Here is a 72089-nt window from a genome sequence, read left to right on the forward strand (position 1 = left end):
ATTAAACTCGTTGCCAAACGACTCCATGATTCTAAATAATTAATCATTGAAGTTGCACAAGAAGAAGTAAATCTCAGTGGTTAAGACCACAGGCTTCGAGGCTGAATTGTTTGAGTTCAAATCCTGGCTCACAAGTTTTTGTCATCTTAGACAAGCTGCTTTGTTTCTTTCTGTATCTGTTTCCTCGTCAATAAAAGTGAAACAAGGATAATAATCTATCAAAATCATAGATTTATTAAGGGGATTAGAAGCATCAACACAAAGTGACAAGTAAGTATTTCATAAATGTTGCAGCTGTTGCTGTTTTTATGGTTATTGTAATCATATCAGTTACGATAGGCAGTATTAAGCTATGTAACAATTATCCCCAATATTTCAAGCATTTAAATAAGAAACGTTCATTTCTCACTCATGCTGTACTTCCATTCGCAGAAGAGCTATATTCATCAGAGTTATTCATAGATCCTGGCTGACAGAGCAACCACCGTCTTGGAACTTGATGGTTGATGTACCAAAGAAGAGAACTCTGAAGTGTCTTGAGTCAACATTTAAGTATCCCAGCTCATAAAAATGCACATCGCATTTTCCAGAAGCAAGACACTTGATCCTATTAAATCACAGGTTAACAAGGAATGAGAAAGAACTACATTATTGTTATCTGTGGACAATATTAATGCACAGCATTATTTTATTATCATTAATTTTATTAATAGTAGTAGTAATACATTTCAAGACACAAATGGCCTACTTATTAAAGTTTAATATTCCTAACAAGAGAAAATTTTGAAAAAAAAATGTCTATACGTATGCATTTTATTCTTACCAATACAATATTTCATTGAGGAACAAATAATTTCCATTGAGCATGTGTAGATAATACACTACTTGCTTTCAAGTGGCTTTTCACATAATTCTAACAACCCTAGAAGATAAGCACTTCTGGCCCAATCTTACAGATGAAGAAGCAGTGTCTGGAGAAGTTACATAACTTGGAATCAGCTCTACCTGATTCTGTGTGCGGAATCTTTATGTTATGCCCCATTACACATTAAAAAGGTTAATCTAGTACAAATAAGCGAAGATTGAGGCCCTTGGGTCCCTATACGAATTCCACCTAGACATGGACTGGCCTAAGAGAAAAGTAAGCTTTTACTGAGTGATTTTGTAAAATCTTAAACCACTTTTTTTGATTTTCTGGTAGTGGAAGGGGAAGTTTTGACTGGTTAGCAACACAGATATCTATTTAACCTATTGTGGGATGATTACTCAATTTTAAGTTAAATAAAATACTTCATTCACATTATCCTGGTTTTCACACCCAAAGCAAAATTTGAACTTGGGCACTTAGTCATAAAAGGAGAGTAAGGCATATTAAAAAATGCTAGTCTCGTGTAGGTAGTTCCATTGGACATCAACCATGTTCATCTGCTCCTCCAGATGGAACCTCTTTAGAAAATGTGTGAGCTGGAAGGAATAATGGGATGGACTGGCAGAGCAGGGAATGCAGCAATTAACATACCATTCAGGAACAGTGATTTTAACAAAACTGATAAAAACGTGAGAGGGGTTGGGAAACAGTACCTATCATTTTGTATTGGGCTAAAAAGGAATAGGAAAAGAAAGTGATTATTCCTCAATTACAAGCCTCTCATGGATTATTCAAGATAATTACTCAGCTAACTTTGGGAAACCACACATGAGGTGAAAATTATTATGCTTTAAGGAAAGAGCAAGACCAGCCCCTGGATTCTGCATTTCTGGATAGAAACCATTTTCAAACCGAGAGACATTCATTTATCTTCTTCCTAACTTATGTTTAGCCCTAGGAATACAATGGTTGACAACACAGGGTGTCAATGTATCAGCTTTGCACTAAATAAGAGTGTCTCTCTAGGAAGTTAGTTATGGAGCTCACCAGGGAGAATAATTGTATATTTTAACCTGTAATATCTCTTTTCATTTGATCAATTTGATAAAGACATATTAGAAAGAAAAAAAGGTAAAAGAATAAACAAATGCAAGTCTTTAATCTGGCATATATCTTTCTGGATCAGATTTACTCCTGCCTACCATTTCTAACTTCATTGCACCTAATTCTCTACCTCACATGTAGATATTTGTAGCAACCCAAATGTACCCTAATTGATCTTCACATTTAAAAAATACAAGCAAATCATTGTATGATGCTTAGACTTCTCCAGGTGCTTTATGCATATTATTTTATTCTCATAATAATAACCCTTTGCAATAGGTAGTATTATTACCCCTATTCTGCAGATGAGAAAACTGAGGGCAAATATAGTGGTACATAACTTATTTGAATCCACACAGCTAGTAAGTAACAATCCAGAATTCAAACTGGGCGAATCTAGTTTCAGAGTCTATCCTCTTTACCTTACCTTATGCTTTTACATTTGATAATATCTTTATCTGGAACACTTTCACCCTCTTATGTCTGGTCAGCTCATCATTCATAACCTGACTTAGATTTCACCTACTTAGGGAAATTGTCCTTGACCCTTCTCTGATTTTGTTGCCCTGCCATCCTTCACTAGGCTAGGCATCAATCGTCTGTGCCTAGCAGCCTAGGCATAATGCTATTGCAGCAGGAACCACAGTGTGTGTGATTCCCTTTTTAATTCTTCACCTCCTCTATCAGGCTGTGAAACTTTGTATGCTGTGTACATTTCTACAACCTTATTACCAAGCCCAGGGTATGATAAACAATAGGTGTGAAGTAAATATTTGTTGAATTAATTAATATGATAAATAGATTGAGGAAACATACATGGAGATTAGAGTTGCCTTTTAATTAAGTGGCTGGGTGATCTTTGATATTCAGTTAATATCAATTTCGGGTGCTTTTTAAATAAGTGCACCTCAGAGCTTCAACTACCATACACAAAAATCACATAAAGAATTCTGTTGACACACAGGTGCTTCTCAGAGGAAAGTGAGCACTGCCTATTTTTAACTACTCTACAGTGTTTCCAACCTTAATCCACAAAGTGTCAAATTTCTATGTCTCTTTCTCTAAAAGGACAGCTACTCCTGGGATCTAAAGAATGCTTTCTTTAGTTTTTACAGAAGGAAAGAATATCAACAAAACAAAAGCAGATGTTTGTGACTATATTACATTTGAGGAGAGGCCTTGAGAGACCTTTTTTTTTTTTTTCTTTTTTTCCAGATACGAGTGATTCAAATCTCAACATCCTTAAAGGAATTCTGATTTCAAGTTTGAAATAAGAACCGTCCTTTGTGTGGATTCTGATGACAGAAGTCGAGGTGATGGTTTTAGACAACATGACATTAAGTCAATAGCTTGTTTTGAAAACCATGCTGATGTCAATGGCTCCTTTATAGTAAGTAGGGGATCCAGTGTGAGTTGCTATAGAAGAGCCTGCTCTCTACGTGGCTGCTCCTGCAATGTCTCCTTCAGAAGTTTCTTCCCTTTAGTTCCCTACTGGGAATGGGAAAGCCACAGTGTCCAGTAGTCCCAGGCTGGAGGCTTCTTCCTGTTTTCATTATGCATGTGTCTTTGGAAAAAGCACAGGCTTCAGTGTCAAAGCTGCAAAACCCTGAGTTTGAATACCAGCTGAATGGTCTTCAGAAAAGCCTCCTTCCATTCCTTGTCCTCTTGTGCTCCTGCTCTTTCTCTTCCTCATCTTCCTCCTCCTTCATCACATGTATTAAGCCTCTAAAAATAATAATTTTTTTCCCATAAAATGAGAATCACAACATGTATCCCATAAGGTTGTTACAAGGATAAGAAACAATAAAAATATGTAAAGTGCCTAGCACAGTGTGGCACATGCACAAATACAAAAAGTAACTTATGATTATCATCCACCCTGCATTGTCTGAAGTGCTAAAGGTGGGGTGGCCAATATATTAAGGTATGCTGATTTTGTTCTGTTGGATGAATGTGAACTGGAATATTATTCTACCAGAAATCAGTGAGTTGGAATTGAGGGGAAAAAATGATAATTAAAAAAATGATTCATAATGCACCAAGCAGCCTGCAGAGCATTGTCTTGAAACTTCACATATCTATAAGAAAAAACCAGGGAAACACACTGGTACCCACAATTATAGTAAGAGAACATCCTTTTCTACCCTAGGTCAGTTTCAAGAGTTTTCATTCATTGCAAGGGAATACTTTTTTCCCTTTAATGGATTTAAAAATTTATATCCTGCCTAGGCATGATAGAGACTTTGTGAAATAAGCAGTATGTGGGACAATAAGAGAAAAGCCGGAAGATAAGCAAGGAAGAACATCTTCTGATTTTCATTTTAACAGTTTAATTCCATAGTCCACTTTCTAACAGAACCAATAGCTGTATCTACCTTCCCCCAACCTTTTCTCTATCTTTCCTCCATATTTATCTTCATCATGTTTGAGCTTGAAAAATTGAAGCAGCAACTATGAATGTGATCATAATTTTTGGTACAGATCAGGTTACCTGGGAAACCTATCATCTCAGAAGATACATAGAAGTCATTGTCTTCCTATGCTGCTCCTGTCCTCCCTCCCTTCTCTCTGTGTGGTAGGTGATTTCCTTGTCTAGGTGCCACCCTCTGCCAGTCTTTTGGGTCCTATGCCCTGGGACTTCAAGATTCTTTCACAATCCAATTTCCTCCATCAACTATACTCTTCTGTTGATGTAAAACATGATTTAATCATTCCCCTATTAAAATAACAGAAGGACAGGGGGCCGTGGTGTGTGCCTGTAGTCCCAGGTACTCAGGAGGCTGTGACAGGAGGATCATCTGAGCCCAGGAGTGTGAGATTCATTTGACTTTTCACCTCCAACCTGTCCAGATTATGTCATAGTTCCTCAGGCTTGAATCCTAGCCCTTCTTACTTCCTATTCTGAGCTCTCTCCTTAGGAGACCTCATTCATGGACACAGTCTTAAGTCTAAACTACATGGTCAAACCTGAATTTCTCTGATTCCTAGATGCACAAAGATATGACTCACTTCCTGCTTCATAGCTCCACTTAGAGATCTCTAAAGTACTCACACTCAATTTTAAAGTCCAAGGTTTATGTTCTCCTCCTGTCCACGTCTTCACGGATTCTGTCTCAGAGATGACATCACCAGGCATTGAAGAGTTGCCTTAAAAACCCTTTCACTTTTCTATACAAGGCCCTAAAAAGAGAGCATGCTAAATAGCTTTCCAACACATCCCCTTCTGACCCTATGCTATCATCACCATAGTCTAAACTATAATCATTTAATTTTGCTGCGCTACAGGAGAGTTTCAACTAGTCTCCCTTCTTGCCCTCTCTAGTCTGTTTTTCTTTTTTATCCTGCGAGAAAAACACCATTCTCAAATGGATTTATAAATACTGTCTGCTGGTTGGATCTTCAGGCATCTTATTTCTTCCATCCCTGTCTGCCCTTTTCCTGGGTAGACCAGGCATCTCAAGAAGGCTGAAATTCCCTGCACCTGAATTCTAATTCATTGACTCCTTTGGTAATAATAGTTGATTTTGTTTGTTTAAAATTGATTATATAATTCTTATGACGTAGAAGACATTTCAATTCATTTATTACACATAGAAATTAGTAGATTCTATGAAGATAGTATAATGTGAACCTCTTCTAAAGAAAAACCAAAAAACCCTATTGATAAATCAAGATTTTAAAAATTGATGTAACACAGGAGTGCTGCTATTTAAAATATCTAAAAGCTGTCATTTTAGAAGTAGTGATTGCTTACAAGGGAATTTACCTTAATTCACCTCTCTGGACACAATTCAGCCATGTTCCTGATTCTGTCCTACTTTCAGACTTCCATTTCTCCACTGATCTTTTCATTATGGATTGCATCTTCCCAACCCAGGCTCTGTACTGGCCTGGTCCCTGATCACTAAACTGCGACCCTGTTGTCTGCTTTGGTAAGTGTTCTTCTGCTGAGCTCTGGCTCCCTGTGCCTGGTTAGGTTTATTATTACTCCCTCATAATAATAACAGATTCCATTTCTATGGCACTCAGTGTGTGTTAGGCACAGAGCTATTTTAATAAATATTAATTGAATCTTTTACAAACACTTGACCAGGTAAATATCACCATCCTCAAATTAGAGATGGAAAACTTAAGCAATGAGAAGTTAAGTAACTTTCTGAGAATATAGAAAGGTCAGTATTCAAAATCACTTCAAACACCTACATTTTAGCCACACTAACCTGAATTGCTGCAGATTTGTTTAGTTTATCTATGACCAACCCCACCAAGGTTTGCTCTTAATTATTCAAAACCAGGTCATGTTTACGAGTTAGACTTGTTACAGCCTCACAGGGGAGACTTCCTATTAATCTGAGCCTTGTCCTGCTGTTGCACCTGCCAGTTCTGTCTTATGTGGGCATAACACTAAGGAAAGGGAACATAGTGGCCCTCCACAAATTTCAGGGTAACGGTACAACTATTTGTGTGGAGCAGCAGAAGAAGGAATAAAGTATTTTGAATGAGAAGAATGTGAGTTCATGGAGCAACAGCTTGGCTTAGAGGTGAAGGCTGTAGAAACAGCACTTAGCCTGAACCTCAGCTCTAAAACCTACTAGCTCACTGTGCATCATTGCTCATCTGCAAAATGTGGATAACATTAAGGAGTAGCACGTACAAGTGTGACAAGGATGAAATAATACAAGTATTTAAAACAGCACTTGACACATACATAGGGATTTATTTTTATTATTATTTATTTCACTATCTTGGTTGCGAGATTGTTCTGGGGCCTATAATCTAACTCCAGGAATTTTGGCAGATCTCAGGACTCTGAATGGCCTTCTTCTTTACTACTGTTGGAACCAGAGCGTGTTTCCTGGTCAGGAAAAGTTTTAATTGAATCAAACTCTACATGTTATGTTATATCTCTGGCAAGACAATTTCATAATAGTGATACCATTTAGAAGACAAAGAAAACAGATTTTCAAATATGGTCCCACTTGTCCTAATTTCAATACAATCTTTCTTCAGCTTTTATTCTTTTATAGCAGTTACATTCATCCTGTGCTGTTGCTTAGCCAGATTTTCACATTTAGGTTTAACTGCTTGACTATGTGAGGGTCCCTCCTCATCAGTCGCTTAATCACGGCATTGCATTTCTTCTGACTGCTTCCCAATTTGTCTACATTGTTTTCCAAATGACATGTCTATAAATAAACGGGATTCTGGAAGTACAATTTGTCTATTATTAGAGAGGAAAATACCATCTTCCTGATCCATAGTCTGATAAATTTATATCTGCACCTCCAAATAATTTTGGCATTTTCACACTCAATATTATGTGTCTAAATGATTGCAGTATCACTCCATAAACTGTGCACCTTCCTGCTACAGTTTCTTTGACAATATAACTTTCTGCACTTTATTCTTCTTCTTAACTATCTACTTGCCAAATTTGCAAGTTTGCTTTTTCTCCAAATGGGAGCTCATTTTGTCATTTTCAGCTCCTACTTAAAGTGACATCTGATGGAGAAAGTAATAAGTTGCTCTTCACACTTTAGTAGGTTACCTCCTTGCATCAGGATAAGCTATCCAGAGCTAAGAAAAAACAGATTTTGAGCATTTGTTTTTCCTAAAACAAACTGGTGCCATGTTTCATAAAATGACCCAACTTTTAAAAATGCATGTTGCAAATCTGGTCCAATTATAGAAGTAGGTTGCACATACCATTCACTCACCAGTTTGTTTTACCAGGTACACAGCTTGATAAGTATCCACAGGATGACTGATTTATATTTTGTACAAGAGGGATAACTTGCCTTAGATAACTATGTACATCTTGTTACATCCCATTCCCAAATCTGTCAACCATCTAATGACAGCCATAGCACAAGATGATATTTTTCCTGTTCATAAGTAACAAGGCCCATGAGTAGTGATAGCTATTTTTTTTCTAAGTGTTTATATAGTAAGGGGGCAAGCTATAGCACATATCCATCTTCTTGGGAAATCATAAAATGTTACACCATGCTCATTTTCCATATTCCTAATCAGTAAGATTGTATATACATGGTCACTATACTGACAATATACTTCTGAGAAAAAACACTTCGTGAAAGTCAAACCCTGATGGATTTGTGTCCATAATACAATCCAAATGCTCCAGGAAACACTTTCATTATGCATCAAGGTTAATTCCCACGATCTGAAAACCAGTATCTTGTCAATTCAAGTTTTTCAACTTTTTTTTAAGAATGAGAAAAAATATTTAGAATGGGCCGACAACTGCAGCCCATTTCTCAATCCCACCACTATGAGCATATTGTGTTACTAATGTGTGCTCTACATCCTTTTGACAGTGGTGTAATAATACAGCTAGGGGCCTGGAGGCATCATAAGGGATTGAGAACTCACTTCAAGATGATCTTCACCATTTATTTCAATCGGAAAAATGTTTTCATGAAAGCCGAGATGAGACTGCTATTTATGGTCCAGTGTTTCTGTGCAGAAACTGATTATAAAACCCGTTGAATGGGATGATAATTTGCCCTATGTACAACCAGAGGAGTCCCTTTCCTCCACACTGCCACACAAAGACCATTATTCTATTCAGTCTAAGTAAGAAGAAGAAATCAGGCTGACCCAAATAGAGAAACATGTTCATGGAGACTTCTTGTATATTTAAGTTACTTTTAAAGAAAACAAGCAGTTTCATGACTTCTAGAGTTAACTGTAGCTTCATTTGCTTCCTCATCTTTTTGTCTTCCTGGATCTCCAAAATCTAATTTTCCCTTCTCCTAAATCCCTCCTTCTCTCTTTTGTAATAATGTTTATGTTTTATGTGTCTGGTCTGCTACTCTGTCCCCTTAGTCCCCCTGGAGAGAAAACAACCATGCTTATCTTCACACACACCCGCACACACATGCACACCTGTTTAGGATGCAGGAAATATGTAATAAGAAACTTTTAAAGCAAACCCAGAAGAAAATATAATTTCAAATAAGAATCAGTTTAAGATTGAATTTTGAGAGGATGTTGAAATACACATGCAATGAAACTGGAAATAGTAAGTGAAAAGTCAGACACACGAAGGGTATTGGAGGGTTACATAAATGAAACTTATTACAATAAAAGTAAATATGGATAAGAATTATAATCAATGGAACATCTATGCACATGAAAAAAGATAAAGAAAGATGGTCTTTTTTTTTTTTTTTACTCATCCCTGGAGAAAAATACTTAACTAAAGCTGTTAACTCCCAATTGCAGGAAACATTTCTCTATGCCTTCTTCCAACAATTAGAACTTCCTCAGCTAATGTTGTGTAGTACATTTCTCATTATGCCTTGCATTGAAACATTGTCAACATTAGCGTCTCTTACCTTCTATTTATAATCCAGTAGTTTCTAGGTAAGTTTGTGATCAAATGCATGAGGGGTAAGAGTGAGGAAGAACATTAAGTTCCCAGTATTGCTATAGCCCTTACAATTTCTGGCACAGAGCAAGCATGTTATATATATTTGTCAAAAAGATAAATAAATGAACATATATATATATGAATTCAAATACTTAGCAATTCAGACAAAAATCTCTGAATGTCAAGAGTCCACATGCTGTTGACCCTGAGCTGCATGTTCATCTTTTAAGTGAAGGACAAATAAAGCACTCACAGGTATAACAGAGACCATAGCACCAATTATCAGTCCATCACTTTCAGTACTTGATGCTCCTAGTTATCCATGTTCCTAGTGACTGATATTTAGTCACAGACAGGTTTTTAAGTATAGTTTATGGACTCATGATTTTATATGTACTTTCAAACTAGCATTGATTATTTTTTCTGAAGTCTTTAGTCCTCAATAATTTATTGTGTTTTTCCCCATGGGTTTAGATTATCTTTGCTCAATTTACCGATGTCATTTTCTTTTTTCACTACTCTTTCATTCTCTTTTGAGGGATCATCACATTCCCAGTTAAAAGAATTCAAATCACCTTTCTTGATAACCAAGTGAGCATAAGCCTAAGAAAAAGAGTCAGATGTTTTTATATAAGCCTAGTTCCCTACTGACCACTTTGCAGGCAGTACAAACACACACATTCATCTTAAGACTTTTTCCCTTACTTTTTCTCCACCTGGAGCACCTTCACTCTTCTATCTAGTTTCTACACAGCCACCAATGTCCATATTTATAAACACAACTTTAAGCCGTATTGCCTGTCTACCTATTTGACACATAGTGGATATTTTGTTATATTAGCCATTTATTTTTTCATATAATTCTGAGTGCAATTTGTTCAAATGCTATGTTTTATATAAATTGTAGCTTACAATATTGATCATGGTTCACTATGAAATTGTCACTCAATATTTTTGATCAACTGATGAACCCCTGATAATGTTATATCTTCCATGATGCCTGTTCTTTATAAAATACACCAATTATTTCATTGCTGGAACTTATTCAGGTTAATGTGCCTAGAGGTTTAATTACTATAATCTGAACTTCTAGACAACTTAGGATGATTTTCAGCTGCAAGTATTACAAAGCCCAGTGACTAATGACTTAAATTTTTGTTTCTTCTTTCACGTAACAGGAAATCTGGAAAAGGTGCCTGCTGGATTTAATTCACTAGTTAATTGTATCAGGACTGGAATTTTTTAAAAATTATCTTGGTCATTCTGTAACAGATATGAGACAGCTACTAAAGCCATGGGCATCAAGTTCATGTTCAAGGGAAGAAGGGAAAAAAGGAAGGATAGAGCCAGTAATTCATTCAGTCCTTTATAAAATAACCCAATGCTTTCCAAGAAGCACTTGGGGTTCCTGGCATGCTTCTGTAAGAAAGGTGAGCAAATGAGAATGAGGCAGGTAATATATTGGGTTAACTAACAGCATCTACCACAAACTCTCTCATGAATACGCTGTGTATCTCACCTTCTTGGGTCATAAACTAGGCATAAGACTAACAACAAATTATGCGAGAGGAGGCTGAGGTTGTGTTTAGTATAAAAATGAAAGAGAATCCCATTTATTATCTACAAAACTTGAAGAATTAAAATTAGATAAATGAAATATAAGGTCATATTCAGTTAAACATGGAATGGGAGTACAAGTAAACATTTGTTGAGCATATATTAAGTGCAAAGAAAATAAAAGGAAGTCTAGTGTTTATTATTAGCCTCTTTTATTTTGGTCTTAATGCAATTCATGCCCCATGAAGCAGTGAAATATTACAGAAGAGTAGTCAAATAATTTCCTGCTCATGCTTATGGAAAAGTATTGAGCTGTTTCTATACATAATGGGAAAAGGAGAGTTATTTTAGAGAACAGTTTGAAGTGTTCAGGAAACAAAATCCTAAGTCATTTAAATCTGAGCTTTAGATGCCTTTCATAGAGAAGTAGTTACTTTTTGAACAAATACTAACTGTATTAACAAACTTTGAATGCTTGCATTGTAAGTATATATTTGTAACTAGTTAAATAAGTTTTGTAAAATATTTCCTTGTAAAGTTATTTTAGAAATACCAAGAATGTAGAATGAATATGTGGCTCATTTAAATACAGATAAGAGTGTCTGTTTTGATTTTATTTATCATACTTTTGACAATTTTGACAAAGGCTACACTGAAGTTTATATTTGTATTACTTTGCCATATTATGAAAAATAAGTGCTTAGTTTAATAAGTTTAAACTATCATAAAAAACTAATAATTCTTAGTCACCTTAATTGCCTAGATCTGTATATAGAAGAGTGGTTGTAAATAATTGCATCATTTTCAGACATTTATTATACATTCTTCTATGTTAGTGCATCTTGATAACTATATATAGGAATCTATTATTTTAAAATAAAATTTAAAATTACAATTCAAATATTTTATTAATTCACAGATATCATTTCCTTAAATTCTAATTAAATAAGGACAAAATTTCACTACAGCAGATTAATTTGACAAGTTTCTTATTTTAAATAAATAATTACGATAAAGACACAATTTTGTGCCTCTATTTAGAGTGAATAGTCCTATTCTTCATCAAAGGAGAAATTAACCTTTTTCTATACTAAAAGGGCTACATGAATTTTAATAACTTACTTTTGATTTTAAAAAAATAATTTTTTGACTTTTACTCACATTTAAAATATCTAATATTAACCTATGTATGAATAGAGGCTTATTATTTGCAGCCAAAATTTAAATTTTTATTTTATTTTATAGTTTTAGATAAAACACAAGGTGGCACTGTTGTCACAATGAAAAACTGCATTCATCTACTTCATACTCTGGAAGTAAGAACCTTCTTTTAAAGCTCTTAAGACTTCACTATCTATTGCTTTCACTTTTCCAGTTTGATTAAAATATATATGTAATAAACATGAAATAGAGAAATTAAAATTCATTGTCAACATCTGCTATTCACTAAGAGGTGTGAACCATGATAACTTTTTAAGAAAGTGTTCTCTAAATTCTAGAGTTTTAAGAAATGTTTGCATAAAGAAGTAGCTATTATAAACAAATATTCTATTTTCTTTGTTCAAAACCTTTATTTCTTTATTTAATGTAGCAATATTATATTGAAATAGTTTTAAAAATTCTTTCTGAAAAAGACTGCCTGAAGTTTAATGGGATGCTTAACAACCAAAGATCAAATATCTTTAAATAATTAAACAAATAATTCTAGAAAATATTATTATTCTGCAGCTGAAGGGAGAAAATGAGTAGATCTCAAAAATATCAGTTCATATGTTTGTGTGTTTGTGTGGAAGCAGGAAAATACAGATACAAGAAAAAGGAGAAAAATTATCAGTGAAAGGAAAAGTAGTTAATCTTAAAAAGAGATTGGAAAGTGTCAGGTAAAGGTTTGAGAAAGAGAAGTGGAGATAGAATGTGATTCTTACAGAACCAATAGGCTACCTTCCATGAGGTCTGCCAAATATCGAAGTGAAGATATGCTTCTGTCTGCTTAATCTGAGTTTAGGTTATGTATGTGGGGAGGGGAAGAGGAAGGTTTGCTAAATGCTCCTAACATTCAAAACACCTGCTGACAGGAGTCAATATATTTCAGCCTTTTGCACAAGGCTGCAGTTTAGTTTGGTGGGAATGAATACAGATCCTGAGCTAATGTGCCTATATTTGAATTCCAGCACACTGGGCAATTTATTATATTTATACATGTTGATTTTCTTATCTAGCAATTAGGGTAATGATATTCTTTTGAGTTGATTTGGGAACAATGTTAGAAAATTCATGTAATGCACAAAGCCTGACACATTGATAGGCTTTAGTTGGAGTGGTAGTGGTGGTTGTACAGGTTGTTAGTATTAACAAAGTCCTGGAACTATATGGGTGGTGCCATTTCCCAGCTGACATGCTGCCTGCAGACATCAGCAGTTTTATCCAAAAGGCTGTGTATTATGCAGGGATTGGGCCTGGGGTTCAGGGGCATCAAGAACTTTTGTTACCTTTCCACCTTTGCTTCTATAGAGCACATCCACTAACTGCAGAACCTTCAGAAAATGACATAATCTCTTTGATTCTCAATGTTCTCACCTGTAAAATAGAAATTAAAATAGTGAACCTTCTCTCCAAGGAGGTTTTATGAGAACAACCATATATATTTATTACTGTAATAAATGTGCAAGAAGAGTAGAATTTATATTAGTTATTGTGGGTACTGCTACAATGTCTACTCCTGCTGCCATAGATGATCCCCTTGTGATTGCTCAGTCTGTGAGAGTTTTTCTACCTTTTAATTCTTTTTAACTTGGAAAAGCATTTAAAGATTTCAATAATATGCTTCTATGCTGACCTCTCCACTAATCCTGAAAGAAAAAGAATTACCAATAGCAAATGAATTTAGAAAAATTAACAACAATCCCAGACAAAAGAATTATAAAAGAGCACAGATTTAAAATGTAGGAATACTGTCATTTGCAAATCAGAATATAATACTAATTTGCTGACCCCACTATGCAAACAGCAAATGCTATATTTTGACCAAGTTATAAAAAACTGTTTCTTTCTAAAACACTTGTTTTGAAAACAATTGAAAGATAATCTAAAGTGTATTTTTTAACTTACAGGCCCATGTTATTTTATTAAATATGCCTAAGTCTAAATTCTTTTCTTCCTTATATTAAAAATTGCATGATGATAAAGACTGGCTTCACACTCTCAGCACTGATCTCAACACCTGAACATAGTAGGTACTGAACAACCTTTCTCAAGAAAGAACAAATGAATGAATAAAAAAGGATATATTCAAATAGTCTGTCAATTGAATCATAACGTAACAGCTTTTTAAAAGCTCTTTCTGGCATTTGAGATCAAAATTACTTCTTATATCTTATCTGGCAGCACTATAACCTGTGGACCTTCAAATGTTGACATTCTGAGAGTGCGTAAATGGATTATGGAAAAGCCAACCAGATTCATACTTATTTGTGCTACTCCACCATTCCCCAATAGACCCCAGAAGGTCTTACTCTTTTGACCTTCAGTACTAGCTAAATAATACCAAATAGTCCCAAATGAATTAGAAGCATCGGGACAATTTAATACATGAAATCATGTATTTTATCACTTATTATTAACATCTGCTGTTCTAATTTGCATATTTAAATTAAATGTTTCATCCTATTTATTATTCTAGCAGGGATTCGTTTTCATACATTTTGAATTTAAATAAATAATAGTTATTATAAAAGTTTTAATACTTTCCCTTAGATGAGCAGGTTTGGAGTGCTGTGCACGATGTGAAATTTAAGAACACTAATAGGTGTCTTTGAGTGAGCTCTCCTGTGCTGCAGGTATTGTGCTGACCTCCTGATATTCATGCAATGCTTAAGATACCCTGAAAGCCAGATGTTACTACAAATGAGAAAACTGGAGTATCAGAAAGATTAAGTAATTTAATCATGGTCACATGGCTAATAATCTGGGAGCTGGAATTTAAATCTGAATACCTCTAACTTCAAAACCTATACTTTTGTCACAATTTCATCTATCACTAGAGGTGTTTGCTGAAAGTAACAGTTTCTCTACAGAATGATAATTAAAGTAACTAAGATTATATGTATTTGATATGCCAGCTTTGGATGGTATACCTAATTTAGTAAGCAGAAAGCAATTTCTGGAAGGATATAAGTGATTTAGGTAACCTACCTAAGGAAAACAGTAAATCATCTTTACAAAAGTCATAAGGGAGGATTAACATTAGTAAGCAGTGCCAGTTCATTTAACACATATTCATTAGACATCTACTCTGTGTCAGGCACTGTATGAGAGATCTGCAGAAATGAAAGCAAACACATGTGAAACAGGTTTCGGTGAGTGAGAGCTTACAAGTGACTGAGAATCCATGGACCTGTAAACTCGTGAAAACAGAGCTTGCAGGTGCCTTTTTCACTGCAAGAATGAACATGTGAGTCTTAGTACTTCATATGAACAAGAATGGGAAATAACTAAACCTAGTGAAATAAAGACTTGAACAATCAGATGAGAATGAAATAATTCCACCAGAGGAAAAAATTAATCAAAGTGAATGAGGTAGGTTAGATTATTTTGACTCTGGCTCCCACAGCATGTGTCTAAGCAGCCTGAATGTTTTCCTCCATGTATTCTCCATTCTAATCCATCTTTTATCAGCTTCATCGGTCAGGAAAGAAAGTGGTTATTGTATCAATATATTTCTTATATTAAGACCATCTGCCAGCTCAATTACTCTAATCCATTCTCACAGTACGGAATTTCTCGGAGGAGTAATAATTCTATTGTAACACTGAAGAAATTATATAAATGTCCTATGAGACCAAGAGCTTAGAAATATTCAGAATGACAATCGTTTGTATCGTAAAGAGATCCTAAATGTACTGTTGGGTTTTTTTTTTGTTGTTGTTGTTGTTGTTGTGTTTTTTTCCCCTAGATTTCAGAATCTTGTTTTGACATCTTAAAACTACATTTTGTGCTTTTGTTTATTCAATTTAATTTTGATGACATAATAAAGTCACATTGTTAAAATTACAAAGGCACAACAATATATAGAACATTTAAAGGCAGTATTATTTAATGAGATAAGTAGTGGTAGAAGCCAAGAAAAATTCTATTTCTGTCTCCTTTTCCTCTATGACCATTACCTCTATAAACCTAAGTTTCCTCATCCCCAACAGGACAGAATTAATTGCAGGAGTTGTAGTTGGGATGTTAATGTCAGGGAAGGCTTTTTTTCCTCAATTATTGACCTACTTGATGCTTTTCTTCCACGTACAATTTTTTAAATTCAAAGTAGACTGTTAAAAAATGCAAACACATTTAACACTAACTGTGTGACTTAATACCAAGATAGAAAATAAACTACAAGAAATATAGTTTTATGCATAAAGTATATGCTTGGTGGAAATTCTCATTTAAAAGAATGGATGATATAGAAAATTATCATTTTTATCAAGAAAAGAAAATATGCCCAAAATATAGTGTCAGAGATTTAATGTAAAGACACCAAATTATTATTGCATATATGAAACCCTGGTAAATATACTGTTGGAGGCTATGAAATTCTTTTATCTCAAAGTTTTTACAATTGTTCTTGTTCAAATAAATATTGGATCAATTCAGGTCTGTTTCAGAAGCTTATTTCTTTTGTTCTTTTTCAAGAAAATGCAATTTTCACATTTAAGTCAAGTGGTAATATTCTTTTTTTAAAAAAATTTGGTTTTAGCAAAAAGTTGAATAAATATTTGAGTCCAGCAATTCTATACTGCATATTGTAAGTTTTGGCTAGGAAATCAGTGTATGCCCATGTTTTTAGGAGTAGGTTTCAGAGAAGTCTTGTTGGAAAATAGGGATAACAAGCAGGTGACCTCTGGTGCTCTCTCCCATAGCTGCAAGTCTGTTAGTTTACGTTCATTAAGCTGTTGATGTGTTCAAAGAACTCTATCTGATTATAAATTTTTTTTCTCCTGGGATGGTGTTCTCTCTGGGCAAAGGTGAAAAACAACTAAATCCAAGTCGAGACTCTATTATTTTTCTCCTGAATTCTCTCCCTGCTCCAACTGACAACAGGCAGCAAAGAACATCTTAGGTGAAGTCCAGTGAACAACCTCTCTTTATTCCATGGACAAGAAAGTGGCTAAACAGAGGTCACAATTCTACTTTATTTATTCATTTATTTATTTTTATTTTTTATTAATCTGCCTAAAGTGAATGTTTATAGTTAGTATTTATTTTGTGAGGGTTAAATCTGACTGTAGAGGCTGATGGGGTCATGTTGCTCTGCCCTGGGAAATGTCCGAAAGCCTTTGCTATGATCTGCGTCCAAGGTTGAGGAAAAGAGCATGTTCTTCTGAGCCTTAAGAGCTGCCATTCTTGGCCGGGCGTGGTGGCTCACGCCTATAATCCCAGACTTTGGGAGAACGAGGCGGGCAGATCACGAGATCAGGAGATCGAGACCATCCTATCTAACATGGTGAAAACCCGTCTCCACTAAAAATACAAAAAATTAGCCCGCGTGGTGGCGGGCGCCTGTAGTCCCAGCTACTCTGCAGGCTGAGGAAGGAAAATGGCGTGAACCCGGGAGGCGGAGCTTGCAATGAGTCGAGATCGTGCCATTGCACTCCAGCCTGGACGACAGAGCGAGGCTCCGTTTCAAAAAAAAAAAAAAAAAGCTGCCATTCTTATCTTTTCTTTAATGACAGATCTCTGTTTTATTAGAGAATATAGTACATAACCAATTTTCTGAGATATCAGGAAAATCTCCCTGAAAGTATGTAAATGAGTACATGTACATGATTTTTTAAAAAATAAACTATGATAAAATATATAAATATAAGGGATTGCTATTGTTTTAGTAACAGGTATAAACACAAATATTATGAAAAGTCTGCCACTTTTGGATATAGCTTTAAGTGCAAGGGGCCCACTGTATTCATAATTACCTAGAAATGAAAAGAACATTTCAGACACCTAGAGTAGACTGGCTCTGTAGACAGCCAGTCTTGAATGAGTTTAAGATTCCAATATTCCCAGATTTATTTACCAAATACAGTGCTTTTGAAACCATCATTATTATGATTTTTAATGGGTTCGTTCAAGAAAACTTTCCTAAGTGATAGCACATGAAGAAAATACCTGTGTTTATAAAGTACCATGGGCTTTACAAACAAGGCAGGACAATTACTGCAGGAATTCTGGCCACTCCTGGCCTCTGCAACTACCCCAAAAGATTTAGGTGAATATTCGTCCCACTTGTAACCCACTAGGAACACACAGGTGTGTTAGTCAACAAAGTAAATCATTGGGAGAATATAAAAAACCTGATCATTATCTTTCTTTTCATCATCAGGGATGCACTGCCATTTTAAACTCTATCATTAAAGAAGAGTGAGCAGGAACAAACAAAACTTTTGATGATAGCTGAAAATCATATATAAGGGCACTGGAACAGGCAACCTTCATGTATACGTTGAGTTCTAAAATGTATGTGCTTCATTTGTATGGATGTACTCATTAACATAGATTTTAGGGGGGTGTGTGTGTGTATGTGGGCACTGGAATTTCAAAATGAGGGAAAATAATCCCAATAAATGAAACCTCTATTTTTTTTTTTTTTTTGTTTTGGCCCAGCCCTGGTTTCTGTACCCAGCTCTAACATGATCAAAGGTTCTCCAGCACCATATAAAGATATCATAATCATGCCTGAAGCTGAGTCTGAGCAGAGTTTTGAAGCTGATGAGTAAAACATAGACCATTCTAGGAAAAGTTAAATAAAATAAAATAAGTATTACGTGGCAGAAATGGCTGGAGCTAGGACACTTATAAACAAGGGCATCGAGAAAGTCAGGAGAAGGAGGACGGCAACTGAGATTAGATGGCTCCTCTCTTTGGCTCTCCTCACCATTAACCAGAAGCATTTAAGTAGGCATGAGACTTATTCATGGCAGACCTTAGTCTCAATATTCATTAGTGATAGCACTAAGCGTTATTGAAGACACCTTTATAAACTTGCATTACTTTCAAGGATCCCACAGAGGATTGCAGACATTTTAGAAAATGCTAAAATAACAATAGGATAAATGCAGAATTCTGAAGACAATATACAGCATCTTCACATTTCAAGAGGCCTTTGACAACAGAAGTTTTTAAGATCTTGGTAAAAGACAGATTTTTTTTCCCCCTAGGCCTGCTGTGCTGCAAATTTTTTCAGTCTATTGAAATTTACTGCTCTTTTCACCTAAAATCACTGTAAATGTTATGACATGTCTAAAAATGTGTCTGCTTCTCTCCTATTTCTTCTAGCCTCAAACTATTTTTTTTAATATAATTTGACCACACACTTACAAAGAGTGTATTACTATTTTTCTTACTAGGGACTGTTATTTATTTTTCATATGAGAAATAGCTTTTTACTTGGCTTGAGTGAAATGCCATAGATGGAGATAATCTGATCTGTAGATGAAATGCTTTGGTACGTTGCTGAGTTTAAAAAAAAAAGTACCTAAATAAATAAACTTATTTGAATCAAACAAATTTGGGTAAATAAAAAAGTATGAGCAAAGTAGCGTTTTAATTACAATTGTAGTGCTAAAGTAACCATATAATATTGATGAAGCTGGTTCAATCTCAGTTTATCAGTATTAATTCTCCATAAGTAATACTGTTTCTTTCAATATTACTCATGCAGGAGTAATAATTATAAACTGAGATTGCCTGGACAAACTGTGAGTTACAGTCACCTTATTCATAGTCTTTATCTTTCTCTGCACTTCGCTGTGAGACCTGGGCAAGTTGCTCAACCATGATGTGAGTTAACCAGTGATTTAGAAGGTGAGCTCTGGTGCTGGACTTAAACCTTGGCTACGCCATTTAATGGTGGCGTGAGCAAAGGCTTCCAGGCAGAGTTGGGTAGACAGTGAGTTTACAAAGAGTAAAGCAAAAGAAATTGATACGAATAAGAAATGCCCTATTCTGCCTGGGTTTCACCCCCATTAAACACTGAATATAATTATGGAAAATGTTCCTGGAGTTGAATTCCAGGAGACAATAGGCCACTGATTTTTCTCCTAAAACCACATCGCCCTCAGAATTAAGAAAGGACTAAAGATGTTGATGAGGATAAAGTTTACATCAGTCCCCTCAACATCATACCTGCTTTCTCACCCATTTTACCCCATCTTCACTTCATCCAGTATAAGCTCTTGGGGGGAAAAATACTATGATTTACTTTTGAAACTCAAAGACATGTCTATATAATTCCCTTTTATTATCATAAAAATATACTATTTATTAATTTTTAAAAACTCATCATAGTGTTGAAAGTCAGGCAAAGTTTCCTTCTATCATCCAGTCCTAAAAATTCTTTCATTTCTGTAGAGCAATAGTGATCATGTAAATTTGTTTTTGATGGAAACACTTCATTATTTTAAATTGTGTGCTGGGAGAAAAAAAAGTTTGAAAGTTCTTCTACCAAAACAATGGAGTTACACAACAGAGCCATTAGAAGAAAGAAAATATAAATCAATTTTTGTCTTCTGGTTAGGTCCAAGTTTTCCAATAAGGGGTTACATTTTCTGAGTTTTCTCTCCTTTCATTAATGTGACAAGAAGCCTTAGCCTTGCTTGTACATATCAGAACAATAAGTTCTTGGATTACATGTGGGCCCGGCTTAAAGCAGTCATTCAATCAAAAGGAAATGCTGCCTTTAAGTTTTAGTGCTTTGTAATGTTCTGTACGAAGCCATAACCCACTTCAATAGATAAAAAGGAAGCAAATGGAGACATTGCGTGAGTGTGTGTATACGTGTGTGTGTGTCCATGTCTGCATGACCCAAAGCAGCTTCCCTCTCCTACATTATGAGCAGGGACCAAGGAGTTGATACAGGTTATTTATGCAAAAATCTCCCAGTCATACCAAACTATTGAGTTTAATGAGGCCAGTTTACAACCTAAAAGGGGGATTTAATTTTTCAAATAGCCCATGTGAGAAAGTTATATAGTAAAAGGAGAAAATAACAATCCAAAAGGTATTAGATGAGGAAAAAAAAATCACTTTCAAATACTTTCCTCCCCCTAAACACCCACCTGTAGACGTAGTTTAAAAGGCTAATTGCTTGCAGACATTTAAAGTTCAGATTTCTGACGCAAAACTCAGTGGCCAATGTATAATACGTTAAACTTCAGAGGGAAAGCCGAATTAGGCTTTGCAGAGGATTAAAGAAATGTCTCATGCTCCAATATTAGTGAGCTCATGCCTTGATAAATTATCTAATGAGTTTTCAACATGCAACACAGTTAAATATAGTAATAGAAATCATAAGCGAAAAATCTTTTTATAACATTTGGTTATAGGACATTGAAGAAATAACTTCCTGATTAGATAACTCAGAAAGGGCAATACAAAACATAAGACCAATAACTCAAAATAGTTTCTGTTAATTTAAATACATCATGTATATTTATTCAAATATTTTAGATGATCATATATTAAAATAAATAATTAGGGTACAGTATTGCTCAGCTTCTCAAGTCAGGTTCACAGAGTGGGACTATCTTGTAAGATACAAGAATTCTTTTTTTTTTTTTTTGAGACCGAGTCTCACTCTATCACCAGGCTGGAGTGCAGTGGCAGGATCTCTGCTCACTGCAACCTCTGCCTCCCGGGTTCAGGTGATTCTCCTGCCTCAGCCTCCTGAGCACCTGGGACTACAGGCATGTGCCACCATGCCCTGCTAATTTTTGTATTTATTTTAGTAGAGATGGGGTTTCACCATGTTGACCAGGATGGTCTCAATCTCTTGACCCTGTGATCCACCTGCCTCAGCCTCCCAAAGTGCTGGGATTACAGGCGTGAGTCACCATGCCCGGCATAAGATACAAGTATTCTAAGTTTTATAAGACTCTACAAAATACAATCAATTATATTTTTATTCAAATATGAGAAGGATAAACCTAAGTCATAAATGGGTTAAATGGGCTACCTATATGCTCAAACACTTAGTTTGAGTCCCAATTCTGCTTTTTTCTAACTGTATAACTTTAGGAAAGTTGTCTAACCTTTTTGAACCTTATGTAACTTGTCAACTTCTTATAAAATTAATTTATAATTATTAATATAATTATTGACCTTGAAAATCATTTTTTACATCATGTAGCCCAACAGTTCATTTTATAGATGATAGGTCTAAGATCCACAGATTTAACTAATGTTCCCCAGGTCACACATACCATTATCCTCAGCGCTGGCGTGCAGCCTGTGTTTTCTACATCACCATACATTGTGCTTTCTACTCCACCATTCTGTCTTATGATACTTTAATAATTAGAACTCTAAGTTCAGTTTCTGAGACATACATGTTAAAACTTACCTAATATTTGGTTTTTAAAATATGTTTTCTATCAACACATTTCCACAATTTGAACTGCTAACTACACTAAACTGACGATTCCAAATGTAACTAAAACTGTAGCTAACTTTAGTTGTATTCCTTAGTTATTGCAATCTGATAATGTACCACAGAAATAATATCAGTGGTTTCTGTTTTGTCGAAACTAATAAGTAATTTTCTGAACCACAGAATTTAGTAAGTACAATTACATAGTGTCTTCTCATAAACTTTAATATAAAAATGTCAATTTATTATTTAATTTAAAAATGTCAATTTATTATACAATAATAATCCATAAGTTATATTCCTTTTATTAAGATATTAGGCTTAAAAAGTCAATGATACAACAGATTCCATTGAAATAAAAGACGTTCGACTGTTTCGGATTGTCCTTTGTTTCAAATGATTTTTCTTTCTTTCTTTTTTTAGTTTTTCAAAATGGGTGTTATTTTAAAGAGCAGTTTCAGATTCACAGCAAAACTGAGCAGAAAGTAGAGATTTCCCATGTACCATGTGCCCCTAAACATGCATAGCATAGCCTCCCTCATTATCAACATCCATTACCAGAATGGTACATTATTACAATTGATGAGCCTATATTGACACAACGTTATCACCCACAGTCCTTAGTTCACATTAGGGCTCACTCCTGATGTTGTACATTCTATAGGTTTGGACAAAGGTATAATGACATGCATCCACTATTATAGCAGATATGTTATTTTATGTCTTACATTACAGAGTACAGAGCAGTTTCAATGCTCTGAAAATCCTTTCTGCTCTACCTATTCACCTCTTCCTTCCCCCAACTTCTGTAAACCATTGATCTTTTTACTGTCTCTATCAATTTGTCTTTTCTAGAATGTCACATAGTTGGAATCATACAGTCTGTAGCCTTTCAGACTGACTTCTTTCACTTGGTAATAGGCATTTACATTTCCTCCATGTCTTTTGGTTTGGTTTGGTTTGGTTTTCGTTTTTGAGATAGGGTCTCTCTCTGTCACACAAGCTGGAGTCCAGTGGTGTGATCATAGTTCACTGCAGCTTCAACATCCTGGGCTAAATCAATCCACCCACCTCAGCTTCCCAAGTTGCTGGGATTGCAGGCTTGTGTCACCATGCCTGGTACTGTTTTTTTTTTTTAATTTTTAAAATATTTTTTATAAAGTCAGAGTTTTGCCATGTTGCCCAGGCTGGTCTCGAACTCCTGGGCTCAAGTGATTTGCCCACTTTGGCCTCCCAAAGTGCTGAGACCACAGGCATAAGCCACCATGCCTGGGCCTCCTCCATGTCTTTTCATGGCTTGATAGTTCATTTCTTTGTAGTGTTAAATATATTGCATTGTCTGAAAGTACCACAATTTATGCATTAACCTACTGATGGACATCTTGATTGTTTAAAAGTTTTGGCAATTATGAATAAAGCTGCTATAAATATGTGTGCTGCTTTTTGTGTGGTCACAGGTATTCAACACCTCTGAGTAAATACCAAGGAGCATGATTACTGGATCATATGGTAAGAATATGTGTAGTTTTATAGGAAACCACCAAACTGTCTTCCAAAGTGGCTGTACAGTTTTACATTCCCATCAACAATGAATGAGAGTTTCTGTTGATCCACATTCTAACCAGCAGCTGGTGTTGGTGTTCTAGATTTTGGCCATTCTAATTGCTGTGTAGCGACATCTCGTTATTCTTTCAAATAAACAGTTTTGATAAGTAATTTAGAAATAAAGACAAGTTTGGGAGTTGAAGATATCAACATCTTAAAAAATTCTTTATAAAACATTTATATGTATTTATATAATTGGAGCTTGAACTGGTACTGGCCAAAATACAGAACATTTTTATAGAGCTACCCATAATATCTTATATGTGAAAAATAATATTTCTTCTTTTATTTCTTTTTAGAATAAACAGATGTCTTTCAACAAGGAACATTAAGAAAATGCATATTTGATATCATGAAATTTGATTTCATGGAGCATCAGAAAAGCACAGGTAAATTCTCACAATTTATCTGTCTTTTAGATGTTATTTGATTTTATTTAATAAAATAACCAAAAACCAAAATTAATCTTAATTATATAAATTCATACCATCTCCATCATCTAACTTTTCACTTCCATAAGATTTATTTATTTATTTATTTATTTATTTATTTATTTATTTTTTTGAGACGGAGTCTCGCTCTGCCGCCCAGGCTGGAGTGCAGATTTATTTTATCTGTAAAACATTATCAAATTAACTACATTTCTCATTTCACTCTCCAAATTCTTATGACATGTAAGTATACAAGATACACCACTAAAACTATGCACTAGTTTATATATTGTCCTTGTTTGCTTTCCAATTTACTCATTATATATATACTTCCCCCCCATAGAGAACTTAGAAGTAGTCCAATGGCCAGAACTATATCTTATACTTTCTTTGTATCTTCCTTAGAAAATAGCACAGTAGGAACCTTATAAATGTTTGCTGGATTTTGGAGTTAAATGTAATAATCAAATGATTTTTAAAATTAGTCATTCTGAAACCTGTTGTGAGGAAAAAATATATAAACAAATTTACATGAAATTACAAATTACAGTTAGTAGCTTAATATATATATTAGCCTTTCCAAAGTTTACTAGGCAGAAGCAAGCCTTTAGGTAAAGGAACAGCACTATAACGATTGGGCTCTAAAGAGGAAGTTGAAGCCAGTGAACACACCCTACAATGTGGCTGCCTCCACACCCCATAGCCTGGACCAGTAGTTCTCTTACTTTAGTGTGTATCAGCATCCCCGGAAGGTGTGTTAAAACACAGATCACTGGATCTCACCCTCAGAGCTTTCAATTCGGTCTCAGTTGATGCTAAGGCTGCTGGTCAGTCAGTGGACTAGTTTAAGAATCACCAGTATACACTGGTCACCGGGTCAAATAATAGCATGATAGTTAATATGACATTAGCATTACAAATATCATAGTATATTAATAGCATAGTATAAGCATTATAATAGTAATGACATTAGCATATTAGCATATATGGATCACAGATGTGATACGAGAATCTAGGATCAGGATGTTTCAGGATCAGATCTGTAAGACTGTAAGAAGCTGGCTGGTGACCACAGAACCTATAAAACATCCCCAATCAAATGGAACATAGGAGCAAAGCATCAAGTCAGAGAACAGCGTGAGATCAGAAGTGAAGGCATACATAGCAGTGTAAAATAGAATAGTTGTACCAACACTGGATAAAGCATACAAACTGATTCAATAGAAGTACCACCAGGGCATGACGCTATAACCTAAGTTATTAAAGCACAGAAGGTGAGGAGGCAACATGCCCACGTGGTGGGGACATAAAAACCCATTGTAACAAAAGTCACTTGTTTGAGAACCCTGTATCTCCAGTTGCAATCTCTTTTCTTGCTCTCTTGATCTAATAAGCCCTCACTCACCATGGAACTCCAAGTTTGCACTTCCTGTATGAATTATATTACTTGATCTTATCACCACCTTGAGACCTCAGTTATTAACTCTCCCAAACTTAAACTCTAAATCAAGCACCCAGAGAGAGTAATGATATGTCTTCTTCCCTCTGCTTGAAAGGGAAGGAAAGCAATGATTTTCTTTACGGTCTCTAAGGTTGTAAGCCATAAGAACTAATGAAAGGGAATATCTACTCACGACACTGAATGATCTGTAAAAACCGACCAACCCCTACATACACACACACACACACACATACACACACACACACACACACCCCTCTACACCCAGGGTTGCAAACAAAAACAAAAAAAAACAAAAAAAACCAAAAAACACCATTATTAACTTGATGGGTGAGTGAGAATAGAATCCAGAATAAAGTGCTAATAATGGATTTGGGAGATAATAAACTTTTCCAGAGAGACCCAAGTTTAGCTACATACTGGGAGGGGCTTGAGTGCTCTGAGTTTCTTGGAATATTAGATGTTTTCCATACTTTATCTTTAATTTCACAATATTCTCCACAGGTAAGTTTTGAGCACCACTTCACAGATGAGCCTTAGAGGAGAATTGCTCTAGGTCCTTAAGTAATGACCAAGCTGGAATTAAACAATATAAATCTGGTATTGTCCATGATTATTTGAAAGAGAGATCAAGTATGTAACTGAAATTCATAATTACTATTATCATTCAGATATTTTCTGGAGGTAGAAGAATCGTAATGCCTCAGAAATTCTATTTTCTAAAGCAATTTTCAGTAGTAAGAAGCACTTCACAAGCATTGCTTTAGATATTTTTACATGCTTCAAAAAACTAGGAAATGTTTTGTGTTTGTGTGTGTGTATGTGTGTGTTTGATTTTAAGGTTGTGAAAACCAAGACACCAAACACTTAGAAAAGACATTCAAGTAGCAGATGAAGTATTCAAACCCAGGTCTATATGGATCTAGAGAAAAATATTTTATCCACCTTACTCTTGGACATTTTACAGGCTTCTTTATCCACAGGTATCCCTAGAGCTTAGAGTCCAGCAGAAATTATTTACTCCAAGAGGACCAATGAATGTATCTTGTGCCAGAATTGCACTCTAGTGAGTTATCTTAAATTGTAACTGTGGTATCTGACATGCTAAAGGATTTATTGTCTCCCTTCTACCAATTATATGAAGACTTTTCATTCTCTATAAGGTCCTTTATAGTTTTTCATGTGCCTAAGAGCCCACATCCCCATCTGAAGGAAACCGCCCACCCAGAGGCCCTACCCTTTGCTCAGCTGATTGAATGAGGGATGTGCATCTGACTCAAGAGTCACCAATCCATAAGTTTTGCAGTGACGCCCTACATTGGATTCTGACAAGCCAGGCCAATCACATTTCTTATTAAAAAAATGCACTACAGAACCAAGAAAAGATGCAAGATAGCAATGAGGATAGAGAAAGAATACCGTATGAAGTGCTGACATGGCATAGGCCTAAGGTCGGAGCCCTAGACATTTGTAGATAGTGTGTAGAGGGACGAACTATCTAGAATGAAAGTCTCACCAGGGAATTACATGATTGAACACTGTAAGTATAAAAGATTGCACATCTTATGTTCTCCATTGCATACTTTCAGAGCACTCAATGATATTCTTACCATATTTAAAAGGAAATGAGTTTTAAAGGCCACATGGAAGCTAAGTGTGGCTTTCACATGCTTTATCCACCGGCATCCTTTAAGAATTTCTGTTAAATTAATACAGAAATTAATGGTAACAAGCACATAGAGTTATTAATAATATTTACATTTAAGTGATGAAGACTTCCTAAAAGTAGGAAAAAACACTTTACTTATGTTTCCATTGTCTTATAATTTGTGAGTAATTTTTAAGTATTAAATATATTTTAAACAATATGTATTAATGCACTTGCTTTGCCAGTCTCTGATTCTCTACATGAATTCAAGGTTAAAACTCATGGTGCTGATTTACTCCAAGTTGTGGTACAGAGGAAAGTCATAGACTCTGGAGTCAGTCCTGGGTTCAAATCATGATGCTAACACTTATTATATGACGGCTGATGAAGAACATACACTCTGGGCAATATTTCACTCCTCTGTATAAGATGAGCTATGTTAATGCATACTTTGCCTATTATCGTTGTCTGAGTTAAAGGAGATCAACTAGAAATCACTCTACAGAGTGCCTGGTCTGCCATAGTACTATGAATAGTATAATGCTGTTTTGGTAACCTCATGTTTTATGATAAAATGTTACTCCAATATATATAAAGCCTAGGATTTAAACATCATTTTCATTATATACAGTCTTTGATTTTAGTTGTTATGAAAAAGCAGGTCTTACATACGCTTAAGACATCAGCTGTCATACTTCTTCCTATATTCAGTGATTTATAAATCTGATGTATAGTCAGAGAACATCAGTTAATAAAATCTTAGTATTTTCCTAGAGTGATATAGCAAAGACTTTCAGAAATCAGTTTTAGAAATTTAGCATATTGTCAGAAATCTGATGAAAAGTTAACAAATTTAAATTTTCTACTATTGATTCTGGTTTTAGTCTCATAAAACCTATTATTTTTGTCTTCTTTAAGAACTCTGATCCGATTTCCAGAACTTTACATTTTCATAACTTTCTCAAGAGTTCCCTATTCTTATAAAAACACTGTGAGGTAAAATATATTTACACCCCACTTGGAAACTGCAACCATGAGCGTCCAGTCTCATGTTCCCCAAACATAGCCAGGGGAAGCTGCTCTCACAATATTGTTAATGTTTCATTAGCAAGCCAGATGTGGGTGACAGCAGCATTCTCCTTGACAATTCAAATGGCACATTTTTTTGGGAAAGTGCTTAATTCAGAACTACAAGTGGACGGAGCTATCCAGACCTCTTCAGCACCCTTATTATGGGTTTCATATTTTTTGCTGGTATTTCCCCCTTTTTTAATAGGTGAGGCCGCTGACAACTGAATTAGTACACTCTCCTTAGTATGCCAGTGGCTCATGACAATAGCCTGAGGGGGAAGATATAGATAACTGAGAATTTTTCTCAGTGTTGTGATATATTTTTTCATATGGTTAATAAGGCAATTAAAATGACATTCTGTCACAGTGGTATAAGAAAATAAGCTTGTGATTTCCCATATACTACCACTAGGAGGAGATGCATTTTGTTCAGTACTAAAAAAGAAAGAAGAAGAGGAGGAGGAAGAGGAGGAAGAGGAGAAGAAGAAGAACAAGAGGAAGAGGAGGAGGAGAAGGAGGGGGAGGAGGAGGAGAAGGAGGGGGAGGAGGAGGAGAGGGAGGAGGGGGAGGAGAAGGAGGGGGAGGAGAAGGAGAGGGAGGAGGAGGAAGGCGGGAGGAAGAAGAAGAAGAAGAAGGAGAAAGGGATAAGATTAAGGATGTGGCGGTCTGCAAACCTGAATGTCTTTTAGTGTAATTAGACATCAGCAGCACCTAATACTAAAGAGAGGGCAAGTCTGTGGCTGCTCTGGTGATGAAAACATTAAGTAGTATTAATAAATAAAACAAACATTTTTTAGTTGTTTATCAAACAGCAATTAGAAGGCACAAAGCTAAAAATGTGTAACAGATCCTCCTTAAACAATGTTATGATTTTTTTTTCTCTCTCTGTAAGTGGGATTTTGTGGGCAGGACTATTTTCACATCTTCCTTTGCCCTCAATCTTCTTACTTTTATAAGCCCCCATCAGATATTAAAATGTATCCACATTACACCTTATACAGGTGTGTGTGTGTGTGTGTGTGTGTGTGTGTCTAAAATGTTATGAGTTAAGTTGTAGTTGACTAGTTGGGGCATTACATTTTTGAGACATTTAATTTAACATAAACTGATAATAATTTTGATGTTTCCATTTCTATTTTGGAGCCAACAGTTTTTCTTCTTTGCTCTTCATTCTCTTATTAGCCACTGAAAATCTTGCAAACTTTCTGTATATTACAGATAAAACCACCTCTTTGAGAGCATACTTTTCAATATGGGTCTGTCCAAATTCCAAAAGATGAGAATTCTCAACTCTGGTTAGAAAAATGTTTCCTGAAAGTCTCATGATAAAGTCTCAGGATATAATGTGAAGATTAGGTTATCAAGTATCAGTATCAGATAATTTTTTTAGTAATATGCTACTATATACTAACATAAATTAACATAGTATCAAATTTGCTACTTTGTTTAAATTTTTTTATTGGAAAATGGTGAGAAGTGAACTATTCATAGTTACTTATGTAAGCAGCTACCTAATGGAAGAAGGGTTAGGCAGGCTTTGTTACCCACACATGTTTAAGTCTAGGCTTCTTGATCTACTCACCTTTACCAAGTATTTTGCCCAATGAGCCTCTTCCAGACCTATGAAACTAGACATTTGTCATCTGCTGCTAATATGTCACATGTACATCACCTGTGAAGTTTAATATTCTATAAGACAGACATTATTCTTTTTCAAAAGAAAAGTATTTTTCCCCATGTTGAGGAGAACCTCAAAACTCAGGGAACAGAGATATAGCTCATAATGTTTATGGAACTTTTTAAACAACTTCGTGATTTTCAGCTTGTCTCTAAAATTTAGTTTTGTATCATCTTCATTCCAAAGAGAGAAAACTAGACACTGTGAGACACAGTGAGTTGTCTAGCATAACACTATGAGATAGGGTGAGTTATCCAGCATAACAGAGATAATGGTAATAATTAACACCTAAATTACACTGACATCCCAACTCTGCTCACTTTCCATTGGCTCACCATCTGTCCCTAAGTAGTCAGAGAAAAAAGGGATGCTTTCTATGTTTAACCAATTTAACCTCTTATTCCCACTTCCCATTTTTCAATTTTATTGATATGCCGCCAAGGATAACACAGCAGAGATGTCCTTGACCATTAAACTAAGCAAGTTAGAGGGTCTTTCTGATTTCTACAAGTAGTATATTAATGTGATCTAGAGAAACTTGAGCCTGGGTGAAGCCATTAGACTCACCCAGGCCCAGGAAAAGGCAGAATCATCGACAGTTAGATTTTTGGAAGCTTTGAGGGCTGTTCAAATGATGAAGTCAAAATAGTTCTTCATAAATGCCAACATTTTGTGGGGACGTCAAACAATAATTACTTTGGGAAATAGGTAAAACATGATAAAATTGTAAAGTAGTGAATAGTTCTGATTACGTGAACTCAAATATTTATTACTGCCCAGTAGAAATAATTGGCATTTGTCCTAATTTCATAGAATTCCCATGAGTGACAAACAGACTTGCTAGAATAAGAGGACTAGATTCTTACCTTGGCTCTAAGAAAGGGTGTCTAGGTAAGGCAGTAATATTTTGGAAAAATCCTAAATATCAGATTCAAGGAGCTTAGCAAGAGCAGGTGCCAAATTGAAGGTTAGCAGTTCTGTTGTAGTCATGAGTTTGGGAGGAATAGCATGAACTGATATTTTGAGTTCCCAGATTTTTTTTGACAGCCTACTCAACAGAGAGACAGTTTCCAAGGGCTATTAGCTGCATGAGTCAAGATATTCATTTACTCAGCTACATGGTTCAGGAGAGAGGAGATGGCAGGAGGCACGGGGCTGATTACTGAGGGTCCCTCCCATGCCTCTCAAATGGAGTCAATTCTGCTTGCTCATAAACCTACTGAAAGAGGAGTTTGTAGTACAGGAAACACATGCCTCAGATGACTCAGATATCTGGTAGCATAACATATATTATCATAAAAGCAGGCTGGGAAAAATAATGCCGAAGTTAATAACTTTCAAAAGATAGAGAAAAATCATGTTCTTCCAATAAAATTGAATCATATGATCCAACCAGAATATATTTACTCTGTCGAACTGGGCTTATATATGGGTAACTTATGAAGAAACTGCTTATAAACTTCACCTTTGGTAAACTGAACTAGAATAAATTTCAATTGTCTATCACTTTGCTGCCACTGTAAGGACCAGAATCCCCTACCCACACTTCAGGGTCAGTGAAACACGGACATGGATGCAGCTGGAAACCATCATTCTTAGCAAACTATCACAAGAACAGAAAACCAAACACCGCATGTTCTCACTCATAGGTGGGAACTGAACAACGAGATCACTTGGACTCAGGAAGGGGAACATCACACACCGGGGCCTATCATGGGGAGGGGGGAGGGGGGAGGGATTGCATTGGGAGTTATACCTGATGTAAATGACGAGTTGATGGGTGCAGCAGACTAACATGGCACAAGTATACATATGTAACAAACCTGCATGTTATGCACATGTACCCTACAACTTAAAGTATAATAATAATAAATAAATTAAAAAAAAAAAAAAAAAAGAGAGCTAACATTAGCTCTCTTAAAAAACATTTTAGCTTCAAGGGTACATATGCAGGTTTGTTACGTAGGTAAATTTTACTGATTATTTTGTCACCTAGATACTAAGCCTAGTACCCAATAGCTTTCTAAGGCATGGAGTTTTCTAACACTGGAGTTTTCTACAAACCAAGGGCCAGGACTGCTTTCACATTACGGAGGTCTGGAGTTCCACAAAGGAGAGGATGGCAGGTAACAAATATTGGAAATAAGATGAGCTGACGTAGATCATGGGAACTGAACAACAACAAAAAAAAAAAATGGAAAAAGTGACAGTCACGTTCCATCATTTTGAAAAGAACAGCTATGACCTCTGACAGAGTCCAATATGCTTTTCTGAGAGTTTGAACAATTCCTAGGTGAGTTGTCACTTCCTGATAGCCAGTCTGAGGAGGTACTGACAATACCATTGTGGTGTTCTCAGTTAAAGGAATACAAACAAGCAGCCAACGCTCCTAGCACAAGATTCTTAAAGATAATTTGTCATAACTGTTCTCCCTCCCAGGACAGCAATAGACATTAGTTTAAGAATAGCATGTAGTATTCCTTACTACAATCAAATGCATTTATTTATAGATTCTTCTGCCTGAGTAAAGTAGAGATTAGGGCAGTTTTCTGTCTATTTCTCTTACATAGTTTAGTTTCTGTGAAGGTCATGCAGACCTTGTTCATGTCTAACAACTTGGTACGTGTCTGGATGAGCACATGTGTGGGGTTTGAGAAGGAGAAGGCAGGATTAGGTTTCATAACATCTATTAATTATGAGAACCCCTTCAAAAGGGAGGAGATTCGAGTCTACACATAAGTGTGGTCCAAGCATTTTGTGTCACTGGAAAATTGCTTCAACTCATTCCTATGACACAGTAACATCCAGAAATAGTAGCTGCCTTGGTAGTTAATGAAATAATCTCCATTTTATATAAAGTGATTGAGTTACCACAGAAACTTAGCAACATTACACATAAAACCAAGGATAAAATAAATATCATCTAAGGAAACCGATGCACAGAAAACAGTTGTATGTTCTTTGCATATTCAAGTACCATTAATGAATCAATTAGGACATATTTTTAATAAAATACTTAATATATATTTTTAAATACACATACATTTGTTTAACAAATAGATTCTGAATAGCAGAAGAATACTCTGCAAATTCCATAAGATGAAGTTATAAAACTACTAATGAAATTTGAATGTATGCTTAGCTTGTATTTAATAAATATTACTAACTTGATCAGTTTTTTTCATGGCCTCTGAATTAATCAGAATATCCCACTTAGTACTTTCTCTCATCTTGTTATATGTTGAGTGACTATAAAGGAAGCCTTTGTGACTGCTTTTTAGTACACTGGTAATGCTCACCTGTTGCTCTCAAATTCCACTCCTAACCTCCATCCCCACTTATATGGTTTGGCTGTGTCTCCACCTAAATCTCATCTTGAATTACAACTCCCATAATTCCCACATGTTGTGGGAGGGACCTGGTGGGAGGTAATTGAATCATGGGGGTGGGTCTTTCCCCTGCTGTTCTCATGACAGTGAATAAGTCCCATAAGGTCTGTTGGTTTTATAAAAGTCCGTTTTCCTATACAAGCTCTCCTTGCCTGCCGCCATGTAAGACATGACTTTGCTTCTCCTTCACCCTCCATCATGACTGTGAGGCTTCCCCAGCCACGTGGAACTGTGAGTCCATTAAACCTCTTTTTCTTTATAAGTTACCAAGTCTCAGGTATGTTTTATTAGCAGCATGAGAGCAAACTAATACACTCACCCACTCCACTATGACACTTAGCTGTACTGTGCTAGTACTTAGTTAATTACCAGAATAGCTATTTTCAGCAGACATTTTATTATGGCCACCACCACTCATTCCAAATCTTCTAATGTTAATCTTTTCAGTAGCTTATGAGGTTCAGAGCATTGCTTTTAATGAATTCTATACATAATCATGAATGAACCTTCAATGCAAAGGTAGAAGATCTAAACATAAAGGAATGAGATGTGGAAGGAGAAGGAGTTCTCAGGAGATTGAGAGCAGAGGGAAATTGCTCTGGACAGGATTACTTAGCAAGGGCTTATCCACCCTCCTTTCCGGAGGACATCTGTAAAGGGGCAAGTCTCAGAGACTTGTTAATTTTCTGTTTTCTTGGGAAACTCTGAACTGAATATCACAGAAGTTTGTAATGGTCTTAAGATCCTGCAGACCTGATTTCCGAAAATTGCCAATCTATTTTCTTCTTCTAAGAAGGATGCCTGAGGAAGTTATTTTCATTCTTAAGTTTTTCTCAAAACAAGGAGAATTAGTTAGCTGTTAAAAACAAAATCATTAAGTGTTCCACTCTTGTCTATAGAGTACATAACCTAAGGATAGAACAAATCCTTGCCCTCAAGGATCTTACAATCTCTCTCAAAACACTGGACGTGCATTAGCATTTTTATAGTGTAATCATTTTGTGATGTTGTCAGAAATGCTTTATTTAAATGGGCACAACAGTTATATTTTATTCTAATGAAGACTCATTGGCACTATGGATTAGCATTTGCCAGTGGGAAAGTGGCTATTAACCTTGATATATGTGAATGCGCCCACATATAGGAGCCATGTCTCTAAACAGAGTACATTTTCTAAGGTAAAACATGAGGCTAGGGGAGTAGTGAGTGAGAAGAGACCATATACATGCTCTATTTAGTATAGTTGGTATATTTGAAACTAGAGGAGAATGGAGAGGTTGTTCCAGACTCCAGATATAGGTGAACCTAACAACTCTTGTTAAAATTCTGCTATCAGTATCAGAAAAAGTAAGGTAGTTTTTTGTTTTGTTTTACCTTTTATTTTAGGTTCAGTGGTACATATGCAGTTTGTTATATAGCTAAATTGTGTGGTGCAGGGGTTTGGTGTACAAATTATTTTGTCACCCAGGTAATAAACACAGTATCCAATAGGTAACCTACAAACACCTGGTCTTGTTTTTTAATTTTAAGCTTATCATTATTAAATCCTAGATAAGAAAATACTGAGAGTAATTGAGGTTGAGTAAATCTTACCTTGACACATCCAGTTGTAAGGCATAAAGGTACTAACCCCTATGTTGTTTTTTGATACTACTATTACTAGGTACGAGTTACAGGATTGTTAAAATGCATTGGGCATTTCTATGAGACAGCCCATCTAATTCTCACAACTATAAAATAAGTATTAATATTCCCTGTGATTCCAAAACTTACACCAGTGGATCCAGGATTCTTTCTTAGTTTTGTCAAACTCAATAGTTTTACTCTTTTTACTTTATTTTAAGGTTAATATGAGTCTTAATATCACTAGACTATACCAACTCTTATATACACAAACATTCACATATATGTGTACATATTAAAACCTCACAAATATCAATACCAAATATGCTACAGCCTCCATAAAAACACTTATTACACATAAACATTTGAAAATCAAGATTATCTATACTGTACAGAAATATCAAATCAGAAAATAATAGACGATTCCTTTCTCAGATATGCTGACTCTAAGACTTCATGTCTCCACAATTTATCCTAGATTTAGAAACAGCAACAGCATGAGCACAAATCCACTTTGGAATACAATATTTCTACCCAAACCTTCCAATTCCCTTGGCACTACCTTTGGTTTCAGTGATGGAGTTCTTTTTGTTTGTTGTTTCTCTGCTTGTCTTCCTTATTTTTACTTGCTTTGATGTCTCTAATCCCACTGATCCGCACAGGTGACCAAACTTTCATCCGTAATCTGTAGCATTCAAATTAAAGGAACAGTTTATAGATTCTAGGATTTTCTGAGCACCTCAAGTAAATCCTTCCTAGGCCCCTCATGAATGGATAAAACCATGAGCAGCGGATGAAGCTAAATTGATCCCAATGAATGTACCACAAAGCATCAAATTGTATTCACTGCCAGCCAACAAACAAATAGAAATCTATTTCCCCCATTTTTAAAATAAATATATTTATTATGCTTTACTTTTAGCCCAGTGCCACTTGATCAAAACTGAGATTTTCCTAGCAGATATAAGATTCATAGAAGTAATGTGTCTTTCATTAGGTGATAAACAGCATTTACTATTGGACAGACTTCAGCTTTTTGTTCCTCTCTTCAACTGCAGACTTCTGAAATGCTACGCTGGTCTGTATTAAGAACAAATACTCTTTTTTCATAGAAAAATTCTATACCTCTTTAAAGAAAACATATAGAATGGAGATAACTGAATTTCTTTCCTAGTCACATTAAACAGAAAGGTTAAGCTCCTACTGACAGGAAAGATGTATTTGCAAGTGATTAGTTATATTTCTATCATAGTGCTTGTCTGTGTTCTTCCTTTGATGTTTAAGCAAAGCTCTTGAACACGCTGGGTTGTATGCTCTGATGTTGATTTATAGGTAGAACTGAATTCCAAACACTAAGCCAGTAGGTAGGCTTTAATAAAAGGCACAGACTTTCTCCCTGCTGGTTAGTGTGTGACTAAGCTATGTTGTTCTAGGGCCTCAATCTGTCAAGACAGACGTGCAGTGAGGGAGTCCTTCGACCTCAAAGACCTGAGCTATTTGCAGAGGGTCACATTCTGCTGTTTAGGATTGGAGCTTTTAAACCCTTGGAAAAAAAATAATAAACTATGTTAAAAAACAAACAAACAAAACAAAACTGTTTTCTGTTCAACAGTGATGTTGAAACCCTTTTTGTTAGAAGTTAAGGTATACCTAGGAGGGAGAAGATAAAGGTAATCAGGCAGTCAGTCATATGGCACATCAGATTCAGGCCAGGCAGTGTCAGTCCTAAAGCAAGAACATCAGAAGGAATGGTAGGCCATCTTCCACAGGCTGTTGTATGCCTAGCCAACTGACAACTCTCAGGGAGTTGGACGGTGGGGATCCAGGAAGCATCGTGAGCAGCTCAATAAAGCTATCTGGTTGGGCTACAAAAGGAGAAAAAATTAATGCAATAGAGATATTAGATTAAACAAAGAGAGGCATCCCCATCTGGCCAAGCTCAGGGATGTGTGAATTACTAAAGTCATAAAATGAGGGCATGTTTAACACCTCAGTCTGCCGGCTTCGTGGTCTCAACACATGAAAGGTACAGAACCACGCAACCACACTATCATCTGAAGAGAGATGCAGTTCACTATTCATTTTTGCCAGAAATGCTTTATTTCCACGCAGGTATTTTGCAAATTGAAATTTCTACTTTATATTCAGTTTATTTGGGGATTTTCTATCGGCAAACCCAGAAATACAATGAATGTAAGCTTTTCAAAGCCAGGGAATAGATTTTAAAAGCAAACAACAAACGAGTAACACTAGCATGCATTTCTTTTGAAAAAGACATAAAATCTCTGTTGCATAAAATACCTTAAAAATAGAAAATCTGCAAAAAGCAATACCACTTGCCAAAGTTAACTACTTTTAAATTTCTTTCCAAATTTGTTTCCATCATTTTCAAAGAAATATATCAACATGTACATGTGTAGATGTTTGTGCATTTGTGTATAAACTTGTGTTCACAAACACAGTATGTGTTCTGTTTTGTACTTTCATTTTTTCTACTTATATTTTAATTGTAATTAAAAATGCTTTTTAATTTTTTTATTTCATATAAGGCATGTATAATTTCATTGTAGCAATGAAAGATAGTCAACACTTGAAAGTTAATATTGTCTCCAAATATTTATTATTGTAAACACATGATATCTTGAATATAGATTTAAATAAACATTTGCTTTCTCAATTAATGAATACATGAAAATAGGCATTCTTAGTACATACTTTTCTCATTGCCCAACATATTTAAATATATTTAATATGTGTAAATATACTTAAATATATTTAATCTATTTCTCTCCAGGTGATGTAGCACTAGCAATAGAGAACTATGAATCTAGACCCAAAATTCAAATTTTTCTTTGTTCTTAATTGGCTCTAAGCTGTTTATTCCAACTTGCATACTAACTCATAATTTTCTTATAGGTGAATCTTAAGAGCAAGAAGAACTTGTATATAACCTTATCTTTACTCAAATAGGGCATAAATACTGTAAAAATCTAAGGACCACCAAGTGCTCTAATAAAGACTTCGTAAAATTGACATTTGATACTCAGCCATGTTGAATCAACACATCTTTGTATAATTTACTTTTAATTTTTTTTAACTTTTATTTTAGGTCTGGGGGTACATGTGTGGGTTTGTTATATAGATAACTTGCATGTCACAGGTGTTAGGAACACAGATCATCACCTAGATGGAAAGCATAGTAACCAACAGGTAGTTTTTAGGTCTTCACCCTCCTGTCTCCGTCCACCCTCCAATAGGTTCCGGTGTCTGTTGTTCTCTTCTGTATGTCCCTATGTAGTCAAGGTTTAGTTTCCACTTATAAGTGAGAACATGTGGTGTTTGGTTTTCTGTTCACTTAGGACAATGGCCTCCAGCTCCATCCATGTCCCTGCAAATGACATGATCTCATTCTTTTTTTATGGCTGCATAGTATTCCATGGTGTATTAGTACCACATTTTCTCTATTCAGTCTACTGTTAATGGGCATTTAGGTTGATTCTATGTCTTTTCTTTTTCTTTTTTTTTTTTTTCTTTGAGATGGAGTCTTGCTCTGTTACCCAGGCTGGAGTGCAATGGCGTGGTCTTGGCTCACTGCAACCTCCACCTCCTGGGTTCAAACAATTCACTGGCCTCAGCCTCCTGAGTAGCTGGGACTACAGGTGCCTGCCACCACATTCAGTTAATTTTTGTATTTTTGTTTTAGGAGAGATGGAGTTTCACTCTGTTGGCCAGGCTGGTCTCGAACTCCTGACCTCATGATCTACCCACCTTGGCCTCCCAAAGTGCTGGGATTACAGGCGTGAGCCACCACGCCTGGCCTCCATGTCTTTGCTATTGTGAATCGTGCTGCAATGTACACATGCATGTGGCTTTGTGGTAGAACAATTTATATTCCTATGAGTATGTATCCAACAGTGGGATTGCTGGGTCAAATAGTAATTCTGCCTTGAGAAATCACCAAACTGCTCTCCACAGTGGCTGAACTAATTTTCCCACAAGTAGTGTGGAAGTGTTCCCTTTTCTCCACAATCTCACCAGCATCTGTTATTTTTGACTTTTTAATATAGCCATTTTGAATGGTGTGAGATGGTATCTTATTGTGGTTTTGATTTACATTTATCTAATGATTAGTAACGTTTAAGCATTTTTTTTCTTGTGCTTGTTGACTGCATATATGTCTTCTTTTGAGAAATGTCTGTTCCTGTCCTTTGCGCAGTTTTTTATGCGGTTGTTTGTTTTTTGCTTGCTGATTTAAGTTCCTCATAGATTCTGGATATTAGGTCTTCGTTAGATACATAGTTTGCAAATATTTGTCCCCATTCTGTGCATTGCCTGTTTACTCAGTTTATAGTTTCTTTTGCTGTGTAGATGCTCTTCAATTAGATCTAATTTATCAAATTTGTTTTTGTTACCATTGCTTTTGGTGTCTTCCTCATGAAATCTTTACCAGAGCCTGTGTCCAGAATGGTATTTCCCAGGTTATTGTCAAGGATTTCTGTAGGTTTAGGTTTCACATTTAATTCTTTAATCCATCTTGAGTTGATTTTTTGTTCATGGTGTAAGGATTTCTAACTAAATGCATATCTAAATATATTTTCTAATTGCATAATTATGAAATAAAAGCATTTATTGTTTATGTCTACTGTTTTACATATCAATATTTATGACCATTTAGCCAAAATTCCACTTGGTTATCTACACGTGTGTTTTAATTATTTATTAATTGATTTTTTCTCTTCTTAGTCATTATTTTTTATTTGTATCCTCTAATCCAGGGGTCAATAAATTATGACTCACAGGCCAAATCAGACCTGCATCCTACTGACTCTCAAGCAAAAAACGTTTTCTACATTTTTGAAGTGTTGTAACTCCAAAAGCGAATATGAAACACACACCATATGTGGCCTACAGATTATAAAATCTTCACTATCTGGCCCTTTATGGAAAAATAGGACTGACTCTTCCTCTAATTCCACCAACAATCTAGGCCAACACTAGATTTCCCAAAGTGATTTGTGGAAACATCAGTTGACTGGTATTAATGGTGTTGGCAGGAGAGGTACAGGTGTGGCATTCTATGGTCAAATGAATGTAGGAAACCCTATGTTAAACAAAGTTAACCCATTTTGTTATTGTAGTATGTTTTAATATTTACTTTTAAAAGAAGAATATAAACCAAAAGGCTTTGTTTTTCAAGATTACTGCTATGAAAGCTTTGTTTGCTATGACTAGTGTTCTATGAGAATTTGCTTAGATACATTTCTTGACAATAAAGAGGAAATGATATTAAAGGTGAAAGTATGGTGTCATAAATTTAGTTTTAGTACAATGACAAATCCTCATTACATTCATCCTATTTTTTGGGATTCATTAGGTTAACATATTTTCATGGTAATAGTTATATCTACGCATGAAAATAAAACATATAATTCAGAATTTATTCATATTTTCTAGGGTTTTTTTAACTTAAATTTTCTAATATTCATGCTCAAAATTTGAGATGAGGGTGGGATGAGAGAACAGAAATATGTTGACTAATGAAAATAATTGTTTTTTTTTTAAATTATAAATCAACTTTTACATACCGTTAGAGGTAATATTTTAATCTTTCTAGTTCCAGCCTCTATTGGTACCTCTGGGAGAGGGAAGGACTACATTATGCAGCATAGAAAATTATACCGTGACTAAAAGAAGGTAGCTGTTGAAGTGTTAGCTTTTTCAGTTCTCAGCTGTCTGCTGTATCTTCAATTAATGTGTTCTATTTATCAGCTTCATTTATAAATTACTGACTTTCAAACCCTGCCTACTACTGAACTCTCTAAGTAAAGATCTGTTCCAATTACCGCATATTACATTTATCTATCTATATATACATATTAATGTGTGCAAATTCATATTTTATTCCATACTTGATATAAACATCAGAATGCTTTAGGTAAACTATAAAAACTTGTAGGTAAAATGCATGCAAAACCAACGTGAAAAAGTTCTTTAATAATTTCTCCTACATATTTTAAAAGTAGACTTTGTGATCATTAACTCCTGAATTGTTAGTATTTAACATCGCTTACCTCAAGGGGTTGGACTAGGAGATGTCTAGAATCTGTGTTAGAACCATGATTCCAGAATGTTCTTGACACCTATGATATATAATCAAATACTATACATGTAACCTAGCCTTCCATATATCTTTCTACTTTCACCAAACTTAGCACCGTTTTTTTAAGTTCTCCAAATTTCAGTCTTCAAAAAAAAAAAAAAAAAAAGAAAATTCTATTTTTAGGGTAAGAAGATGGCATTTAACATCTTTTTTATTACCCAACTATTTTAACTAGCATTTTCAACCTCCTGTTTTGATGTGACCCTAGAAATCTTTAATCATAGGGCCCAAAAAATAATTTGCACAATGTCCAAATGCAGCTTGAAAGAGAAAAATAAAAGGTGGAAAGGAAAATTAGACAATCAAAATATCAAAAATATCTTCGATTTGACAATTATATCACTGAAAAAGAAAACCTACTTACTTTAACATCCCCATGAATATCCCATTCAATGCTACAAAAGAACACCTAGTCACGACTCTCTAAAATATTCATATAAGAAATTACATAAAAATCGATTTAATATTCTACTTGATTGAATAACTGAATACTTCAGACTAGTCAAATTCACACATAAAACTGACAGTCACAATAGGAAGGAAATTTCCTTTTCAGAACTACACAAGCCAGAATTTCATTCCAAGACTTTTTAACAAAAAGAAAAATGTAACTCTAATAACTCATGAAACATTACTAATACTTATACTTTAAATTCATATCATAACACTGTTCATTTATGTCCACTTGATAGTTCCAGAGTTGATCACTGAATTTGTATTTTTATCAGATGCCCTGTGTAAGTTAGTGCATGAGCTCCTTCCTCTTCTGGCTTAATGTGGTGTGAAGCAAGCTTCTGCATCATTCACACCATAAAAGTAATAACATTCATAGAGAAGAAGAATAATGATAAGCAGCAAATTTTGTATTGCTTAATTAAGTACACTCTCTAATTAAATGATGACTGCTTGTATGTTCTCCTAAAAATTAGAACAACACATACATGTATGGAATGAGAAAAAGGTTGCCTGACCACAACCATAAAATATATTTGAAGAAAAAGAAGATGCCACTTTTTCCTTTCTTTAGTTTTTAGATTCAATCCTTATTTTTTACACCAGATATTCATTCTAATACTATTAACACATGTGCCACAAATATTTTTTAATATAGAGAAAAAAATGCTTTAGTAGTCTATGATAATCTAGTTTATGTTTCTGCTTTTCATAAGCATGGCCAAGGAGATTATTCCCCAAAATTCTTTAGCTGATGGAAATGACATTGACTTTTTTTTTTTTTTTTTTTTTTTTTTTTTTTAGAGAGATGGGGTCTTACTCTATCACCCAGGCAAGAGTGCAGTGGCACCTTCTTAGCTCACTGCAGCATCGAACTCCTGGGTTCAAGCAATACTCTCACTTCCACCTCCTGAGTAGCCTTCAGGCACATATTACCTATTCCGGCTAATTTTTTTGTAGAGATGGGGGTCTCACTATGTTGCCCAGGCTGGTCTCAAACTCCCGGCCTCAAAGCAACCCTCTTGGCTCAGTTTCCCAAAGTGTGGGGATTACAAGCGTGAACCACTGCACCCAGCCTGACTTTTTAATTTTTATACATTAATTGTGCTATTTTCACAAACTTCAAATAAATTTATAATAAAGTATACATACCCGCCAGTCTTGTTATTATATCAAAACTTCTCATTTATTGATAAATCCAAAAATCAATCCGATTTCAAAGTTAATTTTAAAATCCCAAATTCGGGACTAGTATTTTCTCACTTCACTCTGACATTATCAGGGCAGTATTTCCTCTGTCAATTCTGAAATATGAAATGAGAAATCTGCTTTTATTAATCTAGTTAGAGGAATGAACTTCAGACTTCTAAAATGCAGCAAAGAAATTGAGTCAGGCAGGAAAAAAATAATGAGAAAGTTAGGATGCCTTAGCGAGCAGGCAGAGTCATTTTATGTAGAGGTTTCCCTCAAGCAACTAAATCGAGCCCAAACAAGCCTATTTCTCTGAAACTTGCTTTACCCGCCGTTCCGTCGCAAAATACATTGTAATAATATCATAAAACAGCTTGAGACGAAGAAAGATTCTGATTGACTGTTCAACATTCCAAAAGGGTAAATTAATATCTGTGAATCTCACAGCTGAAGCATTTTAATGCAAACTTGCAGTTTGTGGGAATTGAATCTGTCCGCCAAAATCATTTATTTATATATAGAAAATGGGGGGAAATAGACATTTCATAATAGCAATGAGTTCAGGGGATGCTGTTATCATGAGCTAATCACATCCCATGGGCATGATCGCACTCAGCTGTGTCCCCTGTCTCGTATTGCTCGAGAGGAATGATTATCTCATGATAATAACCCTTATCGTGGCTTAGTGGGTAATAAAAAAATATATACTTCCTTCCCAAGTTCTTGGGCATTTATTCATCAGCTAACTTTTTCCCTCTTGAGTTCTGGTCATATGTTACTTTCTGCTTAGAAAACAAAAAGAAATCTTGTATTCAGATAACATTTTCTGTTAGCAAAGTGGAAAAAAATAAACAAACAATAATAGTGTGACTGTATTGATCTGACTGTTTAAGAGTGGCATTGCAGACAAGCCCTGATCACTTGAGACCTGTGCACAGAAGATCCAGGCTTGCATTGACATTTGGTAGGATGTCTAGACTGGCTAATCCACTTGGAACAACAAATGCATTCGGTAGCATAGAAACAATGAAGGGAAATAGATGCTTATATAATACCATACATATCTTTGTACTATGATGCATAACTATCCAACATGTACACTTTACTGGAGGTTATAGACTATGCAACTTCAAATGTGGTTGTCCCATTTAGACAAAACATCCTACCAATGACTCTCATACTGCCAAACTGCAAGGCACAGGTATGGCAACAGAAATTCAAGGTAATGTCAGTCACTGCAGCAAGAATCCCAGTCTTTTCTGTGAGTATTTGCAGCTTAAGATGCAAAGGCAACAGGAATTCCGAGACAAAGTCATGAAGAAACAGAAAATCACAAAGGAATTAGAGCAAAAGACAATTGAGAAGAAGGGAAATGGAACACATTTCTCCTTGTTTCCTTGTTGCCTGTATCATAACTCTAAGATTCTCTAATATGCTCAGTTTATTAATAAGTACTTACCTATGCTTTTTGAAATTTCAAGAAATGTTATGCTTTCTATGAAGAGCATACTATTATAAGGTATACCTCTTCTTATACACTAAGACCAATGTAGAGCAATATGCAACATTTAGTATTTAAAAAATTAAGCGTAGCTCCAATGAAACAATAAGTGCTCTGTTAAACATACCATAAGCAATCCAAATGATTCAACTGAAAAATTAATTGTAGTATATATATTTAGTTACATAACATTGAGTATATGCGAACAACATCAATAAATCTTGATGCATAGAATTTTCATTCTGCAGAAGATATAAAACTTTACAGACCGTATTATACACATTAACATAGCTCCATTCTAAGGTATATCAAAATAACATTTTAGGAAAGTTTGGAAGTGGATGAGGGATAATACAAAAGGGAATAGAATTTATTTAAACTAAAAAATAAAGGGATCCTGGAGAGATGATAGTGTGACAGCATAGCCTTTCTTTTTTTCTTTCTTTCTTTCTTTTTTTTTTTTTTTTTGAGATGGAGTTGAGAAGGAGTTTCACTCTGTCGTCTGGTTGGAGTGCAGTGGCAGGATCTTGGTTCACTGCAACCTCCGCCTCCCTGGTTCAAGCAATTCTCTACCTCAGCCTCCTGAGTAGCTGGGATTACAGGTATGCGCCACCACACCTGGCTAAGTTTTGTATTTTTCTTAGAGACAAGGTTTCACTATCTTGGCCAGGCTAATATTGAACTCCTGACCTCGTGATCTACCTGCGTTGGCCTCCCAAAGTGTTGGGATTACAGGCGTGAGCCACCGTTCCTGACCAGCATAGCCTTTCAATCTTTTCAATTCACGTAAAACTGACAAAGCAAGTAGATAGCAAAAGCTAAAAACAAGACATTATTTAAAACAAAATTAGAAAGGAGGGTGTGGGGAAAAAAACCTCAATCATACTGTATGGCATTTCTTTTTTTAAAAAAAATATTTTTTATTATACTTAAAACTCTGGGGTGCATGTGCAGGTTTGTTACATAGGTACACACGTGCCATGGTGGTTTGCTGCACCCATCAACCAGTCATCTATATCAAGTATTTCTCCTAATGCTATCCCTCTCCTAGCCCTTCACCCCACAACAGGCCCTGGTGTGTGATGTTTCCCTCTCTGTGTTCATGTATTCTCATTGTTCAAACTCCCATTTATGAGTGAGAACATGTGGTGTTTGGTTTTCCGTTCTTGTGTTAGTCTGCTGAGAATGATGGTTTCCAGCTTCATCTATGTCCCTGCAAAGGACATTAACTCATCCTTTAATATGGCTGCATAGTATTCCATCTTGTGTATGTGCCACACTCTCTTTATCTAGTCTATCACTGATGGGCATTTGGGTTGGTTCCAAGTCTTTGCTATTGCGAACAGTTCTGCAATAAACATATGTGTGCATGTGTCTTTATAGTAGAATAATTTATAATCCTTTGGATATATACCCAGTAATGGGATTGCTGGGTCAAATGCTATTTCTGGTTCTAGATCTTTGAGGAATCACCACGCTGTCTTCCACAATTGTTGAACTAATTTACACTACCATCAACAGTGTAAAAGAGTTCCTGTTTCTCCACATCATCTCTAGCATCTGTTGTTTTCTGACTTTTTAATGATCGTCATTCTAACTGGTATAAGATGGTATCTCATTGTGGTTTTGATTTGCATTTCTCTAATGACCAGTGATAATGAGCTTTTTTTCATATGATTTTTGGCCACATAAATGTCATCTTTTGAGAAGCGTCTGTTCATATCCTTCACCCACTTTTTGATTAGATTGTCTGTTTTTTTTCCTTGTCAATTTGATTAAGTTCCTCGTAGATTCTGGATATTAGCCCTTTGTCAGATGGATAGATTGCAAAAATTTTCTCCCTTTCTGTAAGTTGCCTGTTGACTCTGATGATAGTTTCTTTTGCTGTGCATAAGCTCTTTAGTTTATTATATCCCATTTGTCAATTTTGGCTTTTGTTGCCATTGCTTTGCTGTTTCAGTTATGAAACCTTTGCCCATGCCTATGTTCCGCATGGTATTGCCTAGGTTTTCTTCTAGGGTTTTTATGGTTTTAGGTCTTATATTTAAGTCTTTAACCCATCTGAGTTAATTTTTTATAATGTGTAATGCATATGGCTAACCGGTTTTCCCAACACCATTTATGAAATAGGGAATCCTTTCCCCATTTCTTGCTTGTTTAAGGTTTGTTAAAGATCAGATGGTTGTCAATGTGTGGTGTTATTTCCGAGGCCTCTGTTATGTTCCATTGGTCTATATGCTTTGGTACCAGTATCATGCTGTTTTGGCTACTGTAGCCTTGTAGTATAGTTTGAAGTCAGGTAGCATGATGCTATGTTCTTTTTGCTTAGGATTGTCTTGGCTATATGGGCTCTTTTTTGGTTCCATATGAAATTTAAAGCACTTTTTTTTTTTTTTTTTTTTCTAATACTGTGAAGAAAGTCAACGGTTGCTTGATGGAGATAACATTGAATCTATAAATTACCTGGGGCAATATGGCCATTTTTTCACAACACTGATTCTTCCTATCCATGAGCATGGAATGTTTTTCTATTTGTTTGTGTCCTCTCTTATTTCCTTGAGCAGTGGTTTGTAATTGTCCTTGAAGAAGTCCTTCACATCTCTTGCAAGTTATATTCCTAGGTATTTTATTCTCTTTGCAGCAATTGTGAATGGGAGTTCACTCATGATTTGGCTCTCTGTTTATCTATTATTGGTGTATAGGAATGCTTGTGATTTTTGCACAATGATTTTGTATCCTGAGACTTTGCTGAAGTTGCTTATCAGCTTACGGATATTTTGGGCTGAGACGATGGGTTTTACTAAATACACAATCATGTCATCTGCAAACAGAGACAATTTGACTTCCTCTCTTACTATTTGAATACCCTTTATTTCTTTCTCTTTCCTGATTGCCCTGGACAGACCTTCCAACACTATGTTGAATAGGAATGGAGAGAGAGGGCATCCTTGTCTTGTGCTGGTTTTCAAAGGGAATTTTTCCAGGTTTTGCCCACTCAGTATGATATTTTTGTAGGGAAGGCAGAGGTAATGGAGGCGGTTTTCAAAGGGAATGCTTCCAGGTTTTGCCCACTCAGTGTGATATTTTTATAGGGAAGACAGAGGTAATGGAGGCAAAGACTCATGAACTCAAGAATAAGATAACCACCAATTTGAAAACAGGAACTAGAACTAAGTAGAGATTTGCTCTCTCCTACAAAAGGTGACTGCAAAAATGTCCATTATAAGAAGGACAAAAAGGATTGGAGCAGTCTAGCCCCTGTGAACTCAAGATAAAAGGACAGAAGGTTAAAACCAAAATTGAGAGGAACACAGTAAGGAAATAAAAACAGAAAATGGGGTTTTATATTGTTGAAAAGGTTTTCCTAATCTCTCCCTCATTTTAGGAACATGAAAAGTATAATTTCATATAAAAATTAGCAACAGAAATGATCAAGGTTACATTCCATGTAAATTTATATTACGAAAAAAAGAGGAAGAAGCAAACCAAAATTCTTATAGAAAATAAAAATATACAAGGCCGGGCGCGGTGGCTCAAGCCTGTAATCCCAGCACTTTGGGAGGCCGAGACGGGCGGATCACGAGGTCAGGAGATCGAGACCATCCTGGCTAACAGGATGAAACCCCGTCTCTACTAAAAGATAAAAAAAACTAGCCGGGTGTGGTGGCGGGCGCCTGTAGTCCCAGCTACTCCGGAGGCTGAGGCAGGAGAATGGCGTGGACCCGGGAGGCGGAGCTTGCAGTGAGCCGAGATCTGGCCACTGCACTCCAGCCTGGGCGACAGAGCTAGACTCCGTCTCAAAAAAAAAAAAAGAAAAGAAAAATATACAAATGAGATTTGCTGACAAACAGAACAAATTATATTTTAAAGAAAACTAAAAGAGCTTAAGATTTTAATAGCAAATATAAAAGAATAATATAAATCAGAATTAGAAAAATTTAGAAAAGAGAATACAAAACAGTGTTACTAATAACAAATAAGAGAAAGTCATTTTAGAAAGGAAGACCAAACTATACAGAACACATGAGTTAATAACTACAACAGCTTACATTTTAAGGAAAATACAAGAAGAAAATAAATGAAATCCAAAATAAACTGAAAAATAATATTATTTGGAACTAAATTACAAACCTGATAATTTTGACCTAGACAAACAGCACCTTAAAAAATTAATAAACATTAAAGAAAAAAGTTTCTTTGTGCATTTAGATAAAAAGAATACCTAATTTATTTATTTATTTTTAAATTTTGACAACAAAATTTTATTGTTTGATTACATCAAAAAATTTTTTTTTAAATTGTTAGGCAGTTAAGTCTGACTTATTAATTTAAACTATTTTAATATTAATTAAAACAATTTGCAAGCAAATACATATTCCTAAACAAGCAAAATTTTAAGGCACTTAATTAAGAAGATATAGTTGCCACACAGATATACTTCTCTTTAAAGAGTACATACTAATATAGAAATAAAATTTCCAACAAGAAATTATATGTTAAATGTCAACCATAATTACTCGATTTAACATAATAATCAGATATACAAATATTTTATGAAGCTTTAAGTGTGTACTTACATTCTTTTTGACATAAATATTTTAAATTTTAACTTTTATTTTAGATACAGGGCTTACATGTACAGTTTTGTTACATGGGAATAGTCTGTGAGGCTGAGGTTTGGCGTACTGATCCCATCACCCAGGTAGTAAGCATAGTGTGCAATAGGTAGTTTTTCAACACACACCCCCCTCCCTCCCTACTCACTCTACTGGTCCATAGTGTCTATTGTTCCCATATTTATCTCCATGTGTTTACAATGTTTAGCTCCCACTTATAAGCGAAAATTTGTGGTATTTGGTTTCCTGTTTCTACATTAATTCGCTTAAGATAATGGCCTACAGTTGTATCCATGTTGCCACAAAGAACATAATTTCATTCTTTTTATGGCTGCGTTAATATTCCATGGTGTATATGTATCATATTTACTTTATCCAACCTACCAACCTACCATTTATCGGCTTCTGGATTGATTCCATATCTTTGATATTGTGAATAGCACAATGATGACCCTAGGAGACTGCATGTGTATTTTTGGTAGAATGATTTATTTTCTTTTGGGTTTACACCCAGCAATGGGATTGCTGGGTTGAATGGTAGTTCTATGTTCTTTGAGAAATCTCCAAATTTCCTTCCACAGTGGTTGGATTAATTTACAGTTCCACCAACAGTGTACAAGCATTCCCTTTTCTGTGTAGCCTCACCAGTATCTGGTTTTTGTTTGGTTTTGTTTTGTTTTGGTGGTGGCGGGGGGGTGGTGCTTTTTTTTTTAATAATAGCAATTCTGACTGGTGTGAGTTGGTATGTCATCATGGTTTTGATTTGCATTTCTCTGATGATTAGTGATGCTAAGCATTTTTTGATGTTTGCTAGCCACTTGTATGTCTTCTTTTGAGAAGCGTCTTTTCATATCTTTGCCTATTTTAAATGGGATTTTTTTTTTGCTTGTTGATTTATTTAAGTTCCTTATAGATTCTGGTTATTACGGCTTTTTTGGATGTATACTTTGCAAAGATCTTCTTCTCTGTAAGTTGTCTGTATACTCTGATGATAGTTTATTTTGCCATGCAGAAGCTTTTGAGTTTAATTAGATCCCAGTTGTCAATTTTTGGTTTTGTTGCAATTGCTTTTGAGGAGTTAGTCATAAATTCTTTCCTAAGGCCAATGTCAAGATTATTGCCTAGGTTGTCTTCTAGGATTTTTATAGTTTGAGGTCTTACATTTAAATCTTTAATCCGCCGGGCGCGGTGGCTCAAGCCTGTAATCCCAGCACTTTGGGAGGCCGAGGCAGAGGCGGATCACAGAGTCAGGAGATCTGAGACATCCCACAGCTGGCACCACCGGTGAAACCCGTCTCTACTAAAAATACAAAAACTAGCGAGGCCGAGGGGTGAGGCAGGAGGTGGCCCATAATGAGGTCCCAGCTACTCCCGGAGGCTGAGGCAGGAAAATGGTGTAAGCCGGAGGGCGGAGCTTACAGTGAGCTGAATCGGCCACTGCACTCAGCCCTGGGCGTGAGCCAGACTCAGTCAAAAAAAAAAAAAATCTTTAATCCATTCTGAGATTATTTTTGTATATGGTGAAAGGTAGGAGTTCAGCTTCAATCATCTGCATATGGCTAGATGGTTATCCTGGCATTGTTTCTTGAATAAGGAGTTCTTTCCTCATTGCTTGTTTTTGTCAGCCTTGTTGAAGACCAGATAGTTGCAGGGGTACAGCTTTATTTCTGAGTTTTCTATTCTGTTCCATTGGCCTATATGTCTGTTTTTGTACCTGTACCATGCTGCTTTGGTTACTGTAGCTTTATAGTATAGTTTGAAGTCAGGTAGTGTGATACCTCCAGTTTTGTTCTTTTTGCTTAGGATTGCTTTGGCTATCTGAGCCCTGTTTTGTTTCCATATAAATTTTGGAATACTTTTTCCTAATTCTGTGAAGAATGACATTGGTAGTTTGATAGGAATAGTACTGAAACTGTAAATTGCTTTGGGTAGTAAGGTTATTTTAACAATATTGATTCTTACTGTTCATGAGCATGGAACATTTTTCCATTGATTTGTGCTGTCTCATTTCTTTCAGCAATATATTGTAGTTCTCCTTGTAGATATATATCACCTCCTTGGTTAGCTGTATTCCTGGCCATTTTATTTTCTTTGTAAAGTAATACCTAATTTATAAGAAAAAGAAAATTACATTACCACAAGAATTTTTAACATTTTATCTCAGAAAACTAGATAAACATTTAAATATTCAAGAAAATGTTGTACGGAAAAAGGATTTTACAATCAGTAAAACAGATTTTTAAGCGTAAAGGTGGCACAGACAAACTGCTATTAGGTAAGAACTCAGGGAGCTCACATTATTCCTGATACCAGAGAACATACTTCAGGTAACCAAACAATTAGAGAGATGTTAACATAGGACTAGCCATGAATATTAAATAAATAGTTAACTGTAAATATAGACCTACAGCTACATAAGAGCTAAGAGGTAAGAGTATAGTGTGCAATGACTACAGCTCTGACAGTCAGATATAGTAAAACTGAAAAATACCGGGAAGAATGGGAATAATACTCCTGCCATATTGTACATTTTGTAATTATGAGTAATTATGGAATATTCTGAACCTATCATCTCTCTATACTTGAGAACTAAGATCATTACCGTGGAAGAAAGAGAATGCAGATGCAGTACTATGAGATAAAAATTTATACTCCTGAATTTGGATTGGAAGTATTGACATTAAATTAAAAAAAAAAAACTTATTAGAAAAAAAGGTCTATTTCCAGTTTGAAAGTCAAATGTACAATTTGAGCCTGGAATATTTTATCCTATCAGATAGTAGGAACACTATTGATGACTCCTGGAGAACTTAGGGATCAACTTGAAAAAGCCTCCTACTGACCAAATACGGGAGATTTTGAACTTCAGTAATGATAAAAATTGCAGTGGATTGGAATCAAATAAGATGTTTAAATCCATGGTTATAATAATGTTTTTAAAAATGGCCATCTTTGGTAGAGAAGACAGGGAACCCATTTATTCCCCTGAAGTCTGGAAAATAATTAATTGTAAATTTTGCCTTCCCAATTTAAACCATCACATAGGGTAACCAAACAGTAGCTTAGGACAAGTATGCTTTTGTAAAAGGATTCTCACTGATGAAAGAAAAATAAATGATAGAATTATAATAGCACCATTTTAAATCCCCAATGAATAGATATAAACATTAATGGCTGCTAACATCATAAAACAAGAAAACTAGACTCCTTTTTACTTTCGTATTTTTGTCAAGTGTCACCTATAGTTGGGTCCAAAAGATTAAACCTGAGTCTAAAACAGCTTCAAGATCTCACAACCAAACTGGGAAAAATACAGACAGGAACATGTTAAACTGCATGATGAGTATATGATCAATTCATATTTTTGGAATCTGTACAGTAAATTCAGCATGGGTTTTTCAACAATTTAGTAAAACAAAAGGTTGGCAAGGAAACTGAACATCAAGAGATTTCAAAGATCCCATTTTTTTTTTAACTTGGCATGACTATAACACCTGGGAGGTGCCTTTTGATAAAAAAATTATTTAAAAAATGCAAACAAGTAAATACTATGTAAGTCAGAATACTGGCTGCCTATAGGAGAAGGTAGTGGCTTGTGACTGGGATAGGGCACAGGTATTCTAGGGTAGATTACAAAGTTCTATTACTTGACCTGATGATGTTTACAGGGGTGTTTATGTTATAATAACTCATTAGATTATATATTTAGCGTTTTTCTTTTTCCCTGAATCTGTGTTATTTATTTGTTTTTTATTTTGAGACAAGGTCTCACTCTGTCACCCAGGCGGGAGTGCAGTGGCGAGATCTCCGCTCACCGAAACCTCTGCTTTCCAGGCATAAGCTATCCTCCCACCTCAGCCTCTCCCGTAGCTGGAAGCACAGGTGCATGCCACCACACCAGGCTAATTTTTGTATATTTTGTAAAGACGGAGTTTTGCCATATTGCTCAGGCTTGTCTCGAACTTCTGAGCTCAAGCAATCTGCCAGCCTCAGCCTCCCAATGTGCTGGGATTACAGGTGTGAGCCAGCATGCCTGGCCTATGTCTTAATTTGCAATGGAAATTTAGTAAGTATGAATAATGAAGAAATAAAAAATATGAACAGACAAAAAAGAAGAAAAGAGATTGAACCAGTAATCAAAGGCCTCTTAAAAAAAAAAGGACCCAGGAACAGTTGACTTCACTGGTGAATTTTAACAAACATTTAAATAAGAATTAATGCCAGTAATTCTTAAACTTTATAAGATTTAAAGAGGAGAAAGTACTTCCAAACTCATTCTATGAAGAGAGCACTACCCCGATACCAAAGCCAAAGACACTACAAGTTAAAAAACAAAATTGGAAAGAAAAAAATGAATTGTCTATGTTTACAGATGACCTGATTGTATACATAGAAAACCTGAAAGACTCCACCAAAAAACTACTAAATTAAAACTAATACATGAATTTGATAAAATCATAGAATAAAACATCAACATATAAAAGCCAGTTGCATTACAATGCGCTATCAATGAAATATCCATAAAAGAAATTAAGAAAACAATCTCATTTACAATAGCATAAATAAAAACAAAATATATAGGAGTAAACTTAGCCAAGGAAGTGAAGATTTGTACACTTGAAACTATAAAACATTGATGAAATAAACTGAAGACACAAATACATGGAAAGATATTTTATGTTTACATATTGGAAAAAAATAATATTTTAAAAATGTCCATAGTTCCCTAAATAATCTACAGATTTGATGTAATCCTTACCAAAATTTCAATAGCTTTTTACAAAGAAGTAGAAAACACAATCCTAAAATTTGTATGGAATCACAAAAGCCCCAGAAAAGCCAAAGAAATCTTAGAAAGAAAAACAAACATGGAAGCATCACACTTCCTAATTTAAAATGATATTGCAAAGCTATTATATCAAAACAGTGTGGTATTAACATAAAAACAGACACATAGACCCATGAAACATAATAGATCCAAGAAATAAACTCACACATACAGTCTACTGATCTTTAACAAAGGTACCAAGAATACAAAATGGGGAAAGAATGGTCTCTTTAATAAATAGTGTTGGGAAACTCGATATCGTTGTGCAAAAGAATAAAACTGGAACTTTATCTTACACCAAACACAAAAGAGTCAACTCAAAATAATTTAAAGATTAAATATAAGATATGAAATTCTAAAACATTCAGAAGGAGACATAAGAAAAGACCTCCTTGATATTGACTCTTCTTGTCAACAATTTTTTTGATATGATCTCAAAAGCACTGCAACAAAAGAAAAAATAAATAAGTAGAACTATATCAAGCTCAAAAGCTTCTATACTGACAGGGAGATAATCAATAAAATGAAAAGACAACCTACCAAATCAGAGAAAAAATTTTCAAACCATATATCTAATAAGGAGTTAATATTCAAAACATATAAAAACTCATAGAACTCAGTAGCACAAAAAGAAATAATCAAATTAACAAATGGGCAAATGACCTGAATACACATTTTTACAAAGAAGAGATACTAATAAATAATGAGTATATAAAATGTGCTCAACATAACTAATCATGAGGGAAATGCAAATCAAAATCACAAGGAGGTATCATCTCTGTTAAGACGGCTATTACAAAACAAACAAACATTCAACCAAAAGTCTTGGCAAAGATGTAGAGAAAAGGGAATCCTTGTACACTGTTGGTTGCGATGTAAGTTGGCATAACCAGTATAAAAAAACAGAATGAAGTTTCCCTCAAAAATTGAAAATAGAACTATCATATGACTCAGCAATCCTACCTCTGCGTATTTATTCAAATAAATTGAAATCAGTATTTCCAAAAGGTATCTGCACTTTATGTTCATTGCAGCAATATTTACAACAGTTAAGATATAGAAGTAACCTCAATGTTTATGAATGATGAATAAATAAAGTGAGGTATGTACATGCAATGGAATATTATTCAGCCTTAAAAATAAGAAAATCCTGCCATTTACAACAACATGGTCGGGCCTGGATAATATAATGCTAAGTAAAATAAGACAAATATTGAAAGACAAATTATATTGTATGTACTTACTTGAATGCGGAACCTAAAATGGTCAAATTCACATAAATAGAGAGTAGAATGATGGTTACCAGGAGGTTAGGAAAGGGGTAAACTGGGAGAAGCTAATCAAAGGATACAATGTTTCAGTTATGCACCATGAGTAAGTCCTGGAGATCTAAAGTATTGTATGGTGACTCCAGGTAATAATACTGTACTATATACTTTAAATTTGAAAAGAGAGTAAATCTTAAGTGTTCTCGCCACACATATAGAAACAAAAATATAGTAAATACAAAAATAAATATAGGACTATATTAATAAATTTATACAATATGAAAATATTTGTAAAAGATACAAATAACCTAAATCAACACAAGAAAAAAATAGTAAAATAGCTATTATATTACAGGAAGGAGTATATAGAATACATAGAATCATCTTTAATATTAGCAAATCAAATCTAGTAGTTATATTCAAAGGATAGTATACTATGATCAAGTCTTGTTTATCATAGGAATGTAACATCAGATTAAAATTTATAACCCAAAAAATGTAACTGACCATATTAACAGATTTAAAATGTAAGATCATATGATTCTCTCAATAGATACAGAATAAGAATTTTACAAATTTCAATATCAATTGTTGATGAAAACTCCTAGCACACTAGTGTTATCAGAAGACTTCCTGAATCTGTTAAACAGTGCTTACAAAAGACCTACACTGTTATGAAATGGTGTAAGTCAGTGTGACCTTCTACAACCCAAGACTAGAAACAAAAGCAAAGATACTCCTTGTTACCAGTTATATTAAATATTCCACTGGAGTTCCTAAACAATGTGACAAAGATTAAAATATGTAAGAAATATACATATTGGAAAGGAAGAGATTTTGTGGTCATATATGAGATCATATATGCATAAAATTTCAAGGACTCTCAAAAATCTGTTAGATGTAATAAGAGAATTTAACAATGGGCACAGGATACAAGGTCAACATACAAATATCAATTATATATCTAATACAAGAAACACACAATTATAAAATGAAATAAAAAATATTTCTAGCAGTGCCAAAAGCTTAATATATTTATTAACAAATTTATCAATCAAAAAAGATGGGTAATCCCTCTAAAGAGATGGGCAAAATCAAGTGTTTGTAAAGACATGGAGTAGAAACTTTCATGCTAATATAAAATGGCACAATTCCCTCTGAAAATACTTTGGAAATGTCTTACAAAATTAAACATATACACACCATACAATCCAACTATTCCACTCTTAAGTATTTACCCCAAAGAAATAAAGGCATAACTTGGCACGAAGATTTGTACACAAATATTTATCCCGGAAAACTGCTGGGGCAAATTATGTAATATCTAATTGTGTAGAAAAATATGACATACTCATGGATTAGAAACCTCAATTAGATGGCAATTCTTCAAAACTGATCTATGGTTTCAATACAATGCCTATCAAAGTCAAAGCATATAATTTTTACAGAAATTGCCAAGCAGATTCTAAGATAATTTAGAAAATACAAAGAACCTACAATGACCAAAACGATTGTGAAAAAGAAGAACAAAATTGAAGAATTCTCACTACCCCATTTCAGGCTTAGTATAAGCATAAAATTTGCATCATGATAGATATATACATCAGTAGAACAGAACAGACAATAGATCCAGAAATAAACCTACACATGTAAGGTCAGTTCATTTCAATAAATATGCCAACGTATTATTGAGGAGAAAGATAATCTTTTAAAATAATGGGGCTAGAAAAGTGGGATAATTTTTTTGGAAAATAAATAAATAAATTTTGACCTTCACTTTGCACCACACAGAAATTAACTCAAAATCAATTCTAGACCTGCAGTCACAAGCTAAAAGTATACATCTTCTAGAAGGAAATATAAGGAAAAGTATTAATAAAATTGGGTAGGTAAGGATATCTTGCATAGGACATAAAACACACAAACTATAATGTAAATAATAATATAAGGTACTTCATCAAAATTAAAAACTTCCTCCCTTCAAAACACACCATTCAGAAAATGAGAAGTCAAGCACACTAGTAAAAATATTGTCTATATATGTATCAGTCAAAGCACTGGTATTCAAATTATATAAAAAATTTCTCCAATTCTATAATATAAAGACAAATAACCCAATTTTTAAAAAAAGTAATCGATACTTGAATAGATATTTCACAAAAGACAACATAGAAATGGCAACATGAAAAGACAACATGAAATTGTGCTCAACATCACTAGTAATCAGGCATAAGCAAATGAAAACCAAAATAAGATACTATTACACAACACTCAGGATGGTTAAAAATAGAGAGAGAGAGACAAAATGAAGTGTTTGTAAAGACATGGAGCAATGGAAACTCTCATGCTAATATAAAATGACACAATTAGAAGAGTTTGGAAAATTTTTGCAAAATTAAAAATATAGTTACTACAGAATTCAACAATTCCCCTTTTAAGTATTTATCCCCCCAAAATAAAGGAGATAACTTGGCACAAAAATTTGTCCACAAATGTTTATAACAGCTTTATTAATAATAACCTTTAACTGGAAACATGTTAAATGTCCATTAACAAGTGAATGGATAAACAAATTTTGGTATAATCCTAGGACAAAATATTATTCAGCAATAAAGAGTAATGAGCTACTGATACCCACAATGGCTTGGATCAATCTAAAAAATGTTGTGAGGAAAAGAAGGTAGATGAAAGAGAATGCATACTGTATGATTCCATCTACATTGATTTCTAGTACAAGAGAAATGAATCAATGGGGACAAAAAGCAGACTGCTGGTTTCCTGAGGCAAGAGGTTGGGGAACTGATGGCAAATAGATATGAGAAAATTTTTTATGGTGATGGAAATATCTTACTGATTGTACAGTTAACACGACATTGATCATGTTGATGACCAGAAAGGTGCACACATTGGTCAAAACTTAAAGTCTATATTTTATATGGCTACACTTCATTTTGTGGTTTTACTTTAATATATTCTAATTTTAGAAAATCAGTAGCCCAGGCCAGGCGTGGTAGCTCACGCCTGTAATCCCAGCACTTTGGGAGGCCGACGAGGGCAGATCACCAGGTCAGGAGATTGAGACCATCCTGGCTAACACGGTGAAACCCTGTCTTTACTAAAAATCCAAAAATTAGCCAGGCGTGGTGGCGGGTGCCTGTGGTCCCAGCTACTTGGGTGGCTGAGGCAGGAGAATGGCATGAACCTGGGAGGCCGAGCTTGCAGTGAGCCAAGATGACTTTACTGCACTCCAGCCTGGGCAACAGAGTGAGACTCCGTCTCACACACACACACACACACACACAAAAAAGAAAAGAAAAAAAAGTAGCCCAACCAAGTAATAAGAGAATAATGCACCTTTGCAATTGTTAACTCCCTTGGTACCACTGTTACGCCTTTCAGTAATACGGTCAGAATCATCATAAATACATTAAATGAAACTGTGCTGCTTAATCTGTTCTACAAGAACACCATTACTGAAAATTCCAGGACAAGGATAAGGTCAAACCAATTATGGTGGCTTTTGGAATTGTTTTGAGTTCTTAGATGTGTGGAGACACGTTGCTTTCATTTCTTGCTTTGGTTCGTACTGCCACCCCAAGGAATAAAGTTCTACTCAGCTCAATAGAGATCCTGAATAGAGGAAAAAATGAGTGAATAACTTATATAAACAGCCAAGAATTATCAGACAATTGAGAACAATTGTCATATATCAGAGAAAAACAAGGAATAAAAAAAAATTTAAATGACTCAGCAAACAAAAATAATTTTAATTGTACTTTTAAAATAAATTTCAATTATAATTAAAAGATACTCAAAAACATGTTTCATTAACAAAAACAGAATAGGATCTGGCGCAGTCACTCATACCCATAATTACAGCACTTTGGGAGATCAAGGCGGGAGGACAGCTTGAGTCCAGGAGTTTGAGACCAGCCTGAACAGAAGAGGGAGACCCTGTCTCCACCAACACTACACAGATTAGACAGATATGGCCCTTCTCACCTGTAGTCTCAGCTACTCAGGAGGCTGAAGTGGGAGGATCACTTGAACCCAGGAGGCAGAGGGTACAGTAACACAAGATTGTGCCACTGCACTCTAGTCTAGGCAACGGAGTGAGACCCTGTCTCAAAAACAAAAACAAAACAAATATAGAATAGTGTCCTATGTAAAATGCACAATCAGAACACACAGCAAAGATCATGGCAATTTTAAAACAGAAAGTCAAATAAAAAATTACATTCAAGTTTGGAATATATTTAAGAAATTATCTCAAATTTATTTAGTGATTCATTCATTCATTTAGTATTTACTAGACAACTAGTTTTTGCTGGTCTTGACCTTGTACTATAAATAATGTAGTGAAATACACAAATAATGAAACAGTGCATATGGGACTTATAATTCTGGGAATCCATGGAAACAAATAGACAATTTAATGTATAGTATGGGGTCAAAAAGTGATAAGGACTATGAAGAAAACTAAAACAGGAAAAGGAAATAGAACAAGAAGAAAGCGTTAATTCAAATAAACTCCGTTAGATGAATTAATATATAAGAAGAAAGCTACTAGTCATATGAAGTCTAGAGAAGGTGTTTGTTGCATCATAATCACATTTCAAGAGGGGAAAAAAAATTCTTGTCACCGAACCAACCAGAAGGTCAATGTGGCTAGAAGAGAACAAGCTAAGGAGACAATGGTGGGAGGGAAAGACAGACAGAAAAGCAAGGTATTGAAAAGATTTGTGTTTTCTTATTAGTGTGACGGGGAATCCTTGGAGCAGAGAGTCATGGCCTGTGTGTGTATGTGTGTGTGTGCGCGTATTTCAATTGGTATTTTAGATTCAAGAGATACATGTGCAGGTTTGTTACCTGGGTATATTGTGTGATGCTGAGGTTTATGGTATAAATGATCTCCTTACCCAGGTACCGAGGATAGTAGCTGATAGTTTGTCAACCCTTCCCCTGCTTGCTTCCCCAGCTTCTAGTAGTCCCCAGTTTCTATTTTGTCATGTTTATGAACATAACTGCCCAATGTTTAGCTCTCACTTATAAGAAAGAACATGTAATATTTGATTTTCTGTTCTTGCATTAATTTGCTTAGGATAATGGCCTCTAGCTGTATCCATGTTGCTGCAAAGGACATGATTTCATTCTTTATTATGGTTGCATAGCATTCCTTGGTATATATGCACCACATTTTTTAAAAAGTCTCATCCACCATTGATGGGCACTTAGATTGATTCCATGTCTTTCAAATTGTGAATAGTGTTACAATGAACATGTGAGTGCATGTTTCTTTTTTGTAGAATGTTTTGTTTTCTTTTGAATATATATCCAGTAATGGGATTGCTGGGTTGAATGTTGTTCTAAGTTCTTCGAGAAATCTCCAAACTAATTTTTATAGTAGTTGGAACAATTTACATTCTCACCAACAGTGTATGAGCATTCCCTTTTCTCTGCAGCCTCACCAGCATATGTTGTTTTTTGACTTTCACAAAATAGCTATTCTGACTGTCATGAGATGGTATTTCATTGGGGTTTTGATTCATATTTCTCTGATGACTAGTGATAATGAGCATTTGCTCATATGTTTGTTGACTGCTTGTATGTCTTCTTTCAAAGGTATCTGTTCAGGTCTTTTGCCCACATTTTAATGGGTTTGTTTGTTTTTGTTTGTTCAATTGTTTAAGTTCGTTATAGATTCTAGATATTATGCCTTTGTAGGATGCATAGTTTGCAAATATTTTCTCCCATTCTATAGGCTGTTTACTATGTTGATAGTTTCTTCTACTGTGCAGAAGCTGTTTAGTTTAATTAAGTCCCACTTGCCAATATTGGTTTGGCTACAGTTGCTTTTCAGGACTGAGTTATAAATTCTTTCACAAGGCCAAGGTTCACAAAAAATGGTGTTTTCCAGGTTTTCTTCTGGAATTCTTGTAGTTTGAGGTTTTAAATTTAAATATTTAATCCATTTAGGGTTAATTTTTATATCTAGTGAAAGGTATGTCTCCAGTTTCATTCCTCTGCATATGACTAGCCACGTATTAGGATCCCCATTGCTTATTTTTGTTGACTATGTTGAAGATCGTATGACTGTAGGTGTGTGGCTTTATTTCTGGGTTCTTTATACCTGTTCCATGGTATAGAGACAGTCTATATATTTGTTTTTGTACTAGTGCCATGTTGTTTTGCTTACTGTATCTTTATAGTACAGTTTGAAGTCAGTCAGGTATTATAATGCCTCCAACTTTGTTCTTTTTGCTTAGGATTTCTTTTGCTATTTGGGCTTTTTTGTTTGTTTGTTTCCATAAGAATTTTAGAATCATTTTTCCAAATTCCACGAAAATGTCATTTGAAGTTGTATAGGAATTGCATTGAATCTGTACATTGCTTTGGGCAGTACAGCTATTTTAACAATGTTGGTTATTTGTATTCATGAGCATGAATTTTTTTAAATTTATTTTTGTCATCAGTGATTCATTTTAGTAATGTTTTGTAGTTCTTCTTGTATAGACCTTCAACTCCTTGGTTAGACACGTTCCTAGGTATTTTATTCTCTTTGTGGCTATTGTAACTGGGGTTGTTTTCTTGATTTTCTTGATTTGTCTCTAAGCTCAATCATTATTGGCATACAAAATGTTCTTGATTTGTGTACACTGATTTTGTATCTTGAAACTTTACTTAAATCATTTATCAGTTCCAGGGGTCTCCTGACAGAGTCTTTAGGGTTTTCTAGGTAGAGAATCATATCATCAGTGAAGAGGGATAGTTTCACTTTTTATTTTCCTATTTGGATACCTTTTATTTTTCCCATTGCCTGACTGCTCTGGTTAGGTCTTTCAGTACTATGTTGAATGGGAGTGGTGAGAGTAGATATCCTTGTCTTATTCTAGTTATCAAGGGGCATGCTTACAGATTTTGCCCATTCAGTATGAGGTTGGCTGTGAGTTTGTCATAGATGGGTCTTATTATTTGATTATTATACCTTTGATGCCTCATTTCTTGAGGGGTTTTCTATTAGTTAGAGTTCCCTAAAGCAACAGAACTAATAGGATATATGTATATATTAGAAGAAGTTTATTAAGGAGAATTGACTGACACGATCACATGGTGAAGTCCCACAACAGGCCCTCCGCAAGCTGAGGAGAAAGAAAGCCAGTAGTGGTCCAGTCAGAGTCCTAAAACATCAAAAGTAGGAAAGCCTATAGTGCAGACTTTAGTCTGTGGCGGAAGGCCTGAGAGCCCCTGGAAAACCACTGGTGTAAAATAGTTCAAGACCCTAAAAGCCAAAGAACCTGGAGTCTGACGTTCAAAGGCAGGAAGCATCCAGCATAGGAGAAAGATGAAGGCCAGAAGACTTAGCAATTCAGCTCATCACACCTCCTTCTGCTTGCTTTTTCTAGCCACCCTGGCAGCCGATTGGATGGTGCCCACCCAGACTGAGGGTGGATCTGCTTCTCCCTGTTTTCTGACTCAAATATTAATCTTCCCTGGCAATACCCTCATAGATACACCCAGAAATAATACTTTGCATCCTTCAATCCAATCAAGCTGACACTTAATATTAACCATCAACAGTTTTTATCAAGAAAAGATATTGGATTTCATCAAAAGCTTTCTCTGCATATATTGAAGTGATCATATTGTTTTCATTTTTAGTTTTGTTTATGTAGTGAGTCAAATTTATTGATTTTCATATGTTGAACCAACCTTGCCGCCCAGGAATGAAACCTACTTGATCATGGTAAATTAACTTTTTGATGTGCTGTTGAATTCGGTTTGCTAGTATTTTGTTGAGGATTTTTGCATCTATGTTCATTAGGGATATTGATCTGTAGTTTTCTTTCCTTGTTGTGTCTTTGCCAGATTTGGGTATCAGAGTGATGCTGGCTTCATAGAATGAGTTACCAATGAGCACCTCCTCCTCAAATTTTTGGAAAAGTTTCAGTAGAATTGTTACCACCTCTTCTTTGTACATCTGATAGAACTTGGCTGTGTGAATCCATCTGGTCCAGAGCTTTTTTGGTTGGCATGTTTTTTATTACTGATTAAATTTTAGACCTTGATATTAATCTATTCAGTGTTTTAATTTCTTAATTTCTTCTTGATTCAATCTTAGGATATAGTGTGTTCCTAGGAATTTATTCTTTTCCTCTAGATTTTCTAGTTTATGTAATAGAGGTGTTCATAATAGACTCTGAGGGTGTTTTGTATTTCAGTGGGATCAGTTGTGTCATTTCTGATAGTGCTTACTTGGATCTTCTCTTTTTTTTTCTTTGTTAATCTAACTAGTGGTCTATTGATCTTGACTGTCTTTTCAAAGAATCAACTTTTCGTTTCATTGATTTTTTGTATGGGTTTTGGGTCTCAATTTTGTTCAGCTTCACTCTGATTTTAGTTTTCTTTTCTTCTTCTAACGTTCTTGTTGTTCTTGTTGTTCTAGTTCCTCTAAGTGTGTTGTTATATAATTAATTTGATATCTTTCTAGCTTTTGGGGTAGGTATGTAGCACCCAAAAGACAGCAAAGGTTATAGTGCTTCCTGTTAACATTGTTTTTGCTGCATTACAGAGATTTTGATATGTTGTGTCTCTGTTTTTATTTACTTTAAATAATTTTTGATTGCTGGTTTATGTTTAAAAGATACCTCAGTATATAGAATTGACAGTAGGTGAGCAAGAGCTGAAATGTTATGACCAATTAGAAGGTTATTGCAGTCATCTCGGTGACAATTATGGTGACTATGGCTCCGGTGTTAGCAATAGGATAAGTGTGACATAGATAAGTGATGCCAGTCTTTTAAATGTAGAGATAACATAGATCGGATGTAGAATATGAGAAAGCAAAGAATACTATTTATACTTGTTAATTAAACAGTAAGGTTAAACTTGTGTTACTGTTGGTAACAGGGAAAATTGTAAGTGAAACTGCTAGCAGAAATGATACTTGTTTTGGATATATAATGTGGAATGTAACTATTAGATATTTAGGGGGACAAAAATAGAAAACTTATGTAAAGGAAGGTAATTAAGGAAACATGGACAGAAAGAGAGGCAAAACACATGGAGAACCAATCCTCAAAACCTAGCATTTAACTCATTGAAGTTCCAAGATAATATCAGCCACATTATTACGATAGTCATTAATGCTAATCAAGAGACATTTCAGGCATTCTGCTTTCTAAGAACTTGTTAGAGTTTCACTTCCTGGCCTCCTTTAAGTTCAGTAGGGGATGTAACCAGCTCAGGCAAGAGTATTGCTAACAGAAGTGAAAGGCGTTATTGCAACACATTTAATTTCTGGTGAAAACCATCCAGTGACTTCTTTTCTTCCCCTAGCCATGGCAACTGGCCAAATCTCTGCTGCTGACTGCTCCTGCAGTCTTGTTCTCAGTGACAGTAAACAATGCTACCTTCTCTTGTGATTGATCCATGATGGACATGGAGTAACACTGAGAATAAACCTATGTTGTTTTAGGACACTGATATTTGGAACTTATTCTCGCTACTACAGAATAAACTCTTCTATTCTGTCCTAACCAAATATTACTAAAAAAGAGAACAAAAAAGACATTTTTGGACTCACAGTGGCTCAGCTATTTTATTTCCTACGCATCTGTTCTTAAGACATTACTCAAAAATATACTCCAGGGAAATGAGAGAGTAAACCACAAAAGAGGATGACAAGATCTGGAAACATGTAACTCTATCTCAGCAAAATAAAAAAGAGAAGTCTCAGTATGGGCAGGAGAACAGAAGGCAAAGGAAAAGAGGACTCTGTGCTGGGCATGGTGGCTCACACCTCTAATCCCAGCACTTTGGGAGGCTGAGACAGGCAGATAGCGAGGTCAGGAGTTCGAGACCATCCTGACCAACATGGTGAAATTCCATCTCTACTAAAAATACAAAAGTTGGCTGGGTGTGGTGGTGCACACCTGTAATTCCAGCTACTCAGAAGGCTGAGGCAGGAGCATCACTTGAACACAGGAAGCGGAGATTGCAGTGAGCCAAGATCACACCACTGTACTCCAGCCTGGTGACAGAGTGAGACTCCATCTAAAAAAATTAATAAGGAAAAGGGGACTCTGGGAAAAGAGGGTACTATATCAAATAGAATATTATTGACTTATTAGAGGAACTGAGAAATATGACAAAGAAAAAAGTGTGTTAAAAAGGAGGAGGAGTGTAATAGAAACACTACGGATATTGTTTGGCTCTGTGTCCCCACCCAAATCTCATCTCGAATTGTAATTCCCGTATGTCTAGGGAGGGATGTGTAACCCTCACGTGTCAAAGGAGGGAGGTTACTGGATCGTGAGGGTGGTTCCCCTATGCTCTTCTCATGATAGTGAGTTCTCACGAGATCTGATCGTTTTATAAGGCAGTTTTCTCTGCTTTTGCTCACTTCTCTCTCCTGCTGCTTCGTGAAAAAGGTGTTTGCTTCGCCTTTGCCTTCAGCCATAATTGTAAGTTTCCTGAGGCCTCCCTAGCCATGTGAAATTGTGAGTCAATTAAACCTCTTTCCATTATAAATTACCCAGTCTCAAGGAAATTCTTCATAGCAGTGTGAAAACTCACTAATGCAACTACCCACTCACCCCGTCTTCCAAAAACCTATGCAAATCAGATTCAAAGATGACTCAAGCAGGAGTTCAAGACCAGCCTGGCCAATGTGGCAAAACTCCGTCTCTACAAAAAATGTAAAAAATTAGCGTGGTCTGGTGGTCCGCACCTGTAATCCCAGCTACTCAGGAGCCTGAAGCAGGAGAACTGCTTGAACCCAGGAGGAGGAGGTTGAAGTGAGCTGAGATCACACCACTGCACTACAGCTTGAGTGACAGAGTGAGACTCCCGTCTCAAAAAAAAATAAGTAAATAAACAAAAAATAAAATAAAAAGACGACTCAAGGGTTCCAAAACTCAAAGGGAAGGTGGACAATTTCAGCGAGAAGAATTCATGAAATCTATCAATAGAATGAGTAGGAAGTTGAAAGCTGCTGGTAATAAGATAAAAATGTAAATTTTAGAACACTTAATATATATTAATTAAAAATTTCCACACATTGGTATAAATTACTTATGATTATTTTTTCATCAATTATTTATGATTATTTATTTTCTCATCACAATAGTCCTATGAAATCTGTTTTATTATAAGATGAGGAAACAAATATCTTGTATAACTTGTTGAAAGTCACATAATTAATAAGTGTCAAAGTTATCATTTAAATTCTAAGAGTAGTTACATGTCAAATACTTTTTACTTTGGAATTAGAAATACGAACACAAACACAAGAAAAGGTATGGTTTTAATACGAAAAACACAAAAATATAGCATTATTTTAAACATTGTGTTTTTATTCTTTAAAAGGAAACATATATTCTGAGTAATATGGAGGTGATAAAACTAGAAATATAAAAAATAAATATGCACTCAGTACATGTTATTTGCTCTGCAGAGAACACTTTACAAAATCATAATATAAATTCTGATTATTGTCCAATGATAAAATTGCCCCATGATTTACCAAAGTCTAAATTTTAATTATGGACTTAAATTTAAATGCTAGCAGTCTATGAATATGTAAACACTTGTTACAAAATGAGGGTAAACAAATCAATTAGCAACATGCACTCTTCATGTACTTGCTGGGGAACTTGGTTGTCCATATGGAACAAAAATAAGTCCAAATAAAATTGGACTTAAAAGAGATGAAGATAAAGTGGATTAAGTGTTTAAATATAAATAAGCAAAACTTTGTAATATTTAGAAGAAAATAAAGAAGACTATTATGACCCTATGTTACGAAATTATTTCTTAGCTAAGGTACCAAACACACACACGATGAAGGAAAGGGTGCTTAATTTGTCCACAATAAAATCAGAAACATTTGCACACTAAACAATACCCGAAAAAAAGATGAAAAAACAAATCACAAGAAGAGGTATTTGCAATGCAAATAATTATTGAAGAATTAGAATATAGAGTACATAAACAATTTTAACAAATCAATAAACCCATAGAATATTGGGGAAAGAATGTAAGCAGCAATTCACAAGACAAAAGCATAAATGGCAAAGAATAAATGAAAAAAAGTATTTTGTTTGCCTTTGTGTGTGTGTGTGTGTGTGTGTGTGTGTGAGATAAAGAGAAAGAAGTTAAAGTAGTGAGCTCACACTTCAGCTTTGAGGAACTTTTATCTAATAGAAGATACCTCTTGTGAAATTTATACTGTGTGTAAAGTATCTGACCTATAGATAAAAATGTACAGAGCTCATTTCTCCTTTCCAAACTGGGAATAATAATGGCATCTATATATAACAGCTTGCTTCCCTGGGAAACAGTTTTCCAGAAGGAGTTTACTATGCAGGAGATTTATTGAAGAGTGCCCTTGGAATCAACACCTATGAAAAAGAGTGGGGAGAACGCAGGAGTAAGCAGAAGAAGGTGGCAAGTGACACAGATTTAAGGTTAAATTTGACCAAGCCCGAGGGGACCTCTGGAGCTAGAACGGTTTTACAGAACTCTCTAAAGTTGGGCTGAAATTACTGTAACTTTTTATACAGGCATTAAACAGTCATTAAATGAGAGTTATCTTGGGAAAAGACACGGCCTTGGATGAGGCAACTGTCTACAGCTGAGTCAATTACTGTAGGAGCTGACAGCTGAAGACTCCTGCCTACTGCTATATTTCTTTCACCATGGGCAACAAGTCCCTCCTAGAAAGGAGAATTGGGCGGCACATTACATCTATCTCGTAAGATTGTGGTCGCCAGGAGAGAGAGACAGAGAGAGAAAGAGAGAGAGGGGAGAGAGATTATAAAAAGTATTGGTTTATAGTCAGGACTATATAAGTGTTGGCTATTACTATTAAGCAAGTAGGCAACCTCATATGAAATGTAATGTCTCCATTAAAGGAAAAGATGAGCCTATAGAAAAATTGGGAGCGGAGAAAGAGGTTAGAGTGAACATTTGTTATCATAACATCCTTGGATAATATTCCTCTTCTTTTTGGGAATTGCTACTCTCCCATTCCAACCATGTAGTTCCAGAAGAGCTGTGAACCAATACACCCCATACTCTCCACTAACTCCTGCACAGAGAAGGCGCTGACTTTCCTTGGGCTGAGGAGAGAACTTCTTCTTCTAATACTGAGCCTTGTCTGATCTGCATGTGATACAGTGTGAACCATTTTGTATGGAACTTCATTTCCCAGTTCTTACCTGGGAACTTTCATTGTGGAAAGAAAGGGAAAATTCCTTTCTCTCTAACAGTCAAAAAGCTGGTAGGTTATGAATTCGATAGTCCCAATGTAAGTAAATTTACAGTTTGAGTCCTAGAAAGACATAGTCATCATCATTCAATGTGGCTGAAAAATTGGTTAAAGAGAAAACACAACCCAGGATGCTGAAGAGCATGCTACCTACCAATTCCAGGCAGTAACGTTCTAAGGACTGGGAAACTAAAGTCATCTGGTATCTGAGTCTTTCCAGATCGAATATATGAATCCATAAGCCCCCTAACTTACCTTCCCATCCTCCCTGAGGACTTCTGCTCAACCGGTTTGCAGTTGCACTTGCAGTTTGAGGTATTAACACTAGAGGTCTCTCCCTACTCATGAGCCTTTATCCCCCGCAGACAAGGCTTTGCCTCTCACACCCCAGCCTGCTGTTCTTATGTTTAATCTAATCTGCTATATCTATCCCAAATGTCAACCATGCTAAGATTGGAAAATGCCCAAGAGAAAGAGTCCTGAAACCTAAAATCCTTGACTTTCTTGCTGGAGTCATGACACATTCCGTGATAGACACACAAAAAGGAAACTTCACAAACAATAACAACAAACAAGCCACCACCATCAACTCTATTAATCTGCTCCCACTAAATCCAAAAAAGAGTCACTAAGGCTGGTTGGACCCAACGATGTCACAAAGACTCCTTTCGTCGGGAAATCACATATCTAGAGTAATAGCACACTAAGTGACCACCTTAGCTCCTTGTGCCATAATCTATGATGTTAACACCATTCTCTGCCTTATATGTTTTACATTCTGAGATAGTGGAAAACAACCCCAAGGGAAATAAAGGGGGAAAGAAAGATGTTTACCTAAGGCCTAGACTAGAGCATTAAACCTAGCCATCTACTGCAAGCCTATTTTATAGGGGTCTTCATCTGGCACTCTAAAGAGGGACTTCTGTCAATCAGAAAAAAAAAAAAATGCTAAGGTGTGTTAAAAAGAAAAGAGGAAAAGAAAAATAATTACTGAGATAGAGAAGACAAATAGCCCATGTAGAATTAGAACACTAGTTCCTTTTCTATTAAATTCCCTTAGACTTGACCAATCCCATTTCTCCTTCTTAGCGTTGAAGACATCAGAGGGAGTGGTGGAAGAGAGGGATTGAATAGCACTGGGCTGGAGAGCAGCCTTGAATTTTACCTAGAATCCAATAATATCATGTAGGTTGTCTCAATTAACTATCTGCATCTTTATATTATGCCTATTTATAGTTTGTCTAAAGATTGAGTATGAAGTTTGATTAATTAGAACATATTTAAATTTAACTCAAGTTTAGCCTTCTCTCTTAAAACTTCTATTACCAACGTCACTTTTCTTAGCAAGTGAATTGAGATTTGTTGAGTGTGAAAGCCTAGACTTGTGAAACTAAAGTACAAATAGGTTATCAATGAAGTTTCCAAAAACCTGATAAGCAAAACCTACATTAAAATGACCAAAAAAGCTAAAGATTATTGACCTTAATAAGTATTTTACATTTTGTATTATTTAAGTGTCAAAACTCCATATTCTCCTAATGTCATTCAATTTATAACAGCTCTTAATTCACATGACTTTTCAGGACCACATAGAGTGTACTTAGTGAAATAAACCTGCACTTAACTAAGAATAACCAGAAATGTTGTGAACTTGAGGCTTTCATTTAATTGCGCACATTGAACAGATGGTCATCATTTAAGAGGAACATTCATTTTTATCAACTACAGAGTATCCAATTGCATAATGTAAAACTTGTGTTCAAGTTAATTTTTAGTGCTCATCAACAAAATATATTCATTCTTATTAGAAGTAGTCTAAAGCTGTAGTATGAGGAATATTTGCTAGATATGACAATGAACTTCCTGACAGAGAAGGGCTTTAAATACTGGGAGAGGTACCAGGTCACTTTTCTGGAAGCTTTTGTTTCTTTTTTTTTTTTTTTTTTGGTGTGGAGTGGAGTTTCGCTCTTGTTGCCCAGGCTGGAGTGCAGTGGCACGATCTCAGCTCACCGTAACCTCTGCCTCCCAGGTTCAAGCGATTCTCCTGCCTCAGCCTTCCGAGAAGCTGGGATTACAGGCATGTGCCACCACGCCTGGGTAATTTAGTATTTTTAGTAGAGATGGGCTTTCCCCATGTTGGTCAGGCTCTGGAAGCTTTTAAAAGTTGAATTCATGCTCATCAACAAATATAATGTAAATATAGTCATTCAAAGATGTACTATGTGAACCCAAAACATATTTTTAGACAGTTATTCTAGCCTGTGTTGCATGTACTACATGTATAAGTAGGAGGGAAATACATGTGCACATGTATGTTCTTCTGTTTTACTGTAGAGTCAATGGTGTGCCTTGTCAGGCTTTTCAAGTGCGATCATTATGCTATTCACTGATGTTCTGCCCATCATCCTGCTCACAAGACAGTGTTACTTGTAAGGGATGTGCCATCACCCTTTTGGCCTAGGAGCCAGCCAGACAATGCACCTCTTGGATGCACCATCCTCATTGTCATTCTGCCTGAGCACTGCCTGCTCCCTCGCCTCTCCAAAGGTCAGCCTGAGGTCTTCACTCCAACGCTAATGGGTGCACACACAGCCTGCTCACTGCTCCTGCTGTGGCAGAGGAACTTCATCCCTTTATATCTCTCTCTCCCTAGCTCTTTCCCTTCCTCCCTCCTTTTCTCTCTCCTGTGCTGGCTCTCTCTTTCTCTGCCTTGCAAATGACTCTGAGGAGCTATGCTGGTGGATGATTTATATTAAGAAAAAAAAGCCCTCAAAAAAATTTTTTTTGAACTGGGCTCCCTGAGAGCACTCAGGGCTGCCTCGTACTGCTCAACGCCTACCTGCTCAACTGCAGGGAAACAAGCTTCTGAAGGCTTTAATGGGATTTCGCCTGAGGCTGTTTTATTAAGATGTCGGCTTTTTCTGCTGCCTCTGCAGCTGACACCATTCACTGTCAGCTGTCCCCTCCCCTTCCCACCCCCACTGCCACCCCCCCAACAATGCACCAAATTATTCGCTTCATTTAGTGCTCATGGCTCAGTGTGGGCAAATTGGGAGAAGGAGCCCTACTGGGCCAGATGAACCAGGCGGAGAGGTGAAAAGCCACTGTGCTACTTAACTGGGAGTTTAAAGGGGTGGGGGCAGGCCAAAAATGGAGAGCTAAATCAATGCCACTGGGGCATACTTCCATCCTATTAGGAAGAATCATATTCAGCATCAGCATACCCATTTTGGAAGTGCATTTACATTACTCATTTGCATGAAATCTTCATTTGGGAGAGCCCGTATACAAGGTTTTGTATAATTACCTACAATATATAATGTGCATTGTATACACATTGCAGGGCCAGTTGGAAATTATGCCATTCAATTTTTAAAACTACATATTTATTAAAAGAGAAGATCAGCATGGGATTATATATTTTAATGAATGCTATATACTACTTATATACTATATATGTAATATACTTTCTGGAGAGTGGATTTGACTACAAAATGGAAATTAACATAGGTTGTGGTGGTAATGGTAAAAATAGTAAAGATAATGAGTTTGTGCCTCCATGT

The 72089-nt window shown here is 35.5% G+C and overlaps 1 long non-coding RNA gene across 2 annotated transcripts; it reads right to left on the reverse strand.

Moving 5' to 3' along the window:
* Positions 1-12134: 12134 nt before the first annotated feature.
* Positions 12135-59294, reverse strand: LOC103883715. 2 transcript variants are annotated; one of them, XR_004184296.1, is made up of 5 exons: positions 59259-59294; positions 43005-43156; positions 36890-37104; positions 35802-35924; positions 12135-13502 (listed from the first exon to the last, which is right to left on the reverse strand). It is a non-coding gene; the product is annotated as an uncharacterized LOC103883715 (long non-coding RNA). The 2 variants fall into 2 exon arrangements; XR_002521577.2 differs by lacking the exon at positions 59259-59294 and having other exon boundaries at positions 43005-45009.
* Positions 59295-72089: the final 12795 nt, after the last annotated feature.

The sequence above is a fragment of the Papio anubis genome, chromosome 6 (genome assembly GCF_008728515.1).
Source record: "Papio anubis isolate 15944 chromosome 6, Panubis1.0, whole genome shotgun sequence".
Classification (NCBI taxonomy): Eukaryota; Metazoa; Chordata; class Mammalia; order Primates; family Cercopithecidae; genus Papio; species Papio anubis.